A 72,089-nucleotide genomic window follows, 5' to 3' on the forward strand; every position below is an offset into this window, starting at 1 on the left:
CACAAAATAATGCTAAATAAGCTGTCAATAATTATAGCACAATAACCCATGTAATATGGGTCTCACAATGTCCATAAAAAGCATTGACAGTTATTGCCTATGGATAGTTGGTCATCCTTCAGAAAAACAGGTTTGTGTAGACCTGACCATGCGTCTTATAAATTTGCCAGTGAAATTTCTGGTATGTTCTAATGAAAATGAACTTTTCCTTTGGGATCTGGCTTTATCCGATGCCATTCATCTTACCTCTTACTGTTGTGCAAAGCTTCACACCATGTAACCTCAGCTTTCTTCTGAAGGACATCACTGTTGCAGAAGATATCTTTAAGACAAATGAAAAGAAATTTAACGTACAGATCAAAATTTGGTAGCACGATATGAAAGGCACGTGGTAAACCATTGTGCCACGGTAGACTAGTAAAAGGTCAGAAGACTGGCAAATTCTAAATCAAAGAGAGGAGAAAGTAGATTCTGGCCATGAGTGTATAATTAATAAGTGAGTCATTGCTCTCTTCATTTAAATAAAATTATCTTTTAATAATTTAATGAGATCAGCTACCTCTTCTCTTTCCAGTGAGAAAAAAAAAACACAATTTGGTGGTTAGATAAACAGATACTAAACCAAAATTTGAAAGAACATCATTTCCTTCTGTCTCTTAGCTAAAGATAAATCATTACATGACCGCTTTCTGAAGTTTGAGTAGCATCTTAACAGAAATATGTGTCTTTAAGAGCTTGGAACTCAACTTAGTAGAAAAACCTTTTAATCCTGCTGTTTTGTGGAATGATTGTAATATTAGTAAAAGTACATCCATTCTGCCTAAAAAGAGTTTATTTTTGGAGGCCCATATAAATGCTCTTATATTATTTTTTGTTTGTTTTTTGCTCTCTCGTCTAATATTTTTGAGTAAAGGAGAGTTCTCAAAAACTTGATTTGCTTTTAGTGGCAAAGTTGCTGAAGTGTTTGAGAAACACTCAAGAGCTGAGAGTTGTTATATAAAACATAGTATAATGATTTATTCAAGAAAATGCAAGGAATTAACTTTTCTCCATATACAGAAAGAGTAATTTTGCTATTCAAACTTCATCTTGTTTGGGCTTTCATCACTGAAAGCATCTATAACTAGTTACTAGTGCCAAGGAGTTATTAGAGATGCCGCTTTGGTGGGTTTTAGTAAAATTTGCGATTGTGCAGTCTCTCTGAGATCTAATATCCCACAACAATATTGCAGGGTTGACCTACTGCTGCCACTTACTAACTATGTGAACTTGGGTAAATTACTTACCTTTCCTCAGATGACTTTCTCAGGTTTCTCGTCTGTAAAATAGAGCTATGTTCAATACTTTAATAGGGTTGTTGTAAAGACTATATGAGTTAATATATATATATATATTTAGGGCTCTTAAGATGATTTCTAGCGTATGGGAAACACTTAGTGTTAGTCTTTATGAGCACATATGCCTAGTGTAACTAGCACTAGCAGGCAGTCTGTACCATAAAGGGCTTCACCTTGAGGAAAACTGATACAGCAAAACCTGATCTCACCATCCCGATGAACATGAGGCTGGTCTTCCGGGTCAGCCTGAACACTCACTGGTTGTAGGAGGCAAGATTCTAAGCTTCTTCCAAGATTCCTGCCCCATCACGTATGGGCCCTTTATAATCTTCTACTCTTAAGTGCAGCCAGAACCTTGTATAGGATGGGGTACCACTCTTGTGATTAGGTAACTAATCAGTGGACTTTGAGTTAACCAAAAGGAAGGTTACCCAGGTGGGCCTGACCTAATCAGGTGAGCCCTTAAAGGGACCAGGTCCTTCCTGAAGTCAGAGATAAAGTGTGAGAGGGCCTATGGAAGGAGCCACATGGCAAGGAACTGAAGTGGTCTCTAGGAACTGGGAATGGTCTCTGGACCACACCCAGCAACATAATGGGGGCCTCAGTCCGAGAGCAGCTGAATTCTGCCAATAACCACGTGAGCTTGAATGGGACCCCTTGCTCTAGAGGAGATTACAGCCTCAGCTGCTACCTTGATTTCATCCTTGTGATATACTGAGCAGAGAAGCCAGTTGAGCTCTGCCTGAACTCTTAACCTACAGAACTGTACAGAATAAGTTGATGTTGTTTTAAGCTGCTGTGTTTGTGGTAATTTGTTACACAGCAATAGAAAACAAATACCCTTTTGCTAATAACCTAGAGTTGTACCTCATCCGCTGGGCTTATGAGAGGCCAGGAGGCTAGATAGTAAGAAATGTCTAGCTTCGTCATTTTGCTTCTCAGTGCCTCTGTGAGGGAAGCGTAGCTCAGAGAGTCATGTGGCACCAGAGCATGGCCCTGTTCATTTGTGTGGACCTGCCTCCTACAGGGGGGTTTTTGTCACCCCCAAAATGCCTTTAATACACTCATATGATCTGCAGAAAACCCTTCCTCTAGAACTTTGTCATCCTTTAGGCTTCTTCTTAGTAGAAATTCCAAGAAACTTTCCCTAACCACTCACTCTAACTTTGGCCACCTCCTGAGACATCACCATTTACTTCCTTTGTAGCACTGGTCTGTATGAGTATGTCACCTTACATGGTAAAAGACTTCGCAGTCTTGATTAAGTTAAGGATTTTGAGATGTGGAGATTGTCCTGGGTTAACCAGATGTGCCCACTGTAATCACAATAGATACCCTTATAAGAAGGAGACAGGAGGGTCGGAGTCAGAGGCGATGTGGCAACAGGATCAGTGGTTGGAGCTATACGATTGCTAGCTTTGAAGACGGAAGATTCCTGGAGCCCAGGAATGCAGGCAGCCACTAAAGGCTGAAAAGAACAAGGAAGCAGATGCTCCTGTAGAGTCTCCAGAAGAAATGCAATTTTGCTGACACCCTGATTTCAGCCCAGTGAAACCCATTTTGGAAGTCTGACCCCCCAGAACTTTAAGACAACAAATGTTTATTACGTTAAGCCGCTAAATTGGTGGTAACTTGTTATAGCAGCAGTACGAGACTAATACAGAAAGGTAGAGAGACAGAGCTATCTTAGATATATGTCTCCTCTTTATAAATATCATCTTGCATTGCTTTTTCTATTAGCCAGTGGTGTTAGGTCCTGCCAAGGATGGGAAACATAATTTTTACCTCTAGTAAACCTTTCCTCATCATCTCCCTGGCTCCTCCTTGTGCCTTGGATGTGATTTGGCAGATACAAACAACATGGGCTTCAGAATCAAAAAGAGTCGAATTCAAATCTTAGTTCTGTTATTTATCAGTACATGCATTAGGACAAGTAGCTCCACCCCTTGGATTCAGTCATTTCATCTCACTTTCAGCATTGTCACAAGGGGTAGGAAGCAAACAAGTAAATCATAACAAAGACAGTAATGCTATTGTTGATAAGCAAGGCAGCCTTCCAAGGAGATGGATAAAGAACTCACGTTAGTGTGTTTCTGCTCTGGACATCATACGATTGCATGGTGGCAGGAGCTGTGGATAGCTAACTTCCTTCTTCACGTTATAGAAGATGTGCTGCCAACAGGCCCAGTCTTGGAAGGAAGAAGCAGCAGAGATTGGATGGGGAAAAAAAGAGGAGGCCAATGCATAGCAGAAGGCAGCAAGTTTAGTTATGTGAGCTTCCCTGGAATTTCCAAATCTTTAGGAGCGAGTTCTAAATTTATATATTCTTAGTGTGAGTGTATTTTTTATAGAAACGGATAAAGGCAATTCCTGTAACCGCTTTGACTTAGGGCAAAACAGAAAGAAGTTTCAGGTGGACTTCCGTGGACCATGAGATTGCGAATTGAGCCAGGCTTGCCCAACTCTGTGAAGTACAAGGCCAGGGCCCTGCTAACAACTCATGATAGGAATGCCTGGCAAGGTACAGACACACAAACCAGTTACAGACACACAAACAATTTGGGGATGTTCTGTATACTTTCTCCTCCCATTTGAAACATGTTATCTTCCAAGTTTATTTAGATAAGAGACATGGGAAGCCCTGATGATCTGAACTAACAGGAAAGCAGTGGGCTTGACAGGTGGTAATCGCAATCAAGAAGTCCATTCCATCCCCAGGGCCCAGAATTTATCCCTTTTGTTCCCAAACACCTCTCTGCCCTCTGGTCCAATGCTGTCTGCTGGGGAAGACTTACCACAGGAGAGCAGGTGGCTTCACAGACCTCTCATTTGGGTAATGAGTTAGAAATTTTACCTAAAGCCAAGCCCACGGACCCCTCCAGCTGCTATACACTGGAAGTTGACAGACAGCAACGTGTGTGTGTCGGGGTGTGTGTGTGTGTGTGTGTGTGTGTGTGTGTTGAAATGGAGGCTGAAATGTCTTTGTAATAATCAACACATTCATAGCTGTTTCCTTTCTTTTTGTTTCCTTTTTGTAAACCACAACAATTTCTTGAATCACTTGATTCTTTTATGGGGTAATGAAATAAATAAAGCCTACCTTCAATCAGCTACCTCTTCAAGCAGTTAGCTTTATGCACAAATTTTCAAGGAACTCCTCATTGCCCCTTCTGAACTGCTGTGGGAAAAGATTGGAAGGAGATAGGCAGAGGTCAGTAATAGAGGGTGAGGCACCTGGGTACCCTCCTCAGCTCAGGGAAGGGTTAATGAATTGCATTCTGGGGACAAAGAGAACTTTGACAAGAGAGAGTCTGGCAGTTTTCATAAGGCAGGAAAGGTGACCGTTATCATCTGAGAGCTGGGTGTGCAAACACAATCTATATGTTTATATACCTTCTTCCACCTTGTAGACATTGTTTAAATGGGAGGGGAAGAAAGTACAAGTGTCTGTGTCTTCCTTTTGGAAAGACACAGACAGAAATTCTCATGCTTGACCTGCATCTTTTGTCTCAAGGAGCAAGTCCCACCTTCTCTGAGTTGGGTGTCACAGAGAGAGTTAGAAAGACAGCATCACAACCATCAACATCATTCATTCAACAGCCATTTATTGAGCACTGATTGTGGGACAGTCACTACCCTAGGTGCCAGGCTTAAAATAATGAGCAAAGAGTCAATGTCCTTTCTTTCTCCCATAGGACTCTTGGTCTACTCATTGTTGTCATTCAACTTGTCATCATCATCATTGCTATCGTCACTAACCACCTCTTTTCTTGTCTGTTAGTGCAACGTTTAAAATTTAAGTGTGCTTTTGAAATGAGTAGGGATGGAAAAAAATGAACATAAAAGTAAAGTCTTAGGGCTTCCCTGGTGGCGCAGTGGTTAAGAGTCTGCCTGCCGATGCAGGGGACGCGGGTTCCTGCACCGGTCCGGGAGGATCCCACATGCCGCGGAGTGGCTGGGCCGGTGAGCCATGGCCGCTGAGCCTGCGCGTCTGGAGCCTGTGCTCTGCAACGGGAGAGGCCACAACAGTGAGAGGCCCGCGTACCACAAAAAAAATAATAATAATAAAATAAAATAAATAAAGTCTTAAAAAAATAAAACAGTGAAAAATAATCACCTGGAGATTTCATTAAAATGCAAATGTCCAAGTATATTTGCCGTGCTATGAACTAGCAAATCTTGAGATGGGTCCCATGACTCAACGTTTTCAAAACAGTCCAGAGGATTTTGATGTAGACATTTCGTGGCTCTCACTTTGCAAATAGAGGCTTATGTTATAGCACTTCAAACATTTTTGTCACAGTCATTGTTTCAAATGTCACAACAGCCCAAGAAAGTAAATAGAATGAGAATTATTATCTCCAATTTATGGATGAGGAAAACAAATGCATAAGGATGTCTATTTAATCTAATTTAATATAACTGGCATCCAATTTGTTCAAGCTTTGTACTAGAAGTTGTAGAGAAGAATGACACGTGCAATGAATTTGTGTTAGAAGGATGAAGAAAAGTACACAAATATTCCAGGCGCTTTACATACTATCTTATCTGCAGTTTACGTTTATATATATCAGTACATACATGCACGCACATGTATTATACAGTATATACATACATGTACATGTATTATACAGTATATACATACATGTACATGTATTATACAGTATATACATACATGTACATGTTTTGTACAGTATATACATGCATGTACATGTATACATACACATATACACACATATACATACATATACATGTATACATATACATACATATACATGTATTATGTCACCTTTATTCTGTACCTTGAGGGTGATAAATTCATTTATTCACTAACTTATTCATTGATTTGACCTAATATTTAGCGAACACTACCATGTGCCTTGCAGTCCTCTAGGTATTGGGGATGCAGTAATAAATAATATACACAAAAACATCTGCCTCCATGGAACTGACATTCTATTTGGGGAAACAGACATTAGGAAAATACACCACGATGTAGTTCATTGATATTTGAAGGGAGCTGTCCAGGAACAGAATGTATGGCTGTTTGGGACCTATTTGATAATATAATAAATATTTATACAAGTGACAGAATTTAGCCTGAAACTTGCTTTGATCAAAATATTCTTTACAGAAGTAAGAATCTTGAAGAATAGATTAACAACGCCCATCTATCTTTAATTGTCGTAAACCATTGTTTACCAAAATAATCTAATAATTGTAAACAGCCAAATTGGCATATCAATTTGTAACAGATTGTCTCATTTCATCTTTACAGTAATGCCATGGTGTAGATAATATTATTATCTCCATTTTACAGATTAGACATTTGAGGCTTAAAGAGGTTAAACAGTTTCCTGATGCTCAGTTATTAGGTACTGAGTAGTAGAGCCAGGCTTTAATCTGGTGTGTTTCTATAGCCTGAACTATATCCACTTCACCATCCTGCTCTAAGAAGATCTCAGTGTCACAAAATCTATATAACCCATCTCTCAACACTTCCCAGTGGCCTTGGGTTTCAGTTGGCCATTCTCTTTCACACCGGCAACATTCATCTTACCTCTGTGCCTCCTCTCCAGCCTTCTGCCTATCAAAGCCAGTTTAAGGTTCCCTTATCAAAGAACTTTCCAGGACCAATTCTAATTGGTGATGATCACGATAACTTCTTAGTCTATATTAAATCTTGTCTCTCCTAAGTAACTAACTGAAACTTCCCTTGAAATTAAGGAACATTTTTCCTACACTTTTCTAATATCCCACAGCATCTAATATGATACACTGCATACAGAAGGCGGGTAACCTGTGTTGCTTCAGGACATAAATGTTAACTGCACTGCTTAGAATATAGTGCCTGTCACATACTAGATGCTCAGTAAGTATTTGCTTTCTTAGATAGAATTTTCACAAGATTCTGAAGAGTACACTGGATGTCTCTTTCAATTTAGATGATTAGAAGTAGAAAATCAATGAGGATTCAATTTTTAATTTAAGCTATTTTTATTGTAAACAACTATTATTTACATACTCATTTTAATATAAGGCTTAGAGACCATGGAACAAGAAGCTCATTTTCAATATATAATGTATGTATCTAGAAATCTGAGTCAGCAATGAGGTTATCTGAGGCCAAATTGGGGAAATATTCATAGAGGGAGGTCCTGGATAGCATGGGCAGAATTGACATGGAACACAGAATGTGGGAAAGAGAAAGTATGCATGGGGCCAAGCTTTTACACATTAGGTTTTCTCTTTTGTGTTACACACACGTTGGAGGAAGAAGTGGTGAATGAACCATATACTAAGCTAAAAGAGGTTATTTAAGCAACCCCCTACTTAATTTGGAAACATAAATCATATTTCATATCTTGTCACTTCTCAATGACACACGCGCACAGTTAATGTCATTTGATGGCATTGAAACAGATTTGGCAAATATTGGTTAGTCACACGTAAACATGTGATAGACTCATAGCATTTAATATATTCATATATGTGTGTCTCAATATGTGGGCCTTGTCTTCCGAGGCCAATACTAAGATAAATGGTTCAGTAGGGGATTTTATTAATTTATGAATTTCCTTAAATTAATGTCTTAGTGAATACAAATTTATCACATCCAGGTATGTGTATTTGAAAAGAATAAAATTATCTGATATTGGACTGTTGTCGATGTGGGAAATACGTTCATTCTGTGAACAAGTATGTACAACGTAATTACAAAAAGCCACTGTCTAAGCTTTATGCAGACTCATGAGGTCAAAAAACATTATACCAGTAAAAACTTAAGAAAAAAGTATTTGTGTGACACACACCCAGGTATGTACACACACATACATACACGCATGTTAAACTCCTAGAAACAGTGATTTCATGATGAAAGCACTTTGGGCTGAATTTGTTTCTCCCTCTGAACTTTTAGTTTTCTCCTTTCTAAACATGGGGATAATTTTAATTGTGTCTGTTTCAAGGAGATGTCAGAATTAAATGAGATGGTATATATAAAAATGCCTAAATCATGTGGGACCTGGAATACAGAGTATCCACCTCTGACCTCTCTTTTTGTCTCTGTTCCCGCTTCTCATGAGTCTAGCCTTATGCTGTTCTTTTTGGAGGAGCCATAAGACGTAGATAAAATCCTACCTGCTGCCAAAGACAATGCTGTTGGGGAAGCAAAATTGTTCATAAGCAGATTAGAGAACTTCAGGGGAGAGGATGTAGCCAAACATTCACTCTTGCACTTCGTGCTTTTATGTGTATAAAGTAGAAGGTGGGAATTTTGAAAAGTGCTGGCTAAGGTTTCTTCAGGGTTTATCCTATTAGACTATGACCAGCAAGAATTACAGATAAGACCTCCAATGAGCCAGAAAAGTCAGAATCGGGTCATTGCCACACTGGAGAGATAACCCGGAAAGCAGGAAGCCCCCGAGGAATAATGATGGCAGCAAGTAGTCAGGAGGAAGGGCAAGGGATTCGCTGGAGCCAGGCTATGACAGTCAGATGACAGGAACTAGAAAAGTACACCAGCAGGAAAGGAATCTTCCGTCTGAGCCCAAGCTCCATGGCCTAGTCAAGTCCTGAAGCTCACAGATGCTACCATACACCTTTGCAGCATACCCAGGTGTAAAGCACAGGGTAGGTAAGGATCACTGTGCTTGCCTCAATGACATGGATAGCAGTATCCTGACCTACTGGAGTGAGCACTGAACCAGCAGCCGGAAGACCCAAGACTGACTCCGCCTTCCACTTAACCGCTCCATAATATTGGGCAAATGAATTCCCTTAGTGCCCTTACTTGCAAAGTGGTGATGTTCACTCTCTGTCATACGTCGTGTGAGATCCAAAAGAAATAAATATGAAGCAGCATAGCTTAGTGGTGAAGAGTGAAGACAGCCTGGATTCAAATCCCAGATCCACCACTTACAGCAGCACATGATCTTACTAAGTGTAGCTATTCTTCAGAGTCCTCGTCTGGAAAGTGGGATAATAAGATGCCTTTTTCACAGTTATTGTGAGGATTAAGGGTAACTGGCAAAACATGTGAAGTAATTACAAAAGAACCAGGCCCATAGTAAACATTCAATAAATGTACTGGGAACTGTGATCGTTAATGAGAACACAGCTTGTGACCAGGTGACGTGGGAGCACAGGAACCTGGCTTCAGAATCAGACAGGCTTAGGCTCTGATTCAAATGCCACCCTTATAAGCTGGATGACTGGAAGGAAATTACTTAACTCCTCAATATCAGGTTTTTAATTTGCACAGTGGGCATGATAATTCACTGTTCAAGGCGTTCTTATGAAGATTTGAAATAGCCTATATCAAGCAAATGGAATAGGGTGTATTTTCAATAAATGGGAGTTATATGTAACGATAGGGTAATAGACACATCTAGAGAGTATTACTGTTAGAATTGATCTTGCTGTCAGGTTCTTTCCTAAGCAAGATAGGACTTCTCAGATGCTAAAACTGAAGCACTCTTGAGTCCATATCAATGAGGTTGACCAGTACAGCTGGGAAATTTGAGAACCTCATTTCAAGCAAGCATAGATGCATCTTTCTTTACAGAAAACTTGATCAGAACAGACCGATGCACACAATTCATCCATCCCCAGTGGTCTGTATTTATAGTGGCACTTTGCCCAGCCCTCTTTTCTCTCTGGTCTTATGTGTCGGTGAGACTGATGGGGAGAACATCAGAATGTCCTGGGAGCGAAACGCCACAGGCAGCCTGAGGACATGAGCTGTGCCTCCCGGGGGCCTCAGACCTCAACAACACTGCCACTGTCCTTCCCAGTAAGGCTGGAAGGTGGACAGGGGCCAGCTGGACCCAAATGCCACGAAGCAGACCAAAGGGTTGCAAGCGGGCCAGGAGGAAGCCTAGAAGATGGATCTCTGAGAAGGTGGCTGGCAGTGCATTCTCACAGTGCTCTTCAAAGCACTGGACACATCCCAGATCTAAGTGCCAAACACCCAAAGGAGCTAGCAACACACTTCTAACTCTTGTAGGGAGTCCTGGCTCAGAGGATCCACAAAGGACAAAAAGGGCCTAGCAATGGCTAAGTTCCTTGTGTGTGGCGAGTACTCTACACCTCGACCCCGTCTGGTCCCTACAACACCTGTATCAAGCTCCAGTCATCACCCCATTGTACGCAGCCTGATACATTGTGAGCCTTCGACAAACGCTAGCTATTATTACTGTTGTTGTCATCATTCTTATTACAGATGAAGAGAATGAGTCTCATGGCTGTGAAGTCACTTGCCCACGGTCATATAGTTTGGTAGTGACAAAGCTGGGTCTCAAACCTGATTATCTACTTCCAAAGCATACACACTAGCATCAAAGCCTGCAGCCAGTATGGCTTATTAGACACCTTCCCTGCTCTGGGGGCCATACAGGTGCGTTGACAGAGACAGGTAATTCATACCTCCCCAAAAACTTTAGAGTCTAGTTTAACAGTGTTTTTCAGACTATTAGTCTTGGCCTTCAGTAGTTCATGAAACCACTTTGAGGTCATCACAAATCAATTTTTAATGATATAGAATCAAATTTAAACAAAGAATGCATCTTACATAATTCAGTGATGTAATGACACTTGTTTTAATCATGTATATTAACATGTATATGCATATACTGGATCATGACACACAAAATATAGCTAATAAAGATAATGGTCAGAAGTATTTGAAAGCCATTAATCTAGCAGATCTGCAAGCAGCAGACAGAGATTTAAGTGGTACAGTTACTTGCTAGCAAACTCTTCTCATTGGTCTCTTTGGGACTACAGGGTGCCCTTAGTGGTATCTCCAGTGGAGGGGAGGGCTCATCATGGCCCACATCAAGGTAGGGGCATCACAGGACAGGACTTCATAGATCAGACTTCTGAAATCCATTTTGAACATTGCAGTCTACTGAATCCAACCGCATAATAGGAATTGAGGTTTGAATCAACCTGGAGTAAATCCATTTTTTTAATTCCTATGTGGATATTTGTTTCCAATTTATTTTAAAAGTTTTTAAAGTTTAAGTATAGTTGATTTACAATGTTGTGTTAGTTTCAAGTGTACAGAAAAGTGATTCATATATACATATAGATTATATAGATATTCTTTTTCAGATTCTTTTCCATTATAGGTTATTACAAGATTTTGACTATAGTTCCCTGCGCTATACAGTAGGTCCTTGTTGTTTATTTTATATATGGTAGTGTGTGTATGTTAATTCCTAACTCCTAATTTATCCCTTCCCTTCTGGCTCCCCCCTTTGGTGACCATAAGTTTGTTTTCTATGTCTGTGAATCTGAAATCCAATTATTTTTATTTAACATTCAGCTAACATTTTTTAAGCCCCTCTGGGTACCACTCACTGTATTAGGCACTGAAAAGAAGAGGTTCAAAAGACAGATACACTGTTGCCTTGCCCTGGTAGTGCTCCCAATTCCTTCCACAAACATGAACTGAATCCCTTTTACGTACTAGAACCTGAGCCAGACACTAGGAAGATCAAAGCCAGACCAAGCTGTGTTGGAGCTTGAGGGCAAAGGAATTTTAGCATAAGTTTTTAATTGCTGATTTTTTCCAGAACACTAGAATGGCTGAAAAATCAAAACACAGAAGTGTTAAAACTCACATTATTTTAAGTTTAAATGTTTTATTTATACCCCAAACTGAATTTATTATAATTTTACCTTCCTGGTTTTATTGGAAGCATGGTCATCAATAACATTTCAGAAAGAGTTCCTTGCTTATCTCATTTTCAGCTGGGAGAATTCCTATGTTTGACAATTTCCCTTGACCAAGTAATGATCTTAAATAATTTTTAATTAACTTCAGTTTACTGATCCTGTCTTTATTTTAAACATTGATATTATGTTCACTGTGGAATGTTGGCACTAATTTTGATTTTTTTAAGTCATGCATTAAAATAGTGTTTACCTTGGTAATTTATATTGCCCACCCTCTTCCCACCGAATATTTGCCCATGCCAACACCTTACTGGATCCATACTGGTCCTAGCACTAAGGGATCCGCAAATGAGTTAGGATGGAGCCTTTCTTCTTCAGCTTTTATAATCCAACAGTAGACCCGAGCAAGTAAACACATACAGTTAACATTTCTTGAGCATTTATATAGTGTTGTTCTAACTACTTTACATGTATTAATTAATTTAATCTTTCCATCGATCCTGTGAGGTAGCTACTACTTATTATCCCCATTAAAAAAAAAAAAAGAAATTTAGGCAAAGAGCATTTAGGAAACTAGCCCAAGGTCACACGGTTCTAAAAGACAGAGCCTGGATTTGAACTCAGAGTCAGCCTGTCTCCAAAGCCTAAGCCATCAACCGTGGAGTAGTTTCTAGGTTAAGGCAGGAGGTCATGGCTTTCAATGTAAAGGATCACCTGCTCAGCTGAGGAAACAAAAGTACACATCATATTATGTCACCCCAACAGTTTTAAACCCAACTGTTAAAAAAATAAATAAAACGATTAATAATACTTTGAAAGCAGTGTGTAATCTACCCCCAGATAATTTTATTTCCTTCTTTTCAAAGAATTATCTTCCTTCCCTGAGACATATGCTTCCCATTCCTAAGGTGGCTAAAAGGACTCTCTCTACAAAAGTGTAAAGTAATCAGAGGGTTTCCTTAGTGTGACAGTGTGCTCCCAAATCAGCCCCTCTTCCACAGTAAGTGGCCACATTGAATGAAACCCACCACATGGTATCCATGTCTCTTGCATATTCCATCACATCTATTCATTCAACAAATATTTATTAAGCATCTACTGTGGGTCAATTTCAGAACCCACAGTCGCCTTTTTAAAGAAAATATAAAATGTCTTTAAAGCATGCATACCCAGAAGTCTATTTTCCTCTGAATTTCCCTGAGGAGATCCCTGAGGAGGAAGCAGCGCTAACGCATGCTCAAATAAAAACTATATATAACTCACATCTGTATTATGGCTTATAGGTTACAAAGTGCTTTCATATGCATGATTTCATTTGCTATTTGTCCTCTAGAGTGTCTCAGGAGATAAGTAAAATTAAAACAACACTAATTTAAAATACTCTAATTAAAGAAACCCAAAATGACAAGCGTTAGCGAATAAACACTAACTCTTACCCCACTGAGGAAGAGTGTTTGAAAAAAGAAGTCATGCCTCACGCTTTCCCTGATTAAGGAAGGAAGATAAAATGCTTAAGCCCTGCCACTAACCCCTTGGGTGATGTCAGGTTAAGTCATTAAGCTCTGTGTTTCAGTTTCCCTATCAGTAAAGCGAGCGTTCAGTCACGTGCCAGTTCATCTCAGAGAGTGATTGTGGGAATCGACGATGATGCCCTTGACAGGAACTGTTAATATTTTCATCTCTGCAGCCCCCATGCCTCTCACAGTTCCTGGTATGTGGAGGGTAACCAACCTGATGATGGATGGACAGACAAATAAATGACCAGTTGAACTGGCTTCCTCTGCCACTGTCCCTTTAAATGAATTTGCACAGTCCTCCCATCACCTGAAGCTACTTGTGGGCACTAGCCTGTGAAAGGTATTTGCCCAGGGCCTTTGCATGTGCTGGGGCTGCTACCTGGTATGCTCAGCTACCAGTTCTTTACCTTCCTTGTTTATACTTGTAATGTGGATCTCAGCTCACATGTATTTTCCTCAGAGGGATCTTCCCCAGTATTGCCTGCTCAGTCCTGTTTTATCAATCACCCTGTTTTATTATCTGAAGAACTCTCAACAGTCTAAATGATCTTATTAATTTTTGTCAGTTTATGCATATGTTATCTGTTTTCCCCCTTGAATATCAGCTCCATTAAGGCAGTATATTAGCGTCTCTTATTCACTATTGAACCCTCAGTCCACCCATAATATGCTGCTGGTACTTAGTAGCACTCAGTAAATGCTTATTGGATGGATTATTGGTGGTATATTAGCCTATACCACCCTTCTAAGACCTCATCGTCCTTTTTTTTTTTTTTAAATTTTCTGGCTCATTTGACATTATTGTCTTGGTTGGTCCCAACACTTTTTCTAGGTCTGCCTATGCATTTGACAAAAGCCTTTGAACTTTCTTATCAATATTATCCAAAGTAAATCCATCATTCACTAATTTTCAGAACTCTACAAGTAAGAGAATTTTCTCCTTCTTCCCATATCCCATGAAACTCTCACTGGTCAGGCTTATTCCTAGATTTTCTGTTAAGAGAGGAGCTAGTAATAAATGGATGGATGGGTGGACAGATAGGGCAGACAGATAAATGAGTGATGAATTTGAAAATGCTTTCAATGTTTTATGGCCATTTTCACCAGTTGGGTATTTGTTAAAGTTCTTTTGTTTCTTCTGTGAAGGCTCCTCCTATGAAAAGAGAATTGCCATTATCCCAGGACCCCAACACTACTCTGTTTTTTTCAAAGATTGTTCACAACTGTGTGTCTTTCTTCAGCCACTATTCTGATAGTCTGTGGTACATGTACAGGCTGAGTTTCCACCTTGAGTTTAGAAACAACTGGCTGATCAAAACACAAATTTCAAAGCTGCATCTGAAAGTCAAGACATCAGTGTTATTACTAAAAAAGTTCTATTGGAGGCTGTGACATAGATGTATCGTTGCAATAGGGTTTATTCCAATTACCTACCACCGTATAACAACCATCTCAAAACTGGTGACTTAAAACAACAATGATTTATTTTACTCATGAATCTCCAACTTGGGCAAGGCTTAGTGAGGACAACTTGCCTCTGCTCCATGTGGCATCACCTGGGGTGGCTCAGCTAAGGCTGAAGGATCCACTTTCAAGACAGTTCATCCACGTGATGAACAGGCTGGTCCTGGGCAATGCCTGAGCTCAGCTGAGGCCGTCAGCTGGGAGTCCTGGACCTTCTCCTTCCCACATATTCCAGTAACACTTGGTTCAGACCTGGGCTACATATCCCCCAAGACTTCTCCAGTTGCCTCCCCTTGGGTGAGTTAATCCCAGTATCTCCCACCTCCACTCCGTTCCTCATTGCCCCACTCAGCTCTTCTCACCAATACCCACGTTTTTTTCTGACCTGGACACTCCTTTTCTCACATCGTTTCATCAACTCCCCATCGCCCAGTCTGTTAAGTACGAAGCTCTCAGCCTTGCCCTTCTAGGCCTTCCATTTTACCTTCCCAGATTTAACTCCCAGGTACTTTATAATCTATCCAAACTATATGATTCAATTCTCTGAAAAAAAGGCTCCCTTTTTTTCCTCATGTCCTGACTTTGCTCTTGATATTCCTTCTATGGTAGATTAATGATAGCTACAAATCCTTTGCTACTTCTCGCATTGAGAGGGGAAGTCTGCCCTGAACATGGGCTGGCCGTGATGATTTGATTGACCAATAGAGTACAGCAGAAGTACATTACTGGGAAAGAAATTTCTGGGATTTCCAAGGCAAGACGATGAGGAGCCTTGCAGCTTGTCTGGGCTTCTTAGAATGTATGCTGTGAGGATGCTTTTTCTTAGAACACTCTCTCTCAAATCCCAGCTGCCATGCTGTCAGGAAGCCCAAGCCAGCCTTGTGCAGTAGATGCAAGTAGAAATAATGCCCAGCCAGCCTCCAGCTGTTTCAACCATCCTTCCAAGACACCAGCCCCATCCACACTGAGTGACCTCAGTCTCAGTCAGTGCTGCTTTGAGCAGATGTGAGCAGACAAGCTCTCCTCAATTCCAGCTGCACAAAATAGATATCATAAAATGGCTACTTTGTAAGCTACTAAGTTTTGGAGGTAATTTGAACATAGCTGTATGGCCAAAGCAAGGCAAAGTTTCCGAAGGAAATCCTGTGACAAAATTCGTCCTCTCGGGCTTCCCTGGTGGTGCAGTGGTTGAGAGTTCCCCTGCCGATGCAGGGGACACGGGTTTGTGCCCCGGTCCGGGAAGATCCCACAGGCAGCGGAGCGGCTGGGCCCGTGAGCCATGGCCGCTGAGCCTGCGCATCTGGAGCCTGTGCTCCGCAACGGGAGAGGCCACAGCAGTGAGAGACCCGCGTACCACAGAAAAAAAAAAAAAATTCCTCCTCTCTCCTCAATCAGAGTTTTAAAAGTTTATGGACAAGAAGTTTTCATTGATACTAAGTGGTGCAAGACAGGCTTAAGGAGTATTTCAAGCATGTGATGCCTTTATGTATCTTGTGATAAATGAATGTGTAGAGCTGGCAAGGCGTGGGCAATAGAATATTCTTGGGATAATGGTAATAGGAGGAAACGGTGTTATCATGTTAGAAGTCCAGGAATGAGTGTGCACAATCATGCCCTGAACAGAGAAGCCTTCAAATGACCCCATGTCGAACAGCCTGTTTCACAAAATGTAAAAGAGAATCATTATTGCTTATTCTTCATGATAAACATTGTAATTAATTTTTATAATAAAGATGATTTCTCCTTCTCAGATGCTCCTAAAAAAGCAAGTGTAGATTGTTATCTGTTATTCTAAGCTTTTCTCTTTAACCAAACTCTGCCTGCTGCTTATAGTTTGCAATTGATTATGGAGGTTTACACATTCAAATCGAGAATAATTTTGTCATATTTGAAAGAGGCCCAAGGCTACATTATCTATTTCCCTTATCATTAGCAATAATCAACCCAAAGAAGAAAAAGAAGGAGGAGGAAGAAGAGGAAGGTCATTTAGAGTGGAAGTTCTTGCTTATAAATAAGATTGTGTAATTCTTTGCCATTTTTCAAACCCTTATTCAGAAAATTAACCTTGAACTACTTTTGCTTTTTCACTCCCTATCATGTGAAGTGAAACACTATAGAAATAAAACACAGAAAGCACAAAATAATTTTTAGCATAAAGCCTGCGTACAAAACAAAAACTCTAAGCATGCTTTGAATACCATTGTAGAAATAAAATACCAGAATATAATATGCATGCATTCATATATATATATATATATATATATGCCCCATACATGTATACATACATACATACACATACATCTCGGTATTTACCATTGTTGAAGTCCTCTTCATCAGCCTCAACAGAGCTCAAGGACTGTACTTATTCATTCATTCTTATATGTATTCATTTAATAGTGTTGATTGTCTTCTATATGTAAGCCCTGTGCTAGATGCTGAAGATACCATGATGAACAATACAGACTTTGACCCCATTCTCCTAGATCTTAAAATCTAATGGGTAGATAGAAGTTAAACAAATATTTAAGCAAATTTTTATTATAATTTTTGTCATTATTTGGGTGTGATTTATCAAAGAAATTGTCAAGCAGTGGTGCAGGGTGTTATAAGAAGAACACCAGAACCTTCTAGAGGATCACAGAAGGCTTCCTTGGGCAGGACTGTAGGTTTCTCTTTTGCAGCATGTCATTTGGCTTCGTAACAACCAACGATTTCAGTCCATTTCTTCCTTTTCCTTTTTGCCTTAACTAGACGGGCTGCAAATGCTAGGTCATTAGCCCAGGCCTCCCGTGCAGCGAGGGATAGCCATATGACTCAATTCTAACCAAAGACACGTTGAAGGGCCTTTGCTAGTCTTATGGGAGATGTTTTCTCTACCTTGTCAAAGTAGATAGGCTTGAGAGGGGAGGTCTCCCTCCGCTCTGCCTCCCCTCATTTGCTGACTTTGACTTCAGTTGGCCACAGGAGACCACCATTTTGCAGCCATGAATGAAAAGGAAGAGGAATTACATTAGTGGTGGCCTAGAGCCCTGATATTCTTGAGCCACTGAGCCAGCACTAGACATCTTGCCACGTGCAATAATTACATCTTAATTATTCTAGCTTGGCTATTGTGTTACTTGGAGTTAAAATCATTCCCAGCTTCCAGCTCCCCAGAAAAAGTGACATTTAAGCTGATCCTCCTGAATTACTATACTCTCTACCCTACTCCTTAAGTAAACCCAGCATCTTATTTATATCTCTCCTACAGCATGCATTTCCTTATATCTTGCATAATTGCCATTTATATAATTTTCTAAGTTCCTCTAATAGACTGTTGTCCTCCAGGGCAGGAATCATGGTATAGTATTCTTGATATCTCTAGGGCCTAGTAGAGTGCCAGGCTGTACTCAGTTAATAACTATTTCAATAACTGCTCAATTGAAAACTGCTGAATTAAATGAAGGTAGTGATGATGGTGCCATTGTTAGCGGTAGTAGTGAATGTGGAGCAGCTAAGATGTAGTTTTGGGTGGATGAGTTACTGGTGCTGATGGTGGGGATAGTGGCAGTGATGGTGGAGGTATGGCAGTGATGCAGGGGGTGCGCGTCAGGGTTCAACAATGGTGGTTGTAGCAGTACCAGCAATCGTGGTAATACAGGTGATGGTACTTTCGAGCCTGGATCAGAGGGAGGGGTGCTAAGTTATCCAGGAGTGGTAACATTTTGATAATGAGGGAAAACTTGGTGATAGCCCTGATTTTTCTGTCTATGCCACAGTTTTCGGGAGGAAACATTACGCGTTCGCTAACACACTTTGGGATCTGATGGATAGACAAGCAGAGGCTATTGGGAGAAATTTTGTCAACCATCAGAAAAGATGGTCTCTGGAGTGTTCTTCTAGTTGATCCTCCAAATTCCTCTTTGCCCCAGGACTTATGTTTTTGAAGGTACTGAGCAATGAATAGGAAAGAAGAGAGATCAACAGTCACACCCAAAGTGACTTCCCACTCATGATCTCCTGCGAAGAAAAGAAATTCAAAGAAGAGGGTTTCTTCCAAAGAAAACATCCTGGGCACCCAGGCAGCCTGCTTTGGATCCTCAGTAGCTAGCAAGCTGACTCACCGACATTCACGCAGCTCCCTGGAGCCAAGGAATTGTAATGAGAACATTCCAGGCAATCAAATTCCCGGGGCTGGAGGGGGTGGGAAGTGGAGGTTGCCCGTGTCTGTCACTTTCTAGAAAGCAGATTCTGAGAATGTCTTTCTGTGTGCTAAGATTCAGACCTCACTCCTCCAGCAGGAAATGTTCTGCCCACAGCATACACAGGCTCAGGGAATTAAAATGCATCGGGCTGAGTTGAAAGCTTATTGGACTTATGTCCACAGAAATTCGGTACTTTTCAAGCTTCTTTACCCTGCACTGTATTTAAACCACGTCCCTCCCACTTTTGTTCTGTAAATAACTATTCCCAAATCCAAACTGCCTATCGAACAACAAAGCAATGATTCAGTTAATAATTATAAACTCGAACAATTCGGCACACACCCACATGCAAAGGAACTAGACATCACTTGCCTGAAATATTTGACCATGATACAAGAAAGCAAACAGGGCTACTTGAACACGACAGTCATGTTGGGATGGGAGAATTGTTGTTTTTGAATGAAACTTTGCCTAAGCGCTTCCAGTTGATTTTTTCCCACACAAGCTCAAGCCTACATCTCACAGAAGCATTAGATCTGTTCACTTCCTTGTGCTTTGCTCCAAGAATTAGTGAGTCATGTTTTAAGCACAAATTCTTAACATAGGTGCTACCAGGGAACAAAGGAAAACAAAACGCCTCATTCTTTTATTCATCCTTTGAAAGGAAACTCATGGCGGAAACATTTGTATAACATTCCATTTATGTAACAGGAGAAAGATCAGCTGAAGGAAAGAACAGTGCAGCTGTGTGTTTTCTTTTCACACGGCTGCACCCCTCCTGGCCTAATCAGTTTATAACACCCTATCACAGATTCTGGGCCAGCCAGGAAATGTGAAGGACCATCACAGGAGTCAATGTGGAGGAGGGGAACACACCAAGAGAGCCGAAGTCACTCAGCAGGGGTTAGGGAGTGGCTCAGTGAGGCGCTTGCAAGCGCGGGCTCCAGAGTCAGGCAGCCAGGAGTCAGATGCTGCTCCTTACTGGCTGTGTGGCCTTGGGCAGGTTGTTGAACCTCTCTGTGCCCTAGTATTGTCACTGGCAAAATGGGGATCATAAAATCTACTCCGATATAACCTATATAAAAGTGTGACTGATACATGAATCAAGTTCAGAAAAGCCCCTGAGGTCCAATTCTGACTTCTCTTCTTGGCCTGGCCATTTTTGTTCTCTTAGTGTCAGTTTCCTCACCTTTCCCTGGATCTCATATATTCAACATTGATGGAAAAATTGCAGAAGTGTTCTGAAAATGGGAAAGTCATTGGGCACCAGCTATAGCTTGATGTTAACCAAGCATGACTTGCTCTGTGACCATGAAGGGAAAGGAATAATGATGTAGGCTATCTGAACTTCTTACAGCCCATGTATCTTGGAAATGCTGAAAAACCTTTATTTACCATCTTCAAGTCAGTTTATTAATGTCCTATTTTCTTGATCCTTTTCATAGTGGATGATATGTTAGACAGGGCTCTGGATGCAGACAGGCAGGTTTTTGTTTTGTTTTATTTTTTATTTTTTTGGCTGCATTGGATCTTTGTCGCTGCATGCAGGCTTTCTCTAGCTGTGGTGAGCAGGGTCTACTCTTCGCTGTGGTGCATGGGCTTCTCATTGTGGTGGCTTCTCTTGTTGCGGAGCACGGGCTCTAGGTGCGCGGGCTTCAGTAGTTGCAGCACGCGGGCTCAGTAGTTGTGGCTCGCGGGCTGTAGAGCGCAGGCTCAGTAGTTGTGGCGCACGGGTTTAGTTGCTCCGCGGCATGTGGGATCTTCCTGGACCAGGGCTCGAACCTGTGTACCCTGCATTGACAGGCGGATTCTTAACCACTGCGCCGCCAGGGAAGCCCGACAGGCTGGGTTTTAATTATAGATTTTCCACTTTTCCACTCTGTGCCCTGGAGCAAGAGAAATGAATGTCGTTTTTCCATTCAGCAGGCTCATCACGATTAACCTCAATCTCGTTCACTGGTCTTTTCAAAGAACCAGATTTTGCTCCTCTTTGTCTTTTCTACCGTATTGTTTTCTATATCGTGAATTTTTCCTTTTGCATTTTTCAATTCCCATGTACTCCCTCATGATTTACCTGTCTTTTTCTGGACTCTTAATTGGAATTATTCATTTATTCTCAATGAAATAATTAAAACATGTTAGGCTGTACATTTCCCTCTAATTATATGTTTATATTCAATGGGTTTGGTAACAAGTAGTCATCTTTTCATGGATTCCTAGATAAGATTTAATTTCTATTTTTACTTCTTTGCTCCTGGACTTATAATGAACAGTATTCTATACTTTTCCAGTGGTTAAACTTTTAAAATATATATATTTGCTTTGGTTTTCTATTTGTTGGGCATATGAACTTTTGGTCCTTGATTCTCAGATTTGCTGAATTATGGTCAGAACATTGCAACTTCAAAAATCTCTATTTTTGGAAAATTTTAAAGTAGTATTTTTTTTATTGTGACAAAATATGTACTGGGTTTTTACAACTGATACTGGATGGATAGAATGGTTAGTATCATCTATTTGTAGGCTCCTTGCATATGTTAAGTCAAACCTATTTGAATCGTTCAGATTATCCATATCTTTCTAAAATTTTTGGTCAAAATTTTCTGTCACGTTCTGAAACAGGCAGCTTTATCTAGTGATATTTCTAGGATGTCTTTCTGATTGAGGCAAAAAGATGCGTGACACATCTTCTTCCTTGATTTTTCATCTTACTCTCACATAACAAGGCTCTGATTGAACACTTTGGACTCTGAATTCATCTTCACTGGATTTACCTACGCTTAGCCTTAATTTACTCAGCCATAAACTAGGACTAATAGTGCCGCAATTGGAATGTTGTTGTAAAAATATACAATGAGAGAAACATGATCGGATAGCCAGCGTAGCAGCCACTGCACAGTACACATTGCCTCATTTTAGCTCTCTTCCTTCCTGCCCTGTAAGCTTTCTCTTAATCCCAAGAATAAAATCTTGAAAATGGAAAAAGCCCTTCTGATTTCTATTTACGGCCCCTTAGAGACCAGATCATTGGTATTCTTCTTTCCTATTAATTACCGGGCTATGGGTTTGAAAGCAGAGTATCATTACATCATTCTAGACAGAAGCAAGGAAAACGGGTGTTCTAAGCTGGATCAAGGGGTGTTTTGTGAAACAATGCCGTCCTTGTTCCAATAGGTAAAGGAGGCACTGAAGTATCTGGGGTAGCGTTGCATCCTGGAATTTCCCCTTTACTACAAAAGAGATGACGTAGGTACGAAATTCTGGGCATCTTGCCCATCTTTTGTAATCCATTCTTCCTTTCTTCTCTCCTCTGGTTTCTTCAGATTCTACCTCCACAGCCCACCTGGCTTAGAGCACTGATGCTTTCACAAGGTTCCCTCCTTAAACTTCCCAGCAGATATGACTGTTCCAAGGGAGAGTGAATCACTGTTCTGGAAAATGAAATGAAACTACACACAACGCTTATCAATATCAGAGAAATTCTTTTTGGTGACTCACCCAACAAATGAACCTCTACATTTTAAATTATACACACTTGCTCATTAAATATCCATTTAGCTGCTTGCTCTCTCTCCTTCCTTCTCCCATAAGTGTTTTCTCTTCCCTGTGACTATAAATACCTCCACAGTGTTAGGTCTCTTAAGAATGAGAAATGTTGCTTAGTACAAGAGATACAACACTTGCTAAACAGTTCAGTTGGCGCCTGTATATATCACCACCTTGAGTTTTCACAAAAAGCCTAAGAGAAGGTACCGTGTGCACCGTTCTGAAGACAAATCTGAGGCTCAGGAAATGAACCCACCAAAAGTCTCACCTGGCAGATCTAGGAGCCTAAACCCTTTCTGCTAGGCTCAAACCCATGTTCTTTCCATTTGATTGTGCCACCCTCCCACAAAGCTCCCTTGGGCTTTAGGAGAGTGCGAAGCGGGAGTGTTAGCCTGAGTTTCCTCTCTGGCAAATCCCCTACATAAGAACTTTCAAGTTTCGAACTTTCAAAGATGCAAATGTGCGTTCGCATGTCCAATCACATAAGTTAGTTCACGTGTCTGGCATACATTGCCCCATGCGTGCATCCTCTACAAGTGGTTGTCCTTTACTGTACAGTACTGTAAGCAAGGCTAAAAGCAGCAGTGATGTAGCTGGTACTGCTAAGAAGCGCCAAGAGCCAAGAAAGGATGAAGACAAGAGAAAGAAGAAGTAACTGAAGAACCGAAGAGATTCACGACGCAGGAAATGGCGAGGGGATGTTCTGTATTTGAGGAGGCACTGTTAGTGTTTGAGGCACAGGACCCAAACGTAGAATGGTATACAAAAGTTGCAGCAGCCGTTCAGCACGCAATCCAGTGGCACGTGTCAGCTATGACAAGAAAAACAGAGCTACTACCTAGACGTCACTGGATCGTTTTTCAAGAGGGTAGATGGAATTGAACCCAGCAAGGAACCAGAACCTGTGCCATCAGCATCAGGCGTGAGTGAGACTGCAGCTTGCCCTCCGTCTCCTATCGCTGACGATCCTTCAGCTCTACCGCCTCCCACCTCCTCTCCCTCCTCCAGTCAGTAACTCTTCTTGCCTGTTCCCTCGATGCCAGCCCCTGGATGCCAGCTGTTCTACCGTACTACAGTACTTTTCAACGTACTCTACTGTAAGATTAAAAGTGTTTTATTTTTTGCGTGTATTTGTCTTTTATGTATTATTTGTGTGAAAAGTATTATAAGCCTACTACAGTACAGTACCATATAGCCAATTGTGTCAGTTGGGTACCTAGGCTAACTTTGTTTGACTTACGAACAAATTAGCCTTACGGATACGCTCTTGGAACAGAACTCGTTCGTATGCAGGGGACTTACTGTAATTAGAGTTGGTCAGTTAGCCTCTTTTCCAGGAATATAACAGAGGGAGGAATCCCATTAGTTCTCTAATCCCTTTAAGACAGCCATTTGCAGTCTCAGATACTCATCTGGTCCATTTTGTGCTGTTTTGTTTAGTGTAAGGATTGACAGTCTTCAGAAGAAGGTGCTATGCTTCAGATTCCTGTTCTTTAGCAAATTGGTTGGAAGACGTCCTGGTAAGCCGTCTCCAAAGATGACACTACCTGTTCCTTCCTTCCCTATATGCACTTGTCATTCTGTCCCTCAAAATGTACTATCTATGTCACATCCCCTTAAGCCTGGGGAGGCATATCATAGACGTATCAGTTCTAAGCGTTGCCTTTAAGAAGCCTGGCAGCTTCCGCTTTCACTCTTGAAGCTAGCAACACTGTAAGAATTTTCATTATCCTGAGACCACCATGCTTTGCGAAAACTCAAACTATTCACGTGGAGAGGCTGCATGGAAGAGAACGGGCCCTGCAGACATGAGAGAAGACGTTTCAGATCACCCAGCCAGCCCCAGACATCAGCTGAATGCAGCCAAACGAGCGACCCAGCTAATGCTATGTGGAGCAGAAGAGCCACGCAGCTGAGCCCAGGCAATCTACAGAATCATGAGAAATATTTAATCATTTTTGTTTAATTCATTAGGTCTTGGGGTGTTTTATTACACAGAAATGTATGACTGAATGGATGTTTAAGTCAAGAGCAGGCAGAGGAAAACCTTCCAGTATTGCATAATAATTCACCAATAGACAGGAGTTTACAACTCTGACTGGCATCAGAATCACGTGGAAACCTTTCTAAACTAGAGATGCTCAAGGCCTAATATAGATATTCAGAATGCAAAACTTAAGCTTGTACATTTGTACGCTTTTCAATTCCCCAAATTTGTGCAATGAGCAGTCACTGTAACCCACAGAATGGGAGACTCATTTACTTTAAGAAGCGCTTCTTTTAAAATGCAAACTCCTTCTGGGAGTGATAAATAAAGCAGATGGTCACAGGATTATATCCCTAATCAGATTGTTTTCCTAGCGCCTGGCTAAGATTAGCAAATGTAGCATATGAGCGAGCTAAATATGCAGCATGAACACACCTGAGCTGCATGTTTGTTGCTCCGGTCCCCCAGAGCTGCCAGGTGAATAATCTAGGGTCAGCTTGTGTCCAGCAGATACCTGGAAACCAGAAGACAGTACCAAGAAGACAGTGGAAAGCTGACAATGCCGCCCACACCCATTGGAAGTCACTAAAAATCACCCCAGGGGTTACCTTTGAAGTGTGATATTTACGAGCCTGAGAAATGATTATGGCGGTTACTACATGGGACCATGGTACAGATTGATCCAGATAGGAATATTTGTGTTCCCATCTGACCTTCCAGGAGGCCAAAATATGAAGCGGTCCTGATCCCTTCATCCTAATTATATAAATAAAATGTGTCTAAAGCTCTAAAGATCTAAAACCCAGCAGGACTCAGGGTTCAGTATTGAAAGCAGAGAGTTGAAGGGAGAAGGCCTGTCTTGTAAAGTGGTAAATCGTAGGGGAAGTTCCTGTGTCTTTCTCGTCTTTTTCACTTCATGTTTCCCCCAAACTGGCCTTAGCATCTTCCCTACAAAACCTCACAGGTTGGCTGCTTTTCCCTAAGGAGTGTGAGTCAGCCTCTCTGAGAGCTTTTCACTTTTACTCTTTTCTTCCCACTGATTCCGTGCTAAGACACAGCTGGGGGTTTCATGCCCCCTAAAGAAAGGAAGTGAAAGGTACTGCATTTCCTACAAAGCTTAACTTATCTATGTGAAGAGGAAAACCTATAATTCCTGAAACTTCTTTACTTGCAGTGTTGCTGAGTCAGTAAGAAGAGAATTAGCATGTGGTAAGCACTGGCTGCATACTAATTGCAGTACATACATCATCACATCGTCGTACTGGATTCTCACATCCCCTGAGTCTTCCTTCTTGAGATTGATTTTATTCTTCCATTTTATAAATTGAAACACTGAGATGAAGAGTTTTGAGGTAACGTGCTTAAAATCACATGGTTAGGACGTGATAGAGACAGGATTAGAGACCAGGTTTGGTGGTCCTAAATCCTATTTTTCTAGCCAAAAAACAATTGTTTTTAATCTATTATTTCAGGGTATGGGGTGAAAAGTTTTCAGAAGGTCATTTTGGAATCACACAGACGTAGCCTAATGACCTGCTACGCCAAGTGCGGTTCATGGTCCGGCAGCCTCCACCTCGCCTGGGAGTATGTATGATTCCAGTGGGGTCCACCGGCTGACCTCGCTGACATCACCTGGGAGCTCGTTAAAAATGCAGCATCTCAGCACCCCCCTGCCCCATCGCTACTGAATTAGTGCCGGCATTTTGACAAAATCCCCAGGTAATTTAGTATACACATTAAAGTTTGAGAAGCACTGACCTGAATTAAAGGTTCTAATTATTTGAAACTGGCACTTCGCTGAATGTCGACCTCTTTCTAGACCCCATGCTACTCAAATACTTGAATTCCTAGAGCCTTAGAACCGCACAACAGGAGGACCTTGAAACCCAAAGAGGCAAAATAGCTGGTCTTAGGCGTCCCATTAAAAAGTGGCAGAGTCAAACCTAAAATACTTCCTTAGCAGGTGCCCAGTTCCTGTCGTTTCGTCAACCATCATGTATTAAGCTTTTCATCTGTGACAGTCACCTGGCTCAGTGCCGAGGATTCAGAGACGATTGGAACCATCTGTGTCCTTAGAGAATGCATGGTCCACTGGGGCAAACACACACAGGCCCAGACAGTTATAATACAATGTAGCAGCGCAGTGACATAGAGAAGTACAGGGTATTGTGAAGTCACCAGTGAGAGACACTTAGCGCTTCCCGGGGTGGGGGTGTGGGGGAGGCCTTGCCTTCCTGAGTCCCTGCAGGGCACTACTGCATGATTAATTGACTTACCAGCTCCCTGCTCTCACTTGTCTTCACTCCACACCGCGCCCCCCCCCCCCCCCCCCCCCCCCCGTCACCACTTCCGCTTGGAAAAGATCCCTTCAGCCACTCAAATTCCTACGTTTTCCTTCAAGGCTTTTCCTTTCTGTACATCCCGCTCCACACGTTCTCCTTTCTCTCAACATCCACAGCTCTTTTATTTACTAGCAGTTCCCGAACGTGACTGCACATTTAAAAAAGGTTTGAAAAAAATGGCCCTTAACAGTCCCTATGCCAGTGTGTGGAAATGATGCCAGGACGTCAGCATTTTTTTCATGGCATTTGACATAATTCCAACGTACAGCAAGGGTCAAAATGGGAGCCTTGCTTAATCTTAAACTACTCACTTAATCCTAGTAGCTTGCATTACAGACATGTAGAGTTTAAAAAATGCCTCCACTCCCATCATTTCATTGGATCCCCACGTCAGCCCTATAAAATATCAAGTGAGAGATGGTTACCCCATTTTACATATAGAAAAACCGAGTCCCAGAGAGGTAAGGTACCATGCCCAAGTTGCACCAACCGTGGACCCACAGCTTCTGACTTGCCCTGTCGGGTTTTGACGATAGATATACACATGGAGTTAGGATGAAAGGAAGGCCATGCCTTTCTCTCTGAATGGCCCCCATCTCCACCCCGGGGCTAACACATGTGAGATGCTCAGCACAGGACAAACAGGTTAACTCCAACCACTCCTCAGAAGTAGAAATTTTTACAAGAGGTCAGGAAGGTCTCCACCTGAGAAAGAGGAACTAGGAGTCAGTATAAATCAGAAGCCATATGACCAGACACACTTGAGAGAACTCTGTGAGAAAAGGGAAGGATGCAAATAGCCTGGGGTTTTGGAACTTTCCTCAAAATGAATCAGGAGTCACGTTCTGATGAGAAGGGCAGATAACAGGGTCCTGAGGACTGAAATGTTCTAGGGTTTCATTTCTTTCCGCCCAGCGGCCACCTGTTATTTTGGCTCACCAATGCTCTTGTGAATGGGTCCCTTCTTACCTGTCTTTGCTTCAAAAGCAAACACGGAAACATTTGTTAAGCTCCCCTCTCTCCATTACTGAAAGCAGCCCAGGAAGTAGGGCTGACTAAAAGAGGCCTCAGCAAACATGAACTTGGGCAGGAAGCGTTTGGGAGTGGGGGGCTGGCAGAAAAAAAATCCTTTTTTTAAAAATTTAATCTTCGCTAGATTTCTTCCCTCCTCCGCATCTACTCGAGAGCATGTTCTATGTCTATTCCATTCCTCTCTTCTCAGGAAAAACGTTCATTTTTCAGAAGAAAGCAAGATGGGGAATGAGAAGGGGTGGCTGGATGCCTGCCTGCTGTGGGGAATGAGATCCCCATCGGGTGCACAGGAGGGCTGACGTTACACAGTCAGCGGATCCACATTTCTGGGGCACTCAGAAGGGTATTCCTAAGGGGAGCATGTTTTAAACCAGCAGAAAATAAATGCTGCTTGAAAAATAAGCCTCTCAGGCTGTGACTTTCCTGGGTCAAAGCAGCCTTGTTATTTTTTCAGAGAAACGCCACTCCAGCGCACGGGGGCTGCTAACGCACTGACTTCAGAAGGCACTGGGTCCTCATTTTCATAAATAAATAAACCCTCGCAGGCCTTTGGAATCTGATTATATTTGGAACAAAACTCCTAAATATAGTGCCATTTTCTGAAACCATGTGACCAACCCCAGTCTTTTAACCTAATTTTGTCTATTAGAGAATGGCGTGCTTCCAGGGCTGTGATTAGGCATGTAAGCTGGTTGGCAATAAATATCCTGGGTTCTCTTCTCTCGTTTGGGGGAGAAGTGGGGACAAATGACTTCTTCTTGATTAAACAAACGAGTACTTTATCTTTCACCTGGATAAACTCCCTCCTCTTTGGTGTTGCTCATTTGTCTTGAATAGGACACAGTCCTATTCTAAGAGGAAAGCCTAATACAGCCATCTTCTGTGCCACTAACTGGCGGAGAAGTTGGTTTCTGTCTTAGAAAACTTATCCATCCCCAGCTTGATTATAGTAAGTCCCCTACATACAAACGAGTTCCATTCTGAGAGCACGTCTGTAAGTCCAATTTGTTTTCAAGCCCAATTTGTTCGTAAGTCCAACAAAGGTAGCCTAGGTACCCAACTAATACAATTGGCTATATATTGTAGTACTGTGCTGTAATAGGTTTATAATACTTTAACACAAATAATACATAAAAAACAAACACACGCAAAAAATAAACATTTTTAATCTTACAGTACAGTACCTTGAAAAGTACAGTAGAGGGCTTCCCCGGTGGCACAGTGGTTGAGAGTCCGCCTGCTGATGCAGGGGACGCGGGTTCGTGCCCTGGTCCGGGAAGATCCCACATGCCGCAGAGCGGCTGGGCCCGTGAGCCGTGGCCACTGAGCCTGCGCGTCCGGAGCCTGTGCTCCGCAACGGGAGAGGCCACAGCAGTGAGAGGCCCGCGTACTGCAAAAAAAAAAAAACAAAAAAAAAAAGTGCAGTAGAACAGTACAACTGCTGGTGTAGAGGGGCTGACATCGAGGAAACAGGCGAGAAGAGTTACTGACTGGAGGGGGGAGGGGAGGTGGGAGATGGTAGAGCTGAAGGATCGTCAGCGATAGGAGACGGAGGGCAAGCTGCAGTCTCGCTCATGCCTGTCGTTGACGGAACACACATTCACATCTTTGAAAGTTTGCAACTTGAAGGTTCGTGTGTAGGGGACTTACTGTATTTTAACTTAAAGAGTGAAGACAAGTCTATTCATTGACCAGATGCTGATTTCCTAGTGTGATCATGTTAGACAGATAACTTGATCAATAGCACAGATGTCTTTCTTGCTCTTATAAAGCTGTTAGTCCAATGGGTAGGAAGACATTAACACTCGCGCTGTAAGTAACCTAAATGGCACTGGGCTAAGTCTCTTGGAGAAGGACTGTGAGGACATAGAGCAGGGACATAGGTTGGGGGTGACAGTATAGGCGGGAGGTTCAAGAAGCCCATTTCTGAGGTCAGGATATTGCAAATGAGGCTTAACGGGTAAGAGTGGCCACTGAAGGAAGCCAGGAGGGCAGGTGTTCTAGGCAGTGGGAATGGCCCACGTGAATGCCCTGGAAGAAGGCCAGCCCTACCTGGACACTAGAGGTGGCAGTGATAAATGCAAAAGGAGCTATGTGGGGCGTGTGATGGGAGCACAGAGGAGGGATACCAGAGTCCAAGATTCCCTGGGAGAGCCGCACCTGAGCCAGGTAAAGAAGGCAGGATGAAATGTATTCTTAAAGGAGAATTGGCCGGGTAAGTGAGGTGACAGGGACCTGGGGGATGAGATGAGATGTAAGCTGATCCTTGTGGGAGGAGTATGAAGCCGGGGTGGTGAGGGCGGAGATGTGAGACCACTCCGTGGAGTTGTGGATGAAGCGGGGAGAGAGACTAGGGCAAATTGGCATTTCCTGATGGCTTTGAGGGGACAAAGTTGGAAACAAGGACTCCTGTTCATGGAAGAATCACGTCTCAGACTTCTCTAGGCTTAAAAACATAACTTAAAAACCCCTTTTTTCCTTGAGGGTCTTTTGAGTACACATTTGATCTGCATTGTTGTTACTGACTTAGTGCTTCATAGCTTTTCATTTCTGCAGGACCCATTCACACTCCTAGCCGCAGCGGGGCCCGATGGTGGAGATGCTGTTTATTCTTTGTGGCTTGTGGCTAAACTGCAAGGCAGTTGTGAGAGAGATGGATTCAATGGTATGAGGAAAAGTGTAGCGTTGGAAGGCTTTCCTGGAAAGAACTGCCAATGGCAAGGTTGGAGGAAAGAAATGTAAGGGAATAGGCATCAGTGTCTTCTTTCTCCCCTTGTGCCCAGGCAACTGAAAACTGAGAAAATCCAGGAGTCCCGCTGCCCTGGCTCTTTCATGCCCCGCAACCCCAGCCCCGATCCCTGCAGTCATGAAAGCAGCAGTACGTCTTTCTTCCCATCTCAGTGTATCTTGTGTTGAGAAGGTCACCAGGAATTTCCCAAGATTACTCAGGGGAGCCTTCTAAGGATAGGATACAATCACACCATCCCCCCAGCCAGTATTCGTCAGTAGGTCCTCATCACCAAAGAGGCAAAATCCAAACCCCTGATCTAGCCACTACTGCTTCCCCAGCTTCATTTTCTGTTAAAAAAAAAAATGTAAAAACTTACTTTTCCATCGACTTTGTCCTAAAGCATTTATTCTTTTTCTATGCTATGTCCTAAACCATGGCAAGCACTCCCACCCCCGAATGCTGTTCCTCACGCCTGGAGCAAAACTCTCTCCTCACCCCACCCCTTTCCTCCATCCGTGTCACTATTTGCCTAGAGAAATCTCACTTACCATTAGGTCAAATGTCACCTTGCTCAAATTCCTCCAGTTACCCTTAGGGGTTCCTTGCCCTGTACTTTGGGTAAACCCACATTAGCGCAATGTCACGTTGTAAGAGAATCAGGGGAAGATCCAGGTGATGTGGGACATGAAGCTTTCTGCAATTTTAGGGGCTTCTCTTTAAGGACAAGAACAGAATTACAAAATTGGACACAACTTTTTCGGGTTAAAATATCTTCCTATTGCAAATTTTATAAGTACATATGGATCATGTGAACCTATTAATAGGGATGTGGAAAGGGTCCATGGGTGTGAGGGATCCTGAATCCTAACCTCTGGGAGCTGCACTGTCAATCTGGCCGTGACTGTAGTTGTGGGTTATCATGCCTGGTTCATGCGGGAGACTGAGCTCCTTAAGACAAGGGATCATGTCTTCTTTCTCTCCATTTCTTAAGAGGCCAGCTTTATGCCAAGTCACATTTCACAACCTCATATGACCTTTCTCTGGATTCTCTGAAAATTATATTTGGTTTGGACTAAAGTTCCTTTTTTTTTTTGGAAAACCTGCATAGGAAGGCCATGATGGTTTACAGAGACGAACAGCTGACTGTGAGGGAGAGCTGAGAACGCCCGTGGAAGGAAAGGGGAGGGGCACGTGAAAACTTAAAACGTGACTTGCCTCGTGACATCGCCACTTGACGTGTAACAGGTAGCTCAGAGTTACCGTATACAGAATTGAGCTGCGGACCTTCACCCCCAAACCTGCTCCTTCTGGAGTCTTTCTCATCCTAGTAAATGATAACTCCATTCTCCCAGTTATGTCACGTTAGGCAAGTCACTTGGCACTGCTCCCAAGAAGGCAACACATTAGGGCCTTTCCTCTCATAGTAAAGACTCAAGAATACCAGCCACTTACTATTAGTTCATGGGCCAACAGCAACTCATGAGCAGGATAACTCTCTGGGTTATGATAACCAGTTCTCTATAAAAGGGGTTCGCAGACTTTTTCTATAAAGAGCAAGAGAATAAACATTTTCTGCTTTGCAAGTCAGATGGTCTCCACTGCAACTCTCACTGTGTAGACAACATGTGAACGAATACGCATGAGCATGTTGCAATAAAACTTTATTTACAAAAGCAGGTGGCAGTGGACCGGATTTGGCCTGTGGGCTGTCGTTTGCCAACCCCTGCTCTAGGCCACAGACTGGAGGCTCAGGAAAAAGTATGTGATGTATATTAACCCTAGTGTTATTCTCTTTTGGAGAATGCATTAAAAGAAACCACCTTGAGAACATCTCTTTCTACGATAGTTGGTTTCTTGCGGTTCAGAAACACAGTAAGCCAGTCAGAGCTGCTTCTGAAGTGTCTGCGACGTGCCAGGCCCTGTGCTAGGCCCTAGAGAATCAGTGAGATCAAGACTGACTGGGCCTCTTTCTGTCCGCTGCACGAGTAGGCGTGTGTTTACTGTCCATCACACGCCGAAGCTGTGTGTGAGGCCCAGGATCCAGAACTGAATAAGACTGATGGTCCACCTGTCCCTCCGTTAGTCCATCCACCCGCCCATCTACTCAACAAGCAGTTACTGAATTTCTATTATTGTGAGACATGTTGGCAGGACTCTGCAGAATTGATGATCCGTAACCAGGCCACGGCTCCTGCCTCCATGTGGCTTACCTTCTAGGGAGGACATAAGCTGCGTGCACTAATATCCAGGCTTTGCAGGGAAAGGTGCTACAAGAAGAGGACAGATGGGGCGCTGTGGGTGCTCAGAGCTGAGCCTGATGACTTCCAGCTGGAAGAGATCAGGAAGGCTGACAAGATGATATCTCGTTTCCTGTTAACCCTTTAAAGTGACACACGAGCCTATGCAAGATTACAAGCAGATTCGGAGAAGACAATGCTCTTTTGTACATGTTAACAGCCCTCAGGTCCCATGGGGACGAGCCTTGCACACACTGTGGATTCAGAGTTCCAAGAATGGCCCTTCTCCTCTCCCAGCAAATTTAGCTTACCTCTCAGTTTGCCTTTTGGCAAGAAGTTTCCATATCTGTCAGTCCTCGAGTTATGCACTAAAGAGAGTTGTTATCAGGCAAAATAAAAATAGTAATAAGAATTCTTGCAATAACTCTGTGCAGAGGACTTTTATATCTATTTTGAAGATGGGGAGGCTGAGGTCAAGAGATAGAAGTGGCTGGCCCAGCAGCATCACAGAAGAGAGGAAAGCAGACCTAGAACCTGTGTCTCTTGACTATCAGTTTGCTTGCCAGTCTTTAGACCAACAATCTGGAGTTCGGTTTGATCCTTCCAGGATCTTGGTCCACTGAGGCCAGCTCCCTGCTTGGCATTGCTTTCTCCACTGTATTTCTCGAGATGTCTCTTTCTGTTTCATTCCCACAGCCAACGCAGCAAGCCAAGCTCTGTAGACACCATTTACTGGGTCAGAAAACATTCGTCCCCTGCCTACAGGGAGTTTACAATCGATTATTCAGGGCTTTAAACTGGCTTTCCCACCTCTTTCTGGTTTGTTTCAAATCTACCAAGGAGACGATATTAATAAGCCACCTCCTTAGGGTAACTTAAGATACATTCTCTGATTATTTACTTTGTTCCAAGCACAGTTCTGGGTCCTGAGGAAGAAAAGTTACAAATTTACAGATCTCACAGTTTACAAAGCATTTTCCTTAAGTCCCAAAGGTTTCAGGACGAATAACAAATCTCAGATGAATTGGTCATGAGGAATCTGAGCAAAATAAACCTTAAGTAACCAAGAAGAAAGAAAAAAAAAAGGGTTTTCTTAAAGAAAGTAGTGACTGAAGGAGTTTTGTGCAGCCTTGATCACTCCCAGGCCTGCCCCATCGGCCAGGCAACAAGAGGAGAGGGAGGGGAGAAAGATCTCATTCCCAATTCCAAGGCAAGCATAGGTACAGTATAGCTGCAGAAAGACCCAAGAAATGAGCGGACAAGGCCTGGCCTGTCACCTGTGCCCAGGAGGTTAGCACCCTTGACCACCCTCTGTATTCAGAGGCTGGCCAGCAAAGGTGGTTGGTTATGATAATTAAACTGGTTTTTTAAATAGGATTAATTCCAATAAGGTGGGTTGACCTCTGGGAGAATTTCTCGTAGCGATCACTTCATGATTGATTGGAAATATCTGCAAATACTCATGCCCTGAGAGGTGAATTAGGAGTGTGTGTTGCTGCTTTTTCCCAATGGGTTGATTGGGAAACAATCTCGCTCGTACAACTGTTTAGGCGAGAGTAGCACTGAGGAAGAAAACATTTTTGAGGAAACACAAATAGCCTGGGGATCTAGGAAGCGCCATCCATGCACGAATGGATTCCATGGTTCTAGGATTTAGGGGGTTATAGAGAGCGTTGGTAGAAGGCACTGCAGAAGAGGAGAGTAAACGCAGTAATGATTTTAGGTCATTAGGATTGATTTGGGAGAGAAAGAAAGTTAGCAAAAATAGAAAGCAATGTTACCAAGTTTGAACTTTATCTTCCTAAAAACAGTGCTTCTGTGGGCAGAGTTCATATGCTGGAGTAATGCATCATAATGACACCCTTGGTGTGACCCCAGGGAAAATATCTGTGCCTCACTGAGTTCTCAGCAGAGTCTCCTTTGACATTCAGAGAGCAAACAAGAGGAGACGGAAGTACCCTTTTTCCTATTATGCTGTCAGCCAGAAACCCACTTGAGAGGCTACATACAGTCTATGACAGATACGCTCATGCAAATTCTGTGCTTGCTTCCGTGCTCTATTTCTTTACCAGCCATATAGCTAAGCAAAATGGAACAAGAAATAGTGTCTTGGGAGAAATAATACTGCTGGATTAGACACAGGCCACCTTTATGTAGAGGAAAAGAAGTTAAACTTTGGTACCGCTGAAGAGAGTCTGTTTGGGTTTTTGCAGAGTCTTATATGATGCCGAGATCGCTGATTAAGAGGACGATGCCTGAGTATTATCATCTTGGTAATAAATGTCCCAGAATTAAAGGGGATAATACAGCGCACGCGGAGGTCGGCAAACTGAGGCCATGGACCATCAGCCTGTTTTGGTCTTGTTTTGTTTTATGCCCCTTGAGCTACAGTTTTACATTTTTGGCCTTGATGTTGCCTGTTGGCCCACAAAGTCTAAAATATTTACTATCTGGCCCTTTAAAAATTTGCTGACCGCGTTATATTGAATATGTATACTACTGTTTATATTGGATAAGAATGTATAAGCTCTTGGGTCAGAAAGGTCTGGATTTGAATTCTGTCTAAAAACAGCATTCATTCACGTGACAAATACTTGCCAAGTATATACTCTTTCTCACTTGTCTTCCAAGATGCCACCCTCTCCTGGTTTTCTTTCTTCCTCATGTGCCACTTCTTTTCAATCTTCTTTGCCAGTTTTTCTCCTAATCTTCCTGATCTCTTAACACCAGATCCAGAGCTCAGACCTTGTACCCCTTCTCTTTCTCATCTGTACTCACCACGAGGTTGGAGGTCATTCTTTCCCATTGGGTTGACCTACACGCTCATGACTTCCAAATGTATATTTCCAGTTCAGACCTCTCCTTCGAGCTCCACAGTCACAGATATGTGTCTTCTTTAACATCGCCCCTTGACGTGTAACAGGTAGCTCAGAGTTACCGTATACAGAATGGAGCTGCGGACCTTCACCCCCAAACCTGCTCCTTCTAGAGTCTTTCTCATCCTAGTAAACGATAACTCCATTCTCCCAGTTATGTCACGTTAGGCAGGTCGCTTACACTTTCTGAATTACAGTTTCTTCATTTGTAACATGGCAGTGTACCCATCTCAAAGTCAGTGCAGAGATCAAATGAGAGAAGGCAAGGCAAGTGCCTCTCATAGCATTGGATTGGCCAAAAAGTTCGTTCAGGTTTTTCTGTAAGATGCTACCAAAAGCCGAATGAACTTTTGCAACCCGGTACTTGCCATAGTTAGCTTTCAGCAAGAGTAAGTGACTAAAGTGTAACCTCTCAATTCTGCCATCCTAATGTCTCTTAGAGCCATCTTTTCTTTCTTCTTCTCAGACCCTTATTGTCTTATCCCAGGACCATTACAAAAGTCTTTTCAATGGTAGCCTTAATTTAGTAGTAAAATAGTAATCATAGATAATATTATTCTTCCCATTTAAAAATGAGGAAAACTGGGTTTCCCTGGTGGCGCAGCGGTTGGGAGTCCGCCTGCCGATGCAGGGGACGCGGGTTCGTGCCCCGGTCCGGGAAGATCCCACATGCCGCGGAGCGGCTGGGCCCGTGAGCCATGGCCGCTGAGCCTGCGCGTCTGGAGCCTGTGCTCCGCAACGGGAGAGGCCACAACAGTGAGAGGCCCGCGTACCGCAAAAAAAAATGAGGAAAACTAAAATCAGCCAAGTGTGACCTAGTGCCACAGCTGGGATTTAAACCCGACTGAAAAGACAGTGTTCTGTATTCTCCAGTATTCTCCATGCTCATCCCCTGGAATGTAGCCTTCAACCATCTTACTCTCAGGTGAAGAGCGGAAACTAAGAGGCTGAATATGATAACCAGGGAGGGCAAATGAAGCCCGAGAAGCAAGCAGGGCTTCGCAAACTGGGCTGATGGATCAGAGTCCTCCGGACGTTTTGTGCACATTCCTGAGCCTTGCCCTGGAGTAACTATATCAAAATTTCTATGAATAGGACTCAGGAATATTTCATTTCATCTTTTTCAGGCACAAATTATGCTAACTCTATAATTCAGACCATTCTGCTCCTTCTGCCTAGAAGGCCTTACCCAGCTTTCTACACTGGGAAAATGTTTTTATTTTAAGAACTAATGTAGGTGTCATCTCCCCTAGGAAAGCTCCTTTGTCTCCTACCTGGGTTGTGCCTCATTTACCACCCCCCTTATTTGCCAGCATAGATTACCCTTACCTTAGCACCTATGTGCTATTCAAAAATGATCTGTTGTTGCATTTATCACTCCTAGTAGACTATGAACTGTTTGAAGGTAAGATTTGGGCGTTCCAGATGCCCAAAAGTGCTTATTGAATTCAACTCCATGAATGACAGAGAGAAAGCCCAAAGTAAAACTCTCATTTGTGTCTGTGACTTCCTCCGGAAGAATGCTGTGAAAGACGTTTGGCATCTACTTAGGATGTAGAAAGTGGGAAAGAGTGGCATGGCCACAAGTACTACAAACACAATGCTGAAAGAGTTGCAAATTCACAATGTCTTTTGAACCAGGGTACTGAGGTCACAGGACAACTGACTAACCCCAAATCAAAAGAAAGGAAGATGCCTTCAAGAAAAGCCAGGGCATGAACAGTTGCTTACTGAGGACAAATGCTACCAGGAGCCATAGCAGCTGTTGATAAGAATTCAGCTAAAACTTTAACAAATTGCTAGAGGCCAAGTGCGGGCTAACGTGAGATTACAGAACCCCTGGCACCATGGTAATTCCCACCCACTAACTGGCTGTCCTCAGCAGACCTCATCAGGTGCTCACAGGAGTGACTGGAGGCAGGGTGAGAATCCCAAGAAAGTCTTCCTCATGGCACAGGCCTCCGAGAATCAGCCAGCAGCCACCGTGGGAAAGACATGAGCCCTTCCTAGATCCATCTACCCTGCCTTACAGAATAAAAACATTAAGCTTGTAGGAAAGAGCAATAAAGAGTTTTGGCTTTGGACAGTGGTGAAGACTCACTGCAGCTGGGAAAGGAAACAAAAAAGACCCTCTACCCCTGGATGAAGGGCAGGAATATATCTGGGACCCAAACCAAGAGGTCCCTTACAGCTTAAGGAAGGGCAAGATCACGCAAAAGTCTTGTGTTCCAAGAGTCGAGGACAGAGTACCTACCCGAGTCTCAATCAGAACAACAGGGAACATCCTCTGCCTTCACACCAACCAGGAGCCATTTACTGCCAAGAGAGGACAAGAGCATGGGAAGAGAACACCTCGAGGAACCTGAGAAAAGAGAAGACTTGAAGCTGAAAGTGGAGCAGACCTTGAGGGAAACCATCTTGCAAACCAGCCTCCACCCTAGACACAAGGTAACACTAGAACTTGAGCCTGTGATGCAGGATGGGTAAAGATAGCAACTGTAAATACATGTTACAGCTCAATTCCTGACCTGATTGACTCAAAACAACACTCTTTCTCCCTGAAAGCCCTGGCAAAACAAAAGGCATACCAATTTCCAGGGATAAAGATTATATACCTGCCTCTACTGTCATATAAAATGTCGTGAAGCATACAAAGAAACAAGATAGAACAACATTCTGTCAAAAATCAAAGCAATCAATGGAGCTGGACTCAGAAATAAAACTAACGTTGAAAATGTCAGTCAGGGGGTTTTAAAACAATTGGTTAAGATTTTAAAGAGTCTAGTGGAAAAGATACATAAGATGCATGATCAGATGGATCATTTCAGCAGGGAGATGGAAATTTTAAGAAAGAATCAATTAGAAAACACTAGAATGGAGATGAAGAATACCTTTGATGACCTCATCAGTAAACTTGATGCAGCTGAAGAATTAGAGAACTTGAAGGTAGATAAAGAGAAATCACACAATATGAAACACAAAGTGAAAAATAGTAGGTCGTCCAAGAGCTGTAGCACAATATCAAGAGCCCGACATATATGTCATTAGATTCTAGATGCAAAAGAGAGAGAATAGAGCAGAAGGAATATTTGAAGACATACTGCTTGAGAATTTTCCAAAATTAGTGAAAGATACAAAACTACAGATCCAGGAAGCTCAGAGAATATGAAGCAGGATAAATACAACACACACACACATGCACACCCATACGCACACACACACATCTGTACATATGATATTCAAACTGTGAAGACCAAAGACAGAGAAAATCTTGGAGGCAGCCAGAGGGGTGGGAAACATATAAATAAGAGTAAAGGCACTTTGTCAGGAGCTATGCAAGTCAGAAGACAATGGAGTAATATCTTTAAATGCTGAAAGAAAAAAAGTGTCCACCAAAATTGTATCCCCAGTGAAAATATTTTTAAAAATTAAAGTGTAATAAAGACCTTTTCAGTCGAATAAGAACTGAAAGTATTCATTGCCGGCAGGTTTGAAGTATAAGACATGTTGAATGAAATTAATTCTCTAGGAATTAATTCTCCTTTATAGAAGGAGTACATCAGACAGAAATTGGGGTCTGCATAAAGAAGGGAAAAGGATTGGAATTGGAATAAATAAAAGTAAATATAAAGCTCATTTTTTCTTTTTAAAGTATATAAAAAATATATAAAGTATATAACAAATAGCGATACATTGTGTATATGTAGAATGCTTAAGAGTAAAATACCTGACAACAGCAGCACAAAGGATGGGCGGGAGGAGCGAAGAGCATAGTGTGTTTAAGGTACTTTCACTACACTTGAAGTGGCGTCATATAATTTGAACGTAGATGCAGATTAGCCAAAAATGTATATTACAAACTCTAGTGTAACCACGAAAAGTAGTTTTTAAAAGAAATAGCAAAAATAAAGCAATAGTGGAGGCAAAAATAGGATCATTTAAAATTTCTCAATTTAAAAGAAAGTAGAAAATAGGGGGTAAAAAAGACATGAGCAAGTAGAAAACAACCAGCAAGATGGTAAATATTAATCATACTATATCACATAATTAGAGTAACTATAAATGATCTAAACACACAAATTAAAAGACAGATTATCAAACTGGATAAAGAAAAGCAAGACCCAATGTATGTTTTCTACATTTTAGATAGAAAAACAGAATGGTTTAAAGTGGAAGGATGAAAAAATATATATAACATGCAAACACTAATTTTAAAAAGTTGGAGTATCTATGTTAATATCAAAGATCAGAGTAAGGAATATCACCCGGGTTTGAAAAAACAGGCGTTACATGATGACAAAGTGATCAATTCTCCAAGACGACAAAAAAAACCTAAATGTTTATGCAGCTGATAATAGAGCTTCCAAATAAGTGAAATAAAAACTAATAGAACTGAAAGGAGAAATAGACAAATCCACAATTAAAGTCGGAGTCTTCAACGCCTCTGTGTCATTAATTGCTAGGACAAGTGTTCAAGAAATTAATAAAGATACAGAAGAGCTGTACAACGCTATCAGCCAGCTTTACCTAATTGACATTTATAGAACATTCCACTCAACAACAGCAGAATACAACAGCATGGAAAATTCATCAAGATAGACCACACTTTAGGCCATCAAATGAATGCTATTTGCTTTGGAAATGTGGGTCTTATATGGAGATAAAATTTGGCTTATAAAGCAAAGAGCTTTCCAATATATCAGAAATTGGAATAAACAACCTTACTAAGTAATAAATTCCACACTAGTGGAAGTATTGAAGGATGGCTGGATGACCACACCCATATGTCATAAGTAGGAGAGAGACTTTCAAGCTTTTAAAGCTAGAGAACCATTATTCAAATTAAACCATATAGAAAAGCATAAAATGTATAGCAGACAAAAGCAAAACCAGGATGGGCAAGGGCGTAACTGATGTACCCTTGGACTCTGCAGGAGGCCTGAGGTGCCATTAGGAGATATTTAAGGCTCCACTGAGCATGGTTTTAAACTACCAGATAAGCGGGTTTGGGTGGGATGTGACCACTAAAATACTTTCCAACTCAGATTGTCTACGACCACCATTCTCCACTCATCAAGCTGGCTGTGCCCTCACTCTTAAAACTTCTGTAGTCCTTGTTTCATAAGCCAGGTTCACTCTGAATAACAAGGACGGCTCTGGAGTAAGTCTGCCTGTGTCCAAATTCCTCTCAATACTTTACAAAATTTATAATCTTGGAAAAATTCCATAACTCTCAAAGTCTCTGTAACTTGATCTGGAAAATGGGGATACTATTAATAGTATCTACCACAAAGGTTTTTGTTTTTTTCCAGTGGGAAGAAATAATTTAATGTATGTGAAGAATTTAGAACAGTATCTGACACAGTAAACGTTTAGTAGATATTAGCCATTATTTTTCTCCAGGCATCAGCAGCTTTTTGGGGTGCAAACTGCAAAGACTTTGGAACTAGTTAGACATTACTTCAAGTTCAGCTCTGTCCGTAGTAGCTCTGTGATTCTACACAACTTACTGCAAGCTCTTCCCTTCGTTTTCTTCCTTCTTTATTCCATAATCATTGACTGAACTACTACCGTGTGCTATGCATTCTTCTTGGTTCTTTTTGTACACAATTGGGCTAGAGAATTAAAAGAGATAAAGGATAAAGTAAATCACTTCGTAGTAAATTGGAGGATGCTGAAAAAATTAACCTCATCTAATTTGTCTCTAGGTCCCAGATCTGAAACTGTATTTTCAGAGTATTTTCTATGTTCTCAAATCCCTTGATTTTATGACAACCTGGAACATAATTAGTACCAATAGCTACTTGCTGATAAAAATATAGTAGTCATCCAAATTGTGATAACAGAACACGTGGGAATCATCATGTCCTTTGTGGGGCCCAAAGAATTATGGGCACATCTCTTCACAGCAAATCAGAAATAGGACTCTTTCGTACATATTGTGGTTCTTCACATCCCAAAACCTGGCACTAAAGCTGCATTTTTCCATTTATTACCATCCGTTCATTTGGGGATGTACTTGCTAGCAGGAAAGTTGAAGGAAGCTAAAAAGAATTATGAGAGAAAACTTTTAAATTGAAAATAATTCTTTTCAATCTGTTTATTTTCTTTGCTGTGAACTGAGAAAAAGTCATAATGATTAAGTATAGCCGAAGACCACCCAAAGGGATTTTTCAAATAATTATTTTTCAAATACTGATGAAGTTTGAGAATCATTGTTGGATGTATCAAAACCAAGCAGTTTCTAGGGTTTGGTTGGCAACAATGAACATGTATGATTTGTGAAATCACATAGTCGAAACCCAAAAAAGATTGTATTTGCTGTAGATGCTCCCTTTTCTTAAAATAGCTATTTCTTATCCTTTAGGCTTCTCCTCTCTCTCTCTCTCTCTCTCTCTCTCTCTCTCTCTCTCTCTCTAGTCAATCTACTTGGTCAGTCCCGACCACCTGACCCTTTCTGATTATCCAAGTCCCTCAACGACAGACTTGAAATGCAAACCTCCTTCTCTCATTATATCCCTCCTCTTTCAACCTTTATGAAAATATGTACCTTTTACAATACTACCTTGAGTTAGTTGGGTTATCACATTGCATCTCTAATCCTAATTGGCTTATGTTTGCAAGTTGTTGATATTTTCATAGGGAACACTGAGCGACCGGGCAGTCCCTAGAAGTGCCATGTGCTCAGTGTCATATCTGGGCAGTTTTAAACATATTATGCTTTCAACTTGTCACACTCAATGTCACCTGTCCTGGCAGGTGAACTTCTCACATCCCTCACAACTTGGCTCAAGGATCAGTTCTCCACAAAGACTTCGCTTTTTCATATCTGTTGGTGACATCTCTGGACTGCTTTGTGTGTGACTTGTGGTAGGCAGAATAATAGTCCTCCACATTTGGCTGTATCCTAATCCTACAAACCTATGATTGTGTTACCTCACATGGCAAAAGGGAGTTTGCAGATGTGATTAAGTTATGGATCTTGAGCTGGGGAGGTTAGCCTGGATTATCCAGGTGAGCTGAATGTAATCACAAGAGCCTTATAAAGGAAAGAGGGAGGCAAAAGAGAAAGGGTCAGAATTGGGTGATGCACTTTGAAGATGGAGAGAAGGATCATGCCAAGAGCCAATGAGTGGAGGCAGTTTCTAGAAGCTAGAAAATGCAAGGAAACAGGTTCTCCCCTACAGGCTCCAGAAGGGACACAGTTCTGCCAACACCTTGATTTTAACCCAGTGAGACTCATTTCAGGCTTCTGATCTCCAGAACCGTAGATAATAAATTTGTGTTGTCTAACGCCAAGTACGTGATAATTTGTGATAGCAGCATAAGAAAACTAGTACAACCTCCAAAAGAATGACTGTCTTAGGGAATAAAGACATCAATGTATGGGTTTTTCTTCTTGCTACACTGCCAATCTGCCTATAACTATTAGTACTGGGCAGAATAAGGGCTTAGTACGTTAATGATGATTAACAAATTAATACACAGATGACTCACTGAACAGTTATTGGAAGCATTTAATCAAGGGGAGCATGACACAATAGACAGAGCTACAGACTCAGGGTCAGAAGCCAGAATTACAATTCTAGCTCCTCTGCCTGCGTGGGGATGAATGACTTCACCTCTCTGAATCTCAGCTTCTTTACCTACAAAGAGAAACCAAGATATTCTTTGGTCCCCAAGGTACCTCCCAGTCATAAGACTGTGTGACCATATGCCAGGAAATTTTTGGAAGACATGCCTGAACTGGGTTGGGGGTTGGATTAATGACCTTAGAGGTCTCCTCCAGCTCCAAGATTCTATGACACAAACACAGCAAAACACATCTTGTGTAGAAAGTAATTCTAAGAAGCCGATTTTTCAGAGCCTCCTCGGGGGAGGGGAAGTCCTCTGAGGGCAAATAAAGGCACCAGTAGCTTTGGGTCAAGCCCTACTTCTGATTCAGGCCAAAGGCAACGAGAATGCCACAAAGAACATCAAAGGGCAGAATCTGGCCCTGGAACAAGAAGACGGATGGAGGGGAAGTCATGATCTGCAGTAAAACAAATAAATAACCTTTAAAATCACATCTGCAGACTGTCTAACGTTCTTAACTGCTTTCCAATAAGCTTCCCTGGTAGTTTGCCACAAAGCCTGTCCAAGAGGATTTACAACAGATGGAGGGAAGGAACTGCAACCCAGGCTTGATGCTGCTGCAAACCATTTGGGTGACCTTGGGCACGTTATTGCACCCCTCTGGCCTGTAAGTTTCTCATTTCAAAGTGAGGGGACTGAATTTGATGACTTTTGACCTCCCCTCCAGCCTCAGAACCTTACCATCTCAGCCCAAGCACTGATCATGGATATGCAAAAGCACAGTGGTTAGTTTTATATTAAATAAGCAGACTTTTACAGGATTCTGCAAAGGAGCCCAAATTTAAATTTAAATCTTAGCCTTGGGAGAAGGAAAGGAAGGGAAGGAAAAAAGGGGAAAATAGGGAGAGTTGCAGGAGTGTTTTTTTTCTCTCTTGTTAAACCATGTTCTCATTGTTTCCCCCTGTTGATACAACAGCTCAGAATCATCCATACCAATGTCCTGTTACGTGACCCTGCTCTAGCCAGAGATGTATAGGTCAGGCTTAGAGCTGGGGCTATCTTCCTGTGCTTGGGCAGAACTGTGGACGTGGGCCTCCCAGGCGTGAAACGCAAATCCCAAGATAACGCTTAGGACACTTAATCCTCTTTTGTCCTCAGCTTTCCAGTGTAGGAATCCAGCAAGATGGAGCACCGAGCTATTTCCCAGAGTTCCCATCTTAGGACAGGTCTTGAAATAGTTTATGATGTAACTGTTTCCACTGCATTTATTTCAAACCTTCTCCTATCTAAGCCAAAGTTGTGAGAACAAGAACTTTTCACTTTTTTGAGAAAGGCCCAAATGAAAATCCAAAGGGGGGAGGATTTCCGATTACCAGATGTTAAAAGGTATTCTGAGTTTGAACTTCAACAAGTTTATAACTTTGCCAAGGCCAATCCTCTACCTGCCCCCTGAGCCGCCATATCGGTACTTAGGTAACTGCACCCATGGGATCATGAGTTGCTAGATACCAGGATATGTCTACCAGGGAAGAATGAAGGAGAATGGCAGAGTCAAAGTGTGTTTGAAGAGCTAATTATAAATAATTCCAAATATTGGGGGAATGTTTAAAAGAGGTATTTCCCCAGTGTGGTACATATACCTATGGTAGTATCGAATATACAAAACAATTTAACGTAGGACATGTGTGATACACTGCGTGTTTTTAGCACTTGTTCACGGCCACCCCTGCTCTTAGAGTCCAGTCCCAGGAAGAAAACCTATGAAACTTGAAATAATGAGGACACATATTCCGTTACCACCTCTCCTCAATAACCTGCCCACTTCCAAACAGGTACCCTGGCTTATCCCGCTGCAGCATCACCGTGGCAACTTCGATCTCTCAAGTCCTATTCAGCATCCCTCACCACCCCTCATCAGCACCCCTTCCCTTAACTCTCTCAACACCCCCACATTACCAAACCAGCTTTAGGTCTCCTCAGGTTCCCCTAGTCCCTCAACCTTGACCTTTATATGACCTCCTTTAACCAAACTTTTCTTTAACCCCCTAACTCTTCTTCCTCAGTCAAGGCCTCTTCCTACCAACACTGCCTCATCTTACCACTCAGCCATAAGCCACAGACACCCCACACCTCTCAGTCCCTGTACCTCCCTTCCTCAGTCTCCCCTTTCAGGTTAGATTTCGCTTCCTTCAATGGGTCAACCCACTGCCTCAGGTCTCCCTTGTCCTCACTCATCCCACCTTTTGATCCAATACAGTGGGAAATTGGTCCCTAGGTCAGAGATTCACTCCTGTCTGTTCTCTAGAACACACATTGAGCAACTCTTTCTCTCTGGGCCATGATCCATCCTACATTTCTCTCTCTCTTTATTTCCTTTCCACTAATTTCCCTTTATAAATAAATGTATGTAAGTTAAGGCAAAAAGTAAGCTGAATTCAAAGGTTTTTACTAAATAGTGTAGTTATAATGTGGATTTGGTCAAATTTTTAATGCCTGTACATGTATGACAGTGTGACAAAGACTACTGTAGAATTTCAGGATATTTTCCCATATATGTTTTTTCATTTTCCCCTGAGACATAACAGCAGGGAGGATAGGGCTAATTAACCCACTGTTGAGATGAGGAAGCTACGACTCAGAAAGGTTGGATGAATTACCCAAGGTCAGCAGCAAGTAGCTGGTAGATCCTGGATTACTTTTTACACTTCCTGACAGTGACACTCTTTCCTTCCATATGTACTTAAATATGATCCTTCATAACTCAAGATATAAATGTGAGATAGAGACCCATGAGTAAAATGAAGAGACATTTTTTAAAATTCATCTCAGGTTGTTTGAATGTGTGTCAAATTAAGAAAAAGTATGATCTATAGCTAAGAAAAAGACAACAAATCACTGAAGCGTAAATACGGTCCGCTTATAGAATGTGGCAGAAATATGAAACACAAATATAGCTCAAGGAAAATACTGTAAGCATGACTCCTGCATTTTCAAATATCAGATGTCTGAAAAGAGAGGTTGTTAAAAGGTGGAAAACACAGATTCTGAACGGAGTCCGCTTCCAGGGACGTCGTGGTCACCACACAGTGGGCCCCAGTGAATCCTGAGACAGCAGAGTGGTGAACAGGAGACATGGGGGGAGCCAGGCATTGACTGGGCATAAGATCTGCCCTAGCAGTCGATTTGGACCCAGGGGAGGGTCCAAACTGAACTGAAATGGCCTTAGACAAAGCATGGTGTTAAACCTGAATTCCATGCAGAGTCTTAGGACATCATAATGAAGAGCACAGGTGATGAAGTCAGAACTGGTCCAGGTTTAAATGTCAGTCGTCGCACCTACTTGATGGATGATATTAGCCTGACGTCTCTCTGTCTCATTTCTTCACCTTTAAGAAGGTGGCAATAACAGTACCTGTCTCTTATAGCTGGTGTGAGGAGTGAGTGAGATCATTCTTCTAAGAATATTAACACAGAAAAGTCCAGTTAGCGGCAATAAAAGAATAAAAAATCACCCAAAAGGGATGAGGAATTAGAATGACATTGGGTTTAACAACAACATTCAAGACTGCAAGGCAATGGAATAATATCTTCAAACACCAGAGCAAATGTGATTTAAGGAGATAAAGATATTTTTAGACATTCAAGGTCCCAAAATATTGCCTACCAGACCACCTTACTCAGTAAGCTGTTGGAAGCCATACTCCATCAAAGTGAGAAAGTCAGCCAGGGAAAAAGATGGAGGAAACAGGAGAAACAGCCTGGGCGGGGGACGGGGGGTGGGGGGAGATTATTCTAAGATGATGTTAAAGACAAGCTCCAAGGTCACTGATGTAGCCAGCATGGAAAGCAACACGATGAGACTGAATCAGGAGAAGGAAGGCTCCAGGAGGACGTCTCCAAGGGAAAAAAATTTAACTGACATATTACTTAATGCATTTGACAATAATATGCAGAGTTTTGCCACCTGGAAGGAAGTTTGTGGATGAATTTGTGATGGTTACATGGAACAAATGAAAATGTAGGGCAATTTTTATCTCTAGTAATACACACCAAAATGAAAAAAAAAGAGAAAAGAGAGAAAATGTCATAATAGCACACTGTGGCTCACCCATGAAGAATATATCATATATACAAATTTAAACACTGGATTTTGGTACAGCAGAACCAGGAGAGGGGTTTAGTGCTGTGGCATTTAAGAGACCTAATTCCTTATTTTCCAAATTGGAGGCCAAAGATATATAATCTGAAATTGAAAAATTAAGAAATGATAATATAAACTTGTTATCAGGAAATAAGGAGATAAATAGAAGACCTGGTCAGGTGATTTTAAAAATAGTGGCCCCTGAGTTTTATAAGCCTATAGTGTTACATGAATGTTTAAACTATCTATATGAATTATTTGAATTTTTAAAAGAAAATGAAATATAGGGTGCTTAATAGAGTTTCTGGCATAGAGAAAATGCTCACTAAATATTAACTCTTATTATCATTCTTGTTAATATATTTCAGGAGAGAAGTCCCAGAATTAGCTGTGCATTGTCAGGAAAATTAGTAATCCAGAACCTAGGAGATACCAGGTTTTTAGTAAACTGTCTGAGGACAGAAACCATGTTTCTCCTCTTTCCTGATATACCATTACCTAACACCACTCCAATGTAACAGAGAACAGGCAAAAAATAGGTATTTAAAATATAGTTATTGAATGAATGAATGAATGAAAATATAATATTCAATTGCTAAGGTGGGGTTAACTCAATCTACAGGTACAGAAAACAAAGTTGAACATACTTAAAGGGGGTTTGAGTGTTAATTCTGAATAGAGCTTAATTCACTTGTTTATGGACCTAGCAAAAGAGTTAATGACAATTTTAATTCTCATATTTAATATTTAATTTTAACATGAGACTTTAAATTCTCATATTATGTTCCACCAACTTGTCTTCCCAGCTCTCATAATCTTGAATTTCCAAGAAGTTCTCTTATGGAGACCTGGAACAGGACAATGACAAGAAGAGTGGGAAGGAAAAAAAATATAAACAAACTATCCAAAACTCTCTAAAAAGAAAAATTAACTACAATTTCAACTCTCAGGAACATGATAAACAGGGCCTGCCAAAGTCTTCCAGGAATATCCTCCAAGGGAAAAGGACATTGGGACATTCGCAGTCCGACATGTGCAGTTCTCTGTGTCACAGGCTGACAAAGACGGTGTCCTGGATCTAGTACTGCCTGCAGAAGTCATGGGAGACCAAGTGGGAGAGTTGGCAAAAACTAGCTTTCTAAGGCATGCATCTTGTGTAGAAATGAGAGCTTAATTCATCCATCAGATACTCTCTGTCTGCCCCTTTAGATTCATTCTGTACACTCTTCCATCCTGCTAACCTGGCCAATGTGGATGCAAGCTCATCACCCTCTGACTTCTGGTTGTGAGCTGCCAGAGGTCAGTGGACAGAGGAAGGGAGCTCAGGCTACTTAGTCCCAGCCACTACCGCACCCATGCCCACTGCTTTCTGCTCTGTTGGCTCCATTTCTCTACTGAAGCAGCCTTCTCTATTCAGATCCTCTCTCTGGGTGCAGGGAATTGCTCTCCAGACCTGGGGATACTGACAGCTCACTGCTATTGCTAACCCTTGGGATACTACACTCTTTCATGTCTATTTCTCCAAACCTTTGCATCGAGTCACTTTACAAAACTCTTCCCCATTACCTGAGGTGAGGGTGGTATCTGTCCCCTGCATGATTAATACATGTGTGATGTGTGTAATGATTGCATAGTTAACAAATGTTACCAGGATTTATCAGATTGGGGATAGTCTGTGAATAGAACTTTTCATGGATCCCCATTTTTCTGGGAGACTCCCATAAATGAGGGTTTACAGTATTCTCAGTCCACAGTGAAGTCCTGCCAGGTGCCAAAAAGCCCCCAGTGAGATTATTTTATATTTCTAATTACTCTGAAACTCTAGGTAGAAGAATAGCGTGTATTAGTTTCCTATTGCTGCATGACAAGTGGACACAAATTTAGCAGTTTAGAACAACTCCGTTAGCTCCCAGTTTATGTGGGTCAGAAGTCTGTGTGTGGCCTGGCTGGGTTCTGTGTTTAGGGTCTCACAAAGGCAAAATCATGGTGCGGCCAAGCTCATGTTCATCTCATCTCACCTGGAGCTGGGGTTCTCTTCCAAAAGCTCATTTAGACTTCGGCAGAGATCAGTCCCTTGCTGCTGTCGGACTGAGGTTCCCATTTCTCAGCCAGCTGTCATGTGAGGGCCACTCTCAGCAGCTAGAAGGCAATCACGTTCCTTGCTACGTGTACCATCCATCTTAAGAGACAACAACAAAGCCTCCATTATGTTAAATAATTCTCATGCTTTGAATCTGACTTTGTCCCTAACCTCTAGACCCAAATTTAAAGGGCTCTTGTAATAGGTCAGACCCACCTGAATAATCTCCCTTTTGATTAATTCAAAAGATAAGGATCCTGATTATAACCGTTAAGCTCATTTTGCTATATATCATCATTCTCACAAGTTCAGCTTACACTCAGTAGGAAAGGATTAGCAAAGGGCAAGGGTTAATGAGGGTCATCTTAGAATTCTGCCTACCACACACTGCCTTTAGCAATCCGTGTTACACCCAGGATCTACGCTGCATCGCACAGAGGTTGAGTGAGTGGGACATCTGTGTAGTCATATTGCAACTAAGTGTGATGATGTGATGATGACCAGGCTGTGGATGTGGACAAGGGTTGAAGTTCTGAAAGGAGCTGGGAAGGGCAAGATGGGCTATAGCCCACTTTTTTTTTTTTCTTTATGGAGAACTTGGAGCAATAGTTTTCATGTATACTCTCCTCCCTAGGGCAAACTTAGGTAGTTCTCATGGTCATTTCAGTCTTACAGATGAGGAAACTGAGGCTCTAAAGAATTGCTCAAATGCTCAAAGTCACCCAAAAGGAATTGGCAAGCGACGGTTCAAGTCCAAATATGTATCATCTCGGAGCTTTGTCTCTTAATCACTAAGTTGTAAAACTACCCAGATAGCCCTGTGTTCTGAATCCTGCCTTCCCTTCAAAACCCCTCCATTGCATCGGCCTGAACTTGACCTCCTTAACTAAAACTTTCCTTGGGATGAGTTCTTTCCCAGAAATGACTGGTGGCCAGTGTTTCATGCAAATTGATCTCAGGTCCTCCAAAGATGATTGGGGAGATGTGGGTCCTAACCCAGGGCCACTACTCAGCAAAGAGGTTATCACCACATGGAACAGCCACTCCTGCTCATCAGTGTCACCGTAGTGAATTGGCATAATGTCGGCAAATACTGAAGAACCTTGAAATTTAATTAGTATGTACAGCCTAATCATTGCTAAGTGTGTTGCGCTTTTGAAATACTTAAAATAGCTCAAAACCCTTCTTATTGCAGTGACAAACACTTAGGGACCAAAAGAATTCATGTTAGGAAACAATGCTCTATTTAAAAGTGACTTTTTTTTTTTTTTTTTTTTGCAGAGGCATGTCTCTGTTCAGGATTTTAATGACAAAAAATTGCATCCTGAAAAGAAGAACCGAATAGGGGTAGTTATTTTTTTAACATTTTTATTGGAGTACAATTGCTTTACAATGGTGTGTCAGTTTCTGCTTTATAACAAAGTGAATCAGTTATACATATACATATGTTCCCATATCTCTTCCCTCTTGCGTCTCCCTCCCTCCCACCCTCCCTATCCCACCCCTCTAGGTGGTCACAAAGCACCGAGCTGATCTCCCTGTGCTATGCGGCTGCTTCCCACTAGCTATCTATTTTATATTTGGTAGTGTATATATGTCCATATATACACTACCACTCTATAAAAGTGACCATTTTTAATTCCCAGTTTTCCCAAAGGGAAACTTTGCTTGAAATTGAACTCCAAGTCCAAATCCTAGAATATAGAACCCAATATCTTCTGGAAAATTATCACAAGGCTCAAGATTCATGGTAACATTATTTTCAGCCAATTGTGAGTGTGTGAATCAAGTAGATTAGTGCTAAATTTCTCCTTAGTCAATCAGTAAGTGAGCTCCTCTTTAAAATTGTGAGAAAATACTAGATCTACTGATTTTCAATCTCATCATGTCAATTATTTCCTAAAAGTCCTCATTACTTCTTGTTTCTTATTGGATAAAACTCTATATCCTTAGCAAGTACACAAGGATACTCATGACCTAGATACTCATACTAATTCTCTTCATCTCCTACACTCCCCTTCTTTCATTCAGTTGCTCAACAAATATTTATTACCTATAGGCTGTGAGTTAGAGATATAAAGGTAGAGCAAGACAGTCACAAGAACTTTCCTGTTAGACTTGCCTTTCTGGACACATCATACCTGTGGTTCCCTGAAGATGCTTCTCCTTTCACGCCTGTTTGCCCTTGCATATGCCTCCGTGATATTCTCCCCTTGTTTCTCCATTCCCATCCTTCAGATGAACTCCTACACATTCTTTATGTCTCAGCCTCTATATCACGGGTTCTGAGAGGTCCTCCTTGAATTTCACTCCTCCAACCTCAGCAGCTGCCCTTCCCTGGACATTTCCCCCTCTGTTCATGCCTGTATTTCACAGCACTTACCCACATTTCTGTAATGTCCCAGCATAAAATGGCCTCTACTTTACACCTTCAAAATCATCCCATGGCCCCTCTCTCCACTCAAGCCATACTGACCTTTCATTTCTCTAAAGCACCAAGTTCTTCATGGCCTCTGTCACCCACACCCACATGTGCTCTTTCCTCTGCTTGGCCAGTTCTTTGCCCATACTTCACCTGACACACATTTCAGGTCTCAGCTTATATGTCATTTCCTCAGAAAGTCACGTGTTAACCACTCAGTCCTAAGGAGGTTTCTTCAATTACTGCTTTCATGACGCCTGTTGTTTTCATTCATAACATTTACCACTATTTTTAATTCTATGTTCTTTGAGTTATTACATTCATCCATTTATTCTATCAATATCTATTGAGCAAATGTCATGGGCCAGGTACAGTTTTCAAAGCTGGGGTAATTGTGTAGTGACTGTCTTCTCAGCTGTGGAAAGAGATGGATCATAAACAAATATACAAGTAAATAAATTAGATACTTTTTGGCACTGAGGCATGCTATGAAGAGGATAAAATAGGGTGATGTGACAGAGTAAGTGGGAAGGGAATACTGCTTTAGTTCAGGGAAGAAGCAAACCAGATGGAGATCATAAGAGGCATCTCTAGAAGACAACGTCATGAGCAAAGGCTCAGGGATGGGAATGAGTTGGAAATGTTCAAGGGAGAGACAAAGAGATAGCGTATCTGAAACCTGGTGAATGAGTGGGGATAGAAGAGAGAGTGAGGCCATGTAAGAAGGCAGGGTCTATGTCAAGCAAGGCTGTGCAGACTGTGATAATAAGTCTGGATTTTATCCTGAGAGCAGTGAGACAGTTCTAAAGCATGGGTGTGGCTTATGCTTCAGGAAGATTTTTCTAGCTGCAAGGTAAAGACTGGACTGATACAAAGTAGTTCAGGAATCCCAGGTATGAAGCTGTTTCAGGAGCCTGGAAGAAAGGAGATGGCATCTTGGACTCCAGGTATTGCAGTGAAGATGGTGAAAAGTAGTTGCAGTTAGGATGTATTGGAGATCGGACTTACTGATGGGTTGAATGTGGGATATAAGAAACAAGAGAAATTAAGGATGACTGCTGGCCTGGGAAGCTGGGTGGATTGTAGTAGTCTTACTCTAGATGGGGAAGGCTGTGGAGAGGCAGATTTGTTGGGGAGACTGAAGCGAATGAGATTACTCGTACCATTTTGCCCAGGTGGAGTGTGAGATGCCCACTGGACTTCCCAGTGAGGGTATCCATTCCGTAGTTACATAAATATATGTAACTTAGAATGTGAGTTTTAGTTAAAGATGTAAATTTGAAAATAATTAATACATATAGATGGTATCTGGCGCCATGAACTAGATAAGGTCATGAGGGAAAAGGGATAGAGGAAAGAAAAGGGGAGTGAGGATAAAGTCCTGGGGTATTTCAACATGTAGAGGTCGTTAGATTTCAGGAAGAGGAGTATCCAGCAAGGGTACTGAGAGGGTACATCTAGAAAATATGAGAAAACCCAGAATACTGTTACATCAGAGAAATGGGGCTGTAGCTAAAGGATGATCTTATCAGGCAGGGTTCCAACAGAAAATAGATGGCACAGTCAAATTAGGTTAATCCTGGGAGAGGTTATTTATAAAGGTGCTGCCTATGAAGATATATACAGGGCATGGTAACTTCAAGGGATGGTACAGTAGCTTTCTACTTAAAAGGCAGTTTCTAGGGTAGTAAGTACTCTGACCCTACTCACCTGTCTTTCTCCAACATCCTGAAGAGGCTGCCTGGTCACTAAATCCAACTAGAAGCCCAAACACAAGGAACCCATTGAGGCAGGGTGCAGTGTGGAGAAAGGTCAAGAATGGATCCAGCGGAGCCAAGAGAAGCTCTCTGGCAAGATGACCCAGGCTCAGGTCAAGGTTTTTACGCTTCTTGTAAGATAAACGATATTAAAAGATGTTTGTGTGCCAAGGAGATTGATCCCACAGAGGAGAGATTGACAGTGGAGATAATTAGAAGAATGAGGTATTTGAAAGTGTTAGAGGGGTGAATCCAAAGACCAAGAGGAATGGTTTGTTTTGGAGGAGAGTAGAGACCAATCTTCAGTTGTTATAGGAGGGAAGGTACAAATGAAGGCAGGGTCGTGGAATCAGTGGAGGTAATCAGAGGGAATATTGGAGGGAATGTCTGTTTTTGTCTAACTTTTTAGTAAAGTATGAAACTAAAACATCAGCTGGTAGGGAGGGGTGCCAGTGAGGGGAGAGAAGATGTACAACAGTCATCTCAGAGAATGATCAAGTGAATTTGATAGAGGAATGTAGGATTCTGATAGGTATTCTCTGTACACCTCTGAACTTCGTGGTCACGTGTTTGAAGTGAGTCTTCTAAGCAACATTGTGATTTTTTTCAACTTCTCAGGAGCAAGCTCAGACAAAGTGACTTGTTGGGCTTATCCAGGGGTTTTTCTAGGCAGGATTGGCCAAAGGAGAGCAAGGGAAGGAAGACAGGGAGTTTTGCAAGGGAGTAATTTTAATGATGGACCATAAAATATAAGCCGGATGATGAGAGAAGTGAGGATGAGAGGGGGAGAAAGAGATAGTGACAAAGCTGCAGAAGGGTAAGTGGGTTTAAGATCAATGATGTCAGTCTCTGGCAGGCAAATGCTGGAGTGAATAAGCTAGTAGGAGAGGAGATAACGGTATACAAGTGGGATGTGTGAAATCATGATTTTGGAGAGGAGGCAACCGCTGGAGATGGCAAAGTCTAGGGTGTGGCCATGTGTAGGTGGCTGAGATGCGATGGAGGAAGAAATGGTTAGAGCTGAGGAGGCCAAAGGTTGAAAGGTCAGAGTCATGCATAGATGGCCCACCTTCATGGATGCTGAATCTGCCAAGAATTATATAAGGCAGACATGAAGAAAAGAAGCAACCCAGATGCCCAAGACATCACTCAATTAATAACAAAATAATAACAAATTTATATGGCACCCATAATATGCCAACTGCCATTCAAAGTACTTTATATATTACCTCATTTAATTCTCACATCTACCCTATCCCCATTTTAAAGATGAGGAAACTGAGTCCCAGAGCCATTAGTTAACTTGTCCTAATCTCACAACTAGTAAATTACAGAGCCTGGATCCAACCCAGGCAGTTTGATTCCAAGGTCTATGCCCTTAACTACATCTTTCCCCCACTGCTCAAAAAAACAAAAATAAAATGATACAATGTATAATTAAAGCCAACACTTTGGAAATACTTCCTCTGTGCCAAATAACTTGGGGTAAAAAAGTCTAATGATGTGCTTCAAAGCAGCTGGAATTTTTGAAGTAGGAAAAAGACACCACGGGCAAAGGGAGATAACTCCCTCACCCTCAGACCCTGAGGTATCTGGGGTGTGCAAGCTAAAACATCCACCAATGGGAGGCTTGTGGGGAAGCTGCTTCACTGGGGGACAGAAAGTCTTTATGTAGATCCAGAAGGTGATGGGACCTTTTAGAGAGGAAGTTTGGGACATTAGAGGATTTGTTCATTCTCCACTGTGAATTCCAGGGAAGCACAGGGGTTTAAAAGCACAGGAGAGACGGGGATAGATCAGACTTGGGAAACCTAGAGGCATGTCCATTGATAAAGAACTAGCTGGGAGCACTTGTCTATGATGGTGACTAAGGAGAAAAGGATGGGGGGTGTGATTGGACAAGTCCTGGTGCATCAGTGACAGGAGTCTTGGATCTGGGAGGAGCTTTATACCTGCAATGATGGGAGACCCTCAGGGCAAGTGATCTGGTCCACAAATGTGTTTTTGGTCTTTATAGCACCAGCATCTAGCACCCAGCCTGGTTTCCAACACAGAGTTGGAGCCTATGCTACACAAGGGATTATCTTCCTCTGCCCACCTCTCCTACTTCATCTTAAACTACTACTCTCCGTGTTCACCCAGCTCCAACCACACCGAGCTCTGTTGTGTTTCGCAAAGCCACCAGGTTCCTTCCCACCTCAGAATTGATATGCCCACCACGCTATCTGCCTGGACACCCCCAAGTTACCCCCGACCAGTTTCTCACATACCTGGCTCTTTCTTATCACTCAAATCTGTACTCAAATGTCATCACTTCATCGATGTCTCACTTGACCGTCTACCTTTAACATCACATCCCAGCTCAATTTCATCATCCTGTTTTACTTCCTTCATACTTCACTTATCACCGTTTACTTATGTGTTTATTCATGTACATATTACTTATTTATCGTATATTTTCTATCTGTACTAAAGTGCCCATAAGGCAGAAGCGTAATCTGTCTGCCTTATCCTCCTGCCCTAGCACTTAAAATAAAAAACGCAGTAAATGTTAGTTGAAGACAAATGCATTAATGACTGCTCAAAAAAAGTTTGTTGAAATACATTCACGATTTTTTTTTTCATTCACAATTTTTGAGCACAAGAACTCTGGTATATCAGAAAAGCCCCTCATAATTCAGAACAACCCTCTACAGCCCAGCAAAATCAAGATCTGGCTTGCTATTTCCAAGCCAGCTCATCACACTACATCTGCAACTAAGTGTGTGGGTTCACTGGCCAAAGCAGAACGATTCATAAGGGGAGTAGCAAATATTTGGCAGGCTCATTTACCAGAGTCATTGCCACCGATTAAAAAGCAATTAATTATGGGAATTAAGGGAAGAGAATGGCCTGCATGTCCCTGGGCCACCTTTTTCTGAATGACTCGTATGGCCCAGGGCAAATCAAGACATAAAAGTAAAAATAAACCATGTGGGGGCTTCCCTGGTGGCGCAGTGGTTGAGAGTCCGCCTGCTGATGCAGGGGACACGGGTTTGTGCCCCGGTCCGGGAGGATCCCACATGCCGCAGAGCGGCTGGGCCCGTGAGCCATGGCCGCTGAGCCTGTGCATCCGGAGCCTGTGCTCCACAACGGGAGAGGCCACAACAGTGAGAGGCCCGCGTACCGCAAAAATAAATAAATAAATAAAATAAACTATGTGATCTGAAGCCACACTGCTGCGTTGACAATAAAACTGATGAGATGGTAGGTCACAGATAAGGTGACCTGACTGTAGAAGAGTTTAAAGAGCTTGCCTTTGAACTTCAAAATGAACAGAGAAAGAAAAGGATTCTTAGAATTAAAAGACAAAATAATATAATTAAAAAAACACAGCACGGGTTAAAGAAAGATAAGATTTACTGCCCTGGAAAAACCAAAGAGAACCCATGCAAAGTGCTGTTGTGGTATGAAGCAACTGAGATAAGCCCTTTCCAGCTCCGAATAGAGGGTATTAGTTCGAAAGCAAAGGGGGCTTTGTCTCTTCCACTTGGTCAATTTGATATTTTATTTTCTGGTTAACTTGACCTTTGAGTCTTACTCGAGTGATTTTTGACCTAGCTGTGGCATGGGGACCTGAAGCTCCATAAAACAGAACTCATTTGTTTACATTGCTGGGCCACTGAGCAATTCCTTCACTTTTTCCCTATTTTTAAAAATGGTTTTCCCACCTCAAGTAAACCAACCTAGTCTTTCAGTTCACTGCTACCGACAATAGCCTTTGGCTTCAGTGCATTCCAAAATTAAGAAGTAAGTTTAGCAATCATTCAGTTAGTTCTCAACTCTCCACCCATTTTCTGGATGAGCGAAGAAAGCCCTAGAATGGTGAAGGAGCTGCTCCAAGAGCCCAGTACCTAGTGACAGGTTATAGGGCAGAGAATCCAGATATTGAGTCAGGTGTTCCTGAGCTTGAATCCACCTCCACTGTGTACTAGCTGTGTGACACTGACCATGGCTTTTGTATATTCAATAAACAGGACTATTTCTCCTGACTGAAATATTCCTCATCTGCAATATGGTGAGAATTCCATAGACATTTATTGTACACAATCTGGGGATTCAGTACAGATACAACGCAAAATAGACACATGGAGTTTACTCTCTTTCAGTAAATTGGTAACTATGATTATTTTATTTAATTAGAACTCAAATGTTGTGAGAAGGGGATTTGTGGAAGAAACAAAGAATGATTTCTCCTACCCACTGCTAAGGCCAGGAAGACACTACCCCAAGAGCAGTAGAAGGCTTGTCTATGTCCCTGTTTGGGGCCTGCTGAAAAGGCTCCTAGCTCTCTCTCCTCCATAGCTAAAATTATGTATACGGGCTATTCTTTCTGCACCTTCGTACGTAGTATTCTAGAACAATGTCTTCCATTCGGTGGAGGCTTAATACAGACCTTCCCAACATTTTCCACGTCGTGGCACACACAGAAAATCTAGCTTCTTAAGACCCTATGACCCAACACAGAAATTGGCAAAAGTTTCAATAAAGGGCCAGATAGTAAATATGTCTGGCCGTGTGGGCCATGTGGTCTCTGTTGTAACTCTCAACTCTGCCCCTGTAGCTTGAAAGCAGCCTCTTAAAAGATGGAAATGGATGAGTCTGCCTGTGTTCCAATACAATTTGATTTATTAAAAATGGGTCCCTCAATGGATTTGGCTCGCTGACTGTAGTTTGTCACCTCCTGGCCTAACACAAAGTAAAAACTCAATAAATACTATTATTAGTCATTAATTCTAAAAATATTTACTGAGCACCTTCTATGCGCCAGACCCCATCCTGGGGCAAAATATTGAGTGAAAGGGTATATAGTTCTTACCCTTACTAAGTTTACAGTCTACTTTCTAAATAAGTATTTACAAAATAAGAAGCAATATGAGATAAAATGTGGTTTGAGATAAAGAACAATCTAACATCAAAGGTCAAGAACTAATACTGCTTATAAGCTCCCAGAGGGTGAGAAACAAACCTTCTATTCCTATTAAATCTTTTTGCCAGGCACAGTACCGGGCACATCTTAATCACATCAATGAAAACTTGCGGACTTTAATGTGACAGTAGGGGATTTAGGTTGTCATGGAGACTATTGAATATCCCTGCGTTTTCCTATCACTACAACCTCCTTTCTCTTTGCACAGGTAGTGTAAAGGGGCAGGCTAACTGACATGACTAATTTTGTCCTTGGTTTCAAGGCCATAGGCAATACTAAGGCAACTCGTTCAGATTCTGAAACTCAAATGACCTTGAGAAAAGTTGATGAAAAACGGTATATCACCTCAAAACCTTATCTTAACCTAGGTCCCCCCTCTCAACCCCACAAGAAATGTAGAGCCTAGACAAGGGCTTTCAGGGAGTTTATTTTGGAGAAGTGGCCCCGAGGAACAGAAGAAGGATTGTGAAGAGGGAAACAGGGATGAAGAAAAGCCTGTCCAGGGCGCCCAGTTGAGCTGGTCAGCACGGTGGGCATCCGCAGCTCAGTCCCGCTTCCTCCCTCCAGGGCAGCCTTGTGCAGTGTGCTCGTAACAGCGACCTGAGGGGAAGATGGGGGGAATGTTTACCTGCCTGCTCCCATCCCCCACTGGCCAAGGCTTATCCCAGGAGGTGCCAGCTCTCTCATGCTCTCAGGGATGCATATGCTCCAGAATGTCTGAGCAGGTGCCTTCAGGAACCTCACCTTGGCCATGTGATAGACACTCCAGGGCAGCAAATAAGAGCTACAGGGTGCAGCTGAGGCCAGATCCTGTTAAGTTTGACCTGAATGGTAGCTGGTTACTGCAGCAATGGGTAGAGTAGGAAATGCAGACCAAGAGGAGGTAAGATGATACAAAAGAGATGTCAAGTCCAGTCATGTATACACAGTCAGCCAAAATATAGCCGGTGCACCAAGGAAAGACCTATGCTCTGTACATAGTGAACAGCCAGCCAGCTGCCTACCAGCAATTCGCACTCCAACCTTCCTCCACTGATTACAATAATGATCATAATTCACCTTTGTGTAGCATTCGTATAGGACTTTTAAGGACATTTGACTCACAGGACTCTGGTGACGTAACGAAAGACTGAATTATTATTCCTCCCTTTTCTCGGATAAGGAAGCAGAGCTTAGTTAAGTTAAAAGAATCACTTACCCTAAAGCAGCACCGTCCAGTGCAACTTTCTTTGATGCTGGAAATAAACATTCCACACATCGTGTAGTATAGTAGCCGTTAGCCACAGGCAGTCATTGAGCATTTCCAACATGGTTCACATGATTAAAAAGCTGAATTTTTATTTTATTTTTGTTTTAACGAATTCCAACTTGAGTTGATTTTTTAAGTTTCTTTTTAACTGAAGTATAGTTGATTTAAAATATTTCTGGTGTACAGCAAAGTGATTCAGTGATATATATATATATATATATGTATTATTTTTCAGATTCTTTTCCATTATAAGTTATTACATGATATGGAATATAGTTCCCTGTGCTATATACAGTAGGTCATTGTTGTTTATTTATTTTATATATAATAGTATGTATCTGTTAATCCCAAATTCCCAATTTATCCCTCCCTCCTTGTTCCCCTATGGTAACCATAAATTTGTTTTCTATTTCTGTTTTGTAAATAAGTTCATTTGTATCATTGTTTTAAGATTCCACATATCAGTGATATCATATGATATTTGTCTTTCTGTGCCCGACTTCACTTCACTTAGTGTGATAATCTCTAGGTCCATCCCTGTTGCTGCATCTAGTTTGAATTTAAATGGCCACATACGGTTAGTGGCTACCATACTGAACAAAGCAGCAATGGACACTGTATCTTTTTAATATACTGTATTCAAAATATTTTTCACTATTGAAGTATAATGAAAGAAGTGTGTTGTCTTTCTCCATATTTCATTCTTGTTTACAGATTTCGTTCTAAGCAAAACTATTTTACATACATTTTTCTGGTTGCTCTCCGGTCTTAACTGTCATGTAAGAAGGAGGGTCTCACCCAGAAACAGCACTGAACAACTAATACAGGCTGAAGCAGCAAGAAACTTCACGGCAACAGAACGAAGGACAGCTTCTCCTCCCTCTTCATACCTTGCACTCATGTTTTTAGTTTGCACCTGGACTCAAGACCATTCTGTGGTGGCACGCACTGAGCTAAAAAATCCTGCACACCTGAAACCATAGCGTGTGCTTTAGGGAACAATGCACCTAAGATACCATTTGTATAAGGTAAGACTTGCGCGACTTTGGGGCATCCGTGACTAATAAATGGGAGATTTGAGAGGCTCTAATTCAAACCTTCTGAGCTTTAAGCCCAGGACTTTTCACTTCGTATCTTACCACTTCTTAATTCAGGTATGATAAGTATGTCAAATCCAAGTACATTCAATAAATGATTCACGAGCTACTAAGTTACAGTACAATCGTTATTTAAATATTTATGTGTTGTTTGGAGGGAAAGAGGCATTTTAAATCTAAAGACCGTAGCAGATCATCCATCCTGAATTGTTAGAGAATGAGGCACCTCTCCTTCATGCATTTTGCAGAAAACCGAAGCTTCCTGTAACAAGACTAAGAATTCTAAAATCCTACCCACTTTTGCTGGAAATATTTCTGAAAGCACTCTCCCACTTTCTTAAGCAGAATACTTCAAACATTTTTACTCTTTCTTCCATTCACTTATATATTCATTCTTTCAAGAGATATAAAATAAATACTTCTCACAGACCACGCACTGAAAGGCTCTGGCCCTGGGGTAGATCCAGCAAATAAGTCGTTCTGCTCTCAAGGAATTCAGCGGGCTTGAACCAGCAGCCCCCCATCCTGCTGTTATTACTCAGGCTAGTACCGATATACTGCAAACGCTGTAATATACTGATGCCTTCCAAAGTAGTACTTTTCCGTAGAAATAGAATGTGAGCCACTTAGGTGATTTTAAATTTTCCAGAAGCCATGTTTAAGAAAAGTCAAGGGAAAAAAATGGAAAATAAATAAATAAATAATTAATATTAAAACAAGTCAAAGGAAACAGATTATAATTAATTTTAATAATAGATCTTAATATATCCTAAATGTTATCATTTCAACACGTGTTCAGTATTTAAAAATCATGAATGGCATGTTTTACATAGTTTTCAAAGTCCCGCTTGCATTTTACATACACAGCACAACTCCATTCAGACCAGTCACATCTCAGATGCTCAATAGACACATGTGGCCAGAGGCTTTTATTCTGGACATCAAAATTCGAGAGCTAATAAAGTATTCATGATTAATTGTCCCTTTATTAAACCAGAGCAGGCACTTAAATATTTTCACTTCATAAGTCTGCTTCACCTTGTTTCTCACTTTTCCCCCTCACTCTCAGGCAGCCCTTTCTCTTCTGGTGTTTTCACAAATGTGCTTCTCCAGTAAATGCCAGTGCCTCCCGTTATTCATGTATTCTGATAATCTAGAAGCTAGGAAAATTGGTAATAAAATAATTGTCTAAAAACAGGACTCTTTTACTCAGAGCTCTGAGTAAGGGCTAAAGAGACACATTTGTGAATAAAGCGTATAAGTAATCATGTATGAACTTCCTAACACGGGTTTGACTTCAAGAAGCCTTTTACGTCTCTCTTTCAGTGGTTCCTTTACTTCTTGATCAGTGGTTTCCAGAGTGTAGTCCTCAGACCAACAGTATCAGCCTCACCTGGGGAGCTGTTAGAAATGCAGAGTACTGGTCCCCACACCAGACCTACTGAATCAGAAACTGGGGATAAGGTGTAGCAATCTCTGTTATAACAAGCCTTCTGGGTGAGTCTGGTACCTGCTAAAGTTTGATAACCTTGGTTCTAAAAACTTCAAACAGTTGTCTACATAGATTTGAGATGAATGAGTATTCCTTCACTCTTCTATATCAGAATTGTTAATACTACCAATATAAGTGAGCAATAGAGCTGAAATATTATACATTTTATAAGCATTTTTAAACTGAAAAATCAAGTTTTATTGAAAAGACATCTCTTTGTTATGGATGGGAGGAGAGAGAGAGCAAATGATGGCATCTTCATTGTATGAAACTTTTTCAAAAAACAATATTTCAAATAGTCCCTCTGAGGTTTCCACACCTCAGGATAATCCTTTATAGTACAATCCTGGGCCATGAGAGACAAGCCTTTATTTGGTAACTTGGCAGTAGTTCAACCGTGAAAGACAAGGTGGTCGTGGAGAACCATCAAGATGCCCAGTCAAAGTAGACTAACTCTTGTGATACGGTATACAGATTTCACAGCAGATACAGTTATAACTGCATCTTGCATGTTTTTCTTCTCTGATTAAAATCACATAAAATAAAACACATCAGCAATTTCAATGTTTTAGGGCACAAATCTCCAGCCGTACTATAAATAGTATGTCTCCGTGTGAGTGAGGTCAAATGTCTTATGCGTCTCAACTATCAAAAATAAACAACAAATTCCAGTCAGCCCTGCTAGAGGAAAGACTCAGTTAGCTCCCAGTGCCCTAAAGGAAAATGATATTGAGAAATCATTGTCATCAGCAGGGGGTATCAAAAGGTAGACAGCCTGAAAAAGTATAAAGTTGTATTTAAATATTATTTAAAATATTATTTCTTGTAGACTTCTCTGACAGTAATTATGTCAGATTTATTGTGTGATTTGTTGTGATTTCTTTTTCATTCTAAGTAAAATATTCATTTTCACACTTTGTGTTCATGATTTTGTAAGGTTTTTAAAAGGGAGCCTCTAAATTTATTTTTTAACTTAAAAATAGAACTCAATTAATGCTTGTCAAACCAAATAGAATGGAATTCATTGAGTCATATGGAAGATAGTTAACATTAATTGATTCCTGGTGTATGCCAGGCAACCTGTTTAAACTGTTTGGAAACAGTGTTTCATTTACTTCTCACAAGCCAGCCAAATAAAGGTAGGCAAAACATTATAAGTGTGTATTTTTGTCCGTATTTCTCTGCCAAGGAAAGGTCAAGCACAGTGTTCACAGCTTGCCTTACAGCTAGTAAAGCAATAATGCAGGATTCAATCCCAGGACTTTGGGACGATAAATTGTATCTGTCACCAAGTCATTATTGATCTATTCAATGGGTCATGGTCAGTGCAAATTAGAGCAAAGAAGGGATGGGAGGCACAGGGCTTAGCACAGTGATAGTGGCAGTGCTGGAGGAACACACAGTCTTTAATGGGGTGGTCAGGAAAGGCCTCATCAACGAGGTAGTCCCTGAGCAGAGACTCAAGCAACATGAGGAATTAATTTAGCAAATATCAGAGGAGCGAAGCTTGCAGGCAGAGGAGACAGCAAACACAAAATTTCTGAGGTGTTCTAAGATGTCTGATGAGCGAAAAGAAGGGCAGTAAGTAAAGGCCACACATGGTATCAGTTGGAACTGGGGTTGGCTGTAGTTTGCAGCTCGCAGAGGCCCTTATAAGCCCCCATAAGAACTTCAGCTTCTATTTGGAGCGAATTGCAAAGCCAAGGGAGGACACAGGGGAGTGACTTGATCTAACTGGCATTCTCCAAACTGACTGTGGCTGCTGGCTGGAGACTAGGCTGCAACAGTGAAGGCAGGGGACCAGGGAGAAGGCAACTGCAGTAACCCAGGTGAGATGAGAGAGACAACGGCAGAGGTGGTGACAAGTGGGCCAATCGTGGACATGTTCTAAAGGCGGAGCCAAACGGATTTACCGATGGTTGGTATCTGTGACGTATGAAAGAAAGAGAAGCCAAAGGTGACTCCAGCGTTTTGTTTTGTTTTGTTTTGTTTGGGGAGGTGGCAGTGGGGATTGCTGAGCCACTGAAAGAATGGAGTTTCCATTTATTCCAGGACTGTTATTGTTCTGGGTTATTTACGCAAATTATCTATAATCTTCATGTCAGCCCAACCCTGCAGGCAAGATGGTGGAACCACGAGAATCAACAAGATCCTGCCTGCCCCCAAAGCCCTCTGTGTCACACACGGTAGCACCTCCGTAACCTTGGGCAATAAGAGTTTACTTTTATGAAGGACTTAGCATGTGCCAGGCACAGTGCTAAACCTTCCTACATTAATTTTCCCATATAATTCTCAAAGCAACTCCACCAGTAAGGCATTATTTTTCTAAGGCCTCATCATGTCCCTACCAGTACCAGCCGGGTAGCACTTTCTCTTCACCTCCCTCTTCCAAACTTCTTAAACCTGATGACCCCCAACCTCCTTTTTGTTCCTTCACACTTCGGATTAATAACTGCTTCCTGTGATTATTTCACTCTTATTTTTTTTTCTTTTTTGCCTTTGCAGTGCCCTCACACTTCACCAGTTTACTCTGCTAAATTCTGCCTGTTGAAATAACTAAAGTGCTTTCTATTTTCTACTCATAGAGTGAATCCCCATTTGCTTCCACAGTGTCATATCTCTGCCATGTCCCAGGCAATGCGCCAAGTGCTAGAGACATAAAGGTGATAAAGACCGAGGCCCTGACCTCAGGGATTCTGATGAGCTAGACAGACACATGCTTCCATGTTCAGTCCCTATAAACCAACAGCCCGTGCTACAAGCTAAAAGGCAAGTACTGTCAACAAAGTGTAGTGGCAGCACAGAGGGGATAGTGACTGATTCTGACTGGAAGAATCCTAACAGCTGATGATGGGACCACTACTTGAAAGGAAAGTAGGATTTAATTGAGAAAAGAAGTGGAGAATGGATGGAGGCAAAGGAAATGGCAAAAGCCCAGAAGAGCAGGAGTGCTTAGAATGTCAAGGGAATGAATATGTCTCAATAGAATTGACATAACTAAAAATGAAGGTGTAGAGGAGAGAGCGCTGGTTATGAAGTTAGAACTGGTTCTGACACTTGCCTTTGCTATTTGCCAGCTGTGTGACCTGTAGCAAGTTGCTTAACCTACCTGAGCCCTGCAGACTACATTGAAATGAAGAGGGTGGGAACTCCCTGGTGGTCCAGTGGTTAGGACTCCGCGCTTCCACTGGAGTATTGAGAAGATGCATGGACAGAGCCGGGCACATAAAAAGGCTCAATAAGTATCAGTTTTTCTTTCTCAAAGAAGAATGTCAAGGAAACGTGAGGAGCTCAGCACAGTAGAAACAACACTGAGTAGGTGATGAGAAAGTGCAGGAACGGAGGCAGAAAGAGCAAGGCGAGCCCTCAGGTGGCATGAAGAGCATGTGGACTCTTGTTCTCCTGACAGTAATGGGGTGTCATCAAAGGAATTTGGTCAGAGAGCAACATGGTCAGATCTGCCTTTCCAGAGATCACTCCCTCTCAGCCCCAGAGAAGGAGGTAGGAAGCTGAGCTATGAATGGAACCCCAGGGAGTGATAATGAGGGTTGAAGTAGGGCAGTGGAGGGGTGTGTGGAGGAAGGGGCAGGTCTGAACGGGATAATATGTGAGAAGTTATTTTGAAACATAAGGAATCCCAATAGAAAATTCAGGGTTATTCTCAGTTTCCCTCCATCTGCCTGCCACTCTTAGTGCTAGCAGTGGCCCCATCCCAGGCGGGCAGGCAGTCCAGCCAGCTTCATATTCTAGGTCTTGTATACTCTTCTCTATTCCTCCTAGAACAGTAGTGGACACTCTGACAGGAGGCTCCTCAAATCTTATCTTGGTCAGTGTCTTTTCTCATTGTAATGTCTTTGTATACTCGGACATTAACTCCCGCCAGAGCTCAAGCCCTATTTAAGGAAGCTTAGTGGCTAGCGCTTGGTTGCATCTCTGAATAACTTCCTGGATTGAAAGATGGTGAAAAATATAGCATGGACTGGGGTTGGACCTGACTCTGTCATTTACTCGCTTCAGAAAGTCGTGTCAACTCTCTAAACCTCATTTTCTAATCTGTACAATGGGAATCCCAATACCTACCTCATAGTAGGTAATTTACTGGGTTGTAAGAATGAAGTCTGTAAGACACCTGACATGGAGCTCAGCTCGCTTGAATGCAAGGTCCCGGAGAGAAGAGGTCAGTCTGCTGTGCTCTCCAACTCCATATTTACTGACTGGCTCTCATTCATATCAATACTTGCCTCTCTTTTTTTCTTTTATTTTTTGCTTACTCCTTGCATGAACGTCACAAGGCTTAATTCTGCTCTGCAGAGTTCTCATGGAAAGCAGAAATCCTGGAGAAAGCTCAGTCATGAATTCTTTATACTACTCTGGCATCGCGACATGCAGCTTCCCAAAGCCTTCCATTTACATAAATTGATTGACCTTTCTTGAAAGCCAGGGATGGTTATATCCACACCACAAGAGAGGAAAGGGAGATCCAAGAGGGGCAGTGATTTGGGGACTTGCACAAGGCTAGAATAATAAAGTTGGGACTCGCATCAAATCAGATGTGTCCAGCTCTATAGTTCATTCTGTCCTGAGTCATCAAGTGGTGGTAAGACAGCCAGAATTCTCTGCTGGGGATGTGGGAAGGATGTGTTGGAGAAAAATTGGTGACCATGCTCTCAAGCTAATGGAGAACAATAGGGCAGAGTGCTGAGCCCCTCCCCCGTCCCCAGAGTGGGCAGCTATCCTCATTTGGAATCTACATCTAGAGGTCTCCCTGCTTATAATCTTTCTGTCTCCTTAGAGCAGGGCTACTGCAGAAGCCACCATTCATTTACATTTCTTTCTTTCCTTCCCTTTTTCTCCGTAGTGCACATTCCCCTTTCACTGCCCTTGACATCCCTACACATCTGCCCATTTCCTTTATAAAGGTACCTGCCATTAGGTGCCACCTCTTCCTTTTCCCCTTCTCTGTCCTTCAGCCGTATCCTTCCACATGCCTGTGTTAACTAAAGGGGGGAGTACACCTGCCCACATTATTTATGCCACACAAGGAATTAAAATTTAACATCTTTCCTTCCTGTCAATGACAAAGCACTTTATACTGGAGCAAGGTGAGTGCTGAAGACAAAGCTGTATTGACAGAAGCCAGAGCAAATATACCCTTTTCCCAAGCAAGACATAGTAGGAGACAGCTTTTTGTAGAGCAGTGGGGTAGGGTTGGGAAATAGGCAGACGTGGGTTCCAACGCCAGCATTCCCTCTTCTTCCTAACTCTGTGATTCTGTGCAAACAAGCATCTTGTCTTCCAGCAAAAGCTTTGCCGCTCCCAGGTACTGAAATATAACCCCGCGTAGGACAAGGCAAATCATGTAACAAAATTATGTTTTCCATTTTGCCCTGGCCACCAGAAAGCTCACAGGTTTGTCTGGAGCTCAATTTAAATAACGATATAGGAACCAATGATATCTACATCAATCCTAAATTACTCTCTGGTTTTCATCTTTTCCCCTATTCATATTTTCCAGGATTAGGACTTTTTATGTTTATATTCATAATTTCCTCTTTTATTAAATGAGCATGGAAATGTGTTTTCTTGAATCTTTATAAATCAAACCATAGTAGCATAGTATAAATTAATAAATAATCTCTCTGCATTCCATTTTCATACCTATAAATAAGGATATAAGCACCTACCACATAGCATTATTATAAGGGCAAAAGGAGATCAAATACATAGTTTTTAGCACAGCCTTGAATATGGAAGATGCCTAATTAAATATGAGTGTTCCCCTTCCCTTGCTGAGATTGAAAAGAGTTGGCTGCCACGTGTGGTCCATTGAAGCATTTTCAATCAGATGTGTCAGCTCTGAGGCATGGGAACCTGTAGCCAAATTTAAAGTATCCCACAGACACAGGAGCGTCCCCCAACCTGTTTCACATAATAAAAACTGCACATAATGATTGTGTACAATGTGATGAGTCTGGATATATGCAAACACTCATACCGTCACCACAGTCAAGGTCATAGGCATATCCAACACCTCCCAGTTTCTTTATGTCCCCTTGTTATGGTTGTTGTTCTTGTTTCGTGGTAACAAGTACGAGATCTGCTCTCAACAGATTTTAAAGCACACAATACCGTGTGTTAACCACAGGCACGGCGTTGTACAGCAGCGTTCTAGATCTTGTTCATCAGCATGACTTACGCTTTATACTCATTGAATAACAACTTTCCATCTCCATGGTCCCCTAGTCCCTGGCAACCACCACTGTATTCTCGGCTTCTATGAGTTTGACTACTACATGTAATCTCATATAAGTGGAATCAGGAGGTATTTGTCCTTCGGTGACTGACTGATTTCACTGAGCATAATGTCCTCCCATTTCATCCATGTTGTCACAAATGGCAGGATTTCCTCCGTCTTTAAAGCTGAATAATATTCCATTGTACGTAATATATACTACGTTTTATCTACCCATCTGTCACGGACACTTGGTTTTGTTTTCACATCTCACTTACTGTGAATAATGCTGCCACGAATATGGGAGTGCAGATACAAATGAAAGCTGCAATGCAAAAGTAAAAACAATGGGTAGATACAGAGTCACACTCAGGAGAAAAACTAACCCATTTTAAACTACGGAGAAAATTACATTCACATCAGCTTACTCCCGCCTGGAGCTGTCTGTTGTCCTCTAAAAGATAAAGTACTGAGTGCCACTGGGATTGCTTCACCTTGGGAGCTTTGGAGCCAAAACAGATCTGGGCTTAAATCCCAGATTTGGGTGTTGTTAGCATATTAAATCTTTGTTATCCTAATAAATACCTATCCCCTAAGCTTAAAAAGAGATAAGTAACCCAACTACTCCAGTCTTGGACTTGAGGCTGAGTGAGATTCTGAGTCATTTTAAAAAAGACTTACTCATCAAGGAATCCAAGACGCTTTCTTGTTAATGCAAGATAATTTTCAAGGCAGGTGCTGTAGGATTCACTTTATTTACAGGGAAAGGCTTGTAAGTGAGGGAAAAAGTATGTCTTTTCTGACCAAGAAGGGACTAGCCCATTTTGCATCCATCTTATTCAATCATGTCATCCATTTCAATCAAACCACTACATTTTACCCTCTGACAAAAACATTCAACTTATTCCATGAAGAACGGACTCTAATATGAGCTACCCTGTCACATCAGGGAGATATCATAGTATTATATAAACTTCCATTTCTGCAAATGTTTCATCGGGATTCCCATGTTACCTACTCCTTAGAGATCGAGAAGATTTGCACTGCCTTCATACACCCCCAAAACTCAGCGTGATTTGTTCAAAATTTTACTAGTCAGCATCGAAATTTAAAAAAAAAAAAAGGTACATCATGCACAATGATAAACTACCCCATGTGGTTTGGATAAATTAAATACTTTAAGCTTTCAGTCTCCCTAAATGATTTGGAAATGAAACAGCCATGATTTATGACTCTAGCTGATAGACTAGATCTGAAGTTTACACTTTGAAAAATGCCGTATTTAAATTCCCCTATAAATAAAAAATCATATTGCTCTAAAAATCCAGCCTAATGTATGTATGTAATAAATTAGAGATCCTCATACTGGGTGGAGAAATCTCCAGGACCGATGGCTTTCTTCCTTGCAAAAATGCACTGAGTGAACCAGACCTAGGTCTGTGTCTCTCTGCTACCACTTAATCAATAGTTACTGTTCCTTTCTGTCCAATCATTCATTTTCCCATCTCAGTGACCGCTGTCAGAAGCGCCTGCATCAGCTCAGCTGTAGAGGTAACCTGGTGTGGTTTTTTTAATGTCTAGATCAACTATTTTTAATCAGGCGGTTTCCAAAGTCTTGACATAAGTATTATTCTGGGTTCCTTGTGCTTTTCGTTTATCTGTACAAATGACACAACTGCTTTTGGGCTTTGCTTAGTGTTCTCAAAAAATAAAAGAACAAAAGCAGGTAAGAAAAATGATGCACGGTAATGATAAAAAGCACCTGGAGAGGAATCAGTTGACTCATAGTTAGTTTGACCTCTACCTCTTCCTGCCCTGTGACCTTGCGCTAAGTTCTTGCCCTCTCTGGGATCTTGATGTTGAAGGCATTGGCCTACTTGACTCCTAAATCCCCTTCTTTCACTGCCAATTACAGCCCGACGTTTAGAGCGCAGCAAACTAAATTCCAACCCTTTCGCAAGTTATTTATTCTCAGTGACTCCCAATTTTCCCAGGTATAATTTGGAGATAATTATCCCTACTACATGGAACTATCAGGAAGATTAGACAAGGTGACATATGCAAAGGACTCACCACAATTCCAGGCACAAAGTAAGTACTCAGTAAAAAGTAGTTGCCATTATTATTTTTATAATTATTGTTATTACCAACATTTTCATGCTAGAAATTCTGCTAGACAATAACCTGACATTAAAGGGGAAAAAAATGAATATCACAAGCTTCAGGGAGGAGAGGACATCAAAGCAAGAGTCTTTCCTCATATCTATTTCAATCATATAGCGTCCAAGCCAGCAAGTGGTAAAGGGAATTAAGAAGCATACTGAGTCTTCAGGGCCCTCAAGACACTGGAAACTAAGATCCCACAGACCTAGACTCAAATTCCTTCTCCACCACTTACCAGGTCTTGGGGTTGGGAAAGTCATAGAACCTTTCTGAGCTCAGAGATGCTCAAAATGCTATAGAATAAAGTGGTAATCCCAACTTTTTATGGTGGTAGACAGCATTAAGTAAAACTGTGGCTATAAGGCACTTAACTTTTTATCCATCCCATAATAAGTGCCCCAAAAATAAAGAGTTGCTATTATTGTTACTGTTGTTGTCACTAGAAGTTTTCCAGCACAGCTTCCCTGGCCCCGCTAATCCCCAAGCCGATCCGCTGCTGGTGTTTTCAGATTTTCTCAGGAGTCCGAGTCACTTCTTGCTTTTACACAATTGGCACCCTTGCCTCCCTTCTATTTTCTCTGCTTACTTTTTACAGAAATCCTCAGCTTGCTGAGAAGGGCTCTTGTCACATTTATGATTCATGAGGCCCTGAGTATACAGATGGCATTATATAAATGTTTAATAATCACCATATGGTTTCCCTGAAAATTCTGTCACTCAACGAGGAATACGGACTGAAATAGATAAAAAGCAGACCTCCGTTCTCCTGTTCTCTCCTTTACTGTCGGTGGTCCATGAAATGGAGGGAATCAGCTCACAACAGCCTGGTAGGTGTTTAGAGAGCAGTGAATTTAGGAGGGTTGTAAAAGATAAATGCCTCCTATACTGGATATTACTCTTCTGTGTCCAAGACAGCTCAGTTGCTCCTCTAATATCCCAGTGCCTGTTTTAATTATTCTATTACGGGGCATTGTTT

The sequence above is a fragment of the Phocoena sinus genome, chromosome 17, assembly GCF_008692025.1.
Source record: "Phocoena sinus isolate mPhoSin1 chromosome 17, mPhoSin1.pri, whole genome shotgun sequence".
NCBI classification, from domain to species: Eukaryota; Metazoa; Chordata; class Mammalia; order Artiodactyla; family Phocoenidae; genus Phocoena; species Phocoena sinus.